At 32.2% G+C, this 72089-nt stretch overlaps 1 protein-coding gene across 2 annotated transcripts; it reads left to right on the top strand.

Moving 5' to 3' along the window:
* Positions 1-30464: 30464 nt before the first annotated feature.
* Positions 30465-58266, top strand: LOC143223033 (cation-dependent mannose-6-phosphate receptor-like). Of its 2 annotated transcripts, XM_076450409.1 has the most exons (7): positions 30465-31300; positions 33972-34147; positions 36191-36300; positions 44423-44562; positions 45334-45388; positions 49500-49626; positions 52812-58266. In XM_076450409.1, coding segments are annotated over exons 1-7 (876 nt in total). In that variant the 5' UTR covers positions 30465-31034; the 3' UTR covers positions 52814-58266. The 2 variants fall into 2 exon arrangements, with proteins under 2 accessions (XP_076306524.1, XP_076306523.1); XM_076450408.1 differs by lacking the exon at positions 45334-45388 and having other exon boundaries at positions 30469-31300.
* The last annotated feature ends 13823 nt before the right edge of the window (positions 58267-72089 follow it).

Genomic DNA, 72089 nt, shown 5'->3' with positions numbered 1-72089 from the left:
GTTTTATTTTGTCTAATTCATCGTTAACTTTATCTGGTGAGCATAGTTCTATGGTTGTGTTTGTTTGGTTTCTTAGTATGTTGAGTTTTTGTTTTGTTTCATGTGCTGAGTCCCAAAGAATGTATTGTCCAGAATGGGTGATTTTTCGGTGGATTTCTGTTTTAAATTGTGTATCAGTTCTTGTAATTTTAAGGTTAAGAAATGATTTTTGATTTCTTTCTTCCTGTTTACGTGTAAAGTTAATGTTGAGATGTATAGAGTTAATGTGATTGAAAAAATTAAATGTGTGTTCTGTAGATGTGAATCCCGCAACCGTGTCATCTACATATCTGTATCAGTATAGTGGTGGATGTAATGCTGTGTTAATTGCTTGTGTTTCAACTTGTGTCATAAAAATATTGGCTAGAACTGGTGATACTGGGTTGCCCATGCTTAGGCCATTTGTTTGTATATAGTTGTGGTTGTTGAACATGAAGTTTGTCTTCATTGTGGTGAATTCTATAAGGGTTGCTAATTGGTTGCTGGAAATGTCTATAGATGGGTTAGGGTCTCGGATATAGAGTTCTAAGGCTATCTTGCAGGCTTCAGTGGTTGGAACTTCTGTAAAGAGGGATATAACATCGAAATTGGCCATTAAGGCTTTATGATTAAGTTGATTTAAATTAGACTTGAAATTAAAAGAGTTTTAGATAAATGAGCTGGCTGATGTTACATATTTGGAGAATGCCCATGCTATGTATTCACCAAGATTGTAATTAAACAATTCATATATAAACATTATTGGTCGTAATGGACAATCTGATTTATGAGGTTTGGGGATGCAAGTCAAATAAACACAACATAAACATAGAAAACACTCAACTACTAAATAAAGAAACAAACACAAACAAACGCAAAATTAACGCCTTACAAACAAACGCCTTACTTATACAACCACTTCAACCCGAAATAAACCAATACAAAGGAACACCTTTATACCTATATTAAAAATAATAAAATAAATAATATAAAATTATATAATCAAACATCTAACACCGTCCTCTACATTCCGACACTCAGTTACACAACCCCTCCCTTTCAAACATGCGGTCAGCTTCCGGTCAGTTACCTCTTTCTTTTTTTGTGAATCTGACGATGACCGAAGATGGTCGAAACGTTGTTCGCGCCTCTAAGTAAAATATTTTCTCAACCCAAACGAGCCGTTTTTACATATATATTTCATGTAGTTTAGGTTGAAGTTGTTTATAATAAAGTCATTCCGTGAAAGAAATAGTGGTTATATTTCCAAATATCACCAGATTTACTGACAATCTTAGCTGCTTCACCTGGAAGAGTAGCATCCGTATTATTCTCTTATTTCAATGGGGTTTCCTTCATGAGGATGTTCAAAACTTTCTACTTCTTCTAGGTTATTGTGAGAAGTTTTAAACTAAACAGTAAATACTGCTGTATTCTCCATTAAAACAACAAGGCAATAAAGAAAAGCAAAACTGCACAGTTATCTATACGCTTTGACTCGTCAAGTTGAATTGCAAACAACTCGGTAAGTTGATCCTCAGTACCCACACAAATATTTGCTATTCTCCTATATGCCCTCAATCGATAGCAAAATACGTTCTAGTTTTTTGGCAGCAGACTCTCCAGTCATTTCAGTTCACATACTTGGCACAGCTAGCAACAACAATTATTCTGCAATTTATAAGGAAAGATGGAAAAAAATAACAAGCAATAACTGCATCATCCAATGCAGTTATTAAACCGTTCGTTGTGTAATATTAAATAAAAATTAAGTGTAATGTCATTATATTATTCACCCAAACCCTAAATTAATTTAAGTAATTATATGGTGAGTTAGAAATGATTCACAAACGCTATAAATTGTTACAAACGATTTCTTAATACGTTAGTCAAAAACTGAAAGGTTTCATGTATGTTAAGTGCACAAATAAAATGTTTACGCACCAAAATGTTCAAATTATTTACTCATTAAATCTTTGTTGCAAATTGTTTTAATGTCGACACTGAATAGCTAAAATTTGTAGAAGACTTATTATAAATGAGTTGATAATGTCAAATATCAATCAGATCTAACCCAAAGTTCAAAGAAAAACAGAAATGAAAAGAATTATGTAATATGTGTAAGAAGAAAATTTTCAAAATACTGAACATATTCCAAGTTAGGTATCTCGCAATATGTTAAACTCTGTATAGGTTGTCTAATTATGTTGATATTAATCTATTGCCAGTTATATACGAACTATACACAAATATTTATCTTATTATTTTAATACTTTAAGTACTTTGAACGCCATTACTGCCTCAAGTCTAAAGATTCTAGTGTGAGAATTTTTTTTGTTTTTGAATTTCGCACAAAGCTACACGAGGGCTATCTGCGCTAGCCGTCCCTAATTTAGCAGCGTAAGACTAGAAGGAAGGCAGCTAGTCATCACCACCCACCGCCACCTCTTGGGCTACTCTTTTTACTAACGAATAGTGGGATTGACCGTCACATTATAACGCCCACACGGCTGGAAGGGCGAACCACGACCCTCGGATTACGAGTCCATCTGGCCATGCCGGGCCATAGTATGAGAATGTTTCACAAAACTCTGGACATTTCAAATAAATAAATACACCATTCTGAGTGTTCAAAGTTATTGCTATGCTAGATTATATGAAGAAAATGTTTACATTTCCTTATTTGTATGTGAAACTTAACTTATTCGTTCACTTCTTTCACAGTCGATGAAAAACAGAAAAGTGCAGCAAGAAATGTCTAGCATTTTAACAGAGAGAGAAACAACAGAATAAAGCGTTAGACACTTAAAGATAGCCCTAAGTGATAAGAAACAGTAGAGAGTGATAAAAGCGAGACGAGAATTAGAAAGGTAATACTTTTAAAGAAAACATTTTTAGTATTTGTTAACATCTTAATCCAATTTCAAATTTAATCGAGATATAACAAACAATTCAAACTATTAAAATGAGTAGAAATATTCTTCCTTATGCTGTTAATATATACAGATATATATTTGTAAATACTGACTACACTAAGTGAAATGTAATGTTTAAACTGATATATGCAATCAAAACTGATATATTCAACAATAGCGAGCTAGAAAATGTAATACACTTAAAACATTGGAACATGTATATATATATATATTTCCTGCTTCGTAGGAAAGTGGCGAAAGGATGCAACTCTGTCTTGCACGTTCAAGTATTATTAAAATATACTCTTCAAAAAAAGAAACGCAAAAGAGATATTTTTGTTATTTTAAAGAGAAATATATGTAATAACGTTACAAGCTCAGAGCTGTTAATGTCCACCCAAGCACCATCACAAGGCTATGGAATCGTCACCAACAACATGGGTCAACTCGTGACCGTCCACGATCTGGCAGACCTCCTGTGACCACGCCCGCACAAGATCGCAACATCCGGTTACGTCACCTTCGGGATAGGACCACCACTGCGACATCTACTGCCTCAACCATACCAGGGCTGCGTAGGATTTCCGATCAGACCGTACGCAACCGTCGACGAGATTCTTAGGCCCCATGTGCAACCCATCATGGTGAACGTCAACGACGTTTTTCAACATGACAACGCCCGTCCTCACTCAGCCCGACTCACCACTGTCTTCTTGAGACACCACAACGTTCTTCCCTGGCCCTCCAGATCACCAGATTTAAACCCCATCGAACATCTTTGGGACGAGTTGGACCGACGTCTGCGACGGCGACAACCTCAACCGCAGACTCTATCTCAGCTTGCAGCAGCTTTGCAGGCTGAGTGGACAGCCATTTCCACAGGATGTGATTCGTCATCTCATCGCTTCCATGGGCAGGAGATGCCAAGCAGTTATTGATGCTCACGGGGGACATACTCGTTATTGACGTTGCGTGACGTTAAACTTCACCTAGTGAGCGTGGACTTCGCCTTTGCAGACTTTGGATGTTCAGCAGTCATACAGAACTACCTGGAATAAACTTGTTAACAATTTGTCTCATATTTTGCCTTTTGCGTTTCTTTTTTTGAAGAGTATATTTATGCTCAATTATTTCATTGTGGCTAATTTCCTTCTTTTAACCTATTTCGATATATATGAATCTTCTTCTTCCAAACAGTTAATATAACAAATTATATTTTTCAACATATAACCAGGCTATATTACCAAAAGCTAAATTTTTATTGCACAGTGTGAGAAACTCAAAAATAAGTCATGTAATTTGTTAGATTTGTTTAAGTTTAATGTGAGTGTTACGATTTAGATAGTTTAAGCGAATATTATTGAGTACTAGGATTCTGTCAGGATATAATTACAGATACAAAGTGAATGTAATTTAAGTTAAGTTAGATAGAGTTAGTTAGATAGTTTAATAGATCAAGACTGCGTGATTGTGATCTTAGCTATAAAGAGTATATAGTGGCGACTTTTAAATACTTTTTTCTCAAATTATCACTGGTTGTATTGCAATAACAGAGTAGAGAAGAATAATGCGACTTTCTTGTTTCATTCTAAACTAACTGAACTACCTTGTGTGGACTTTGACGAAAAGAGATGATTGTTTAAAGCTATGGGTACAACTGTAGTAATTAACCGTGTAATGAACATTCATAAATACATATATATATGTTTGACTTGTTTAAATATATTATTTCAAAACAAGTGGACTGTGTGCTCTTTGATTATTAGTGAAATTTATCGCCAACAAGTCACAGGTATTTGCTGTAAAGAATATGGCCCATACATACATAAAAACTGAACATAATTATCCCAATCCATTTGTTGAGATTGCTTGTAAACAATATCATAGATATACATTGTGTCTTATAATATTCACATAACAGAAGCTAATACCAGGAGGTTACTTCATAAAAAAATTAATGTTTATACTAACCTGTAATAACTATTCAGTCAAACTTTTGACACAGGTGACTAAATACGGTAAACACCTGACGAATGAAAAACCAGCATTGCATCTTCTGACAACGGTACTTATACAAAATGTATTATACTAGTATTATCTCAAATGTTTAAAAATAATATAGATTTACGATAATATTTCCAATTCATGATGTGTATAAATAATCGTAAAAGAAACACTACAAGCCGTTCACGTGCACTATATTTACAAGGAAAACTGCTTTTATTTAAGAGAAAAAAAAACGACTTTTAATTTACTCCATTAAATTTTATCAACCGCTGGTACAGCGGTAGGTCTTCGGATTTACAACGCTAAAATCAGCGGTTCGATTCCCCTCGGTGAACTCAGCAGATAGCCCGATGTGGCTTTGCTGTATGAAAGCACACACACCATTCAATTTTCGTTGTCGCAACACAAATACATATTTACAATTTGTTTTTTATAAGGTACTCGCTTAATTTACATTTTGAGCATATGTGTACATCATATGTGGTACGTAATAATTTTTCGGTGTTAGAGGCGAAACACTGTACAGAAATAAATCTATCATCCCACAAATAACTGTTTCAAAACTTTACATTCTTACGATCGATCAGACCTGCCTTCTTCAGAGAAACGATGATTTGAATTGTTCCATATCTTAAATGTCAAATAGCAAAAAAAAAAAAAAAAAAACTATATTTCCCGGCCAATTCTTAGGGCGTATGACTCTGAATCTGAGGCTCGTCACACCAACATACTCACCCTTTCAGCTGTGGGGGCGTTATAATGTACGATCAACCCCAGTATTCGTTGGTAAAAAGAGTTGTCAGTGAGTGGTGATGACTACCTGCCTTCCCTATAGTCTGACACTGCTCAATTAGGGACAGCTAGCGCAGTTAGCCCTCATGTAGCTTTGCACGAAATTTACGAAGCAAACAAATAAACTATATTTCCAAAGTATAAACATAGAGTCAGCCACTGTGTAGTTTAATGTGTGTTTATATACGCAACGATCAAATTAAAAATAATCAAGACCAGAAGACCATAAATGAAAAACAAGTAGAGTTATAAAAATGTACTCTGAGAAATTATTTTAACAGCCATAAAGCTTAATATAAACAAAAGTAGTGGCTGGTACCCGTGGCTACACCAGCTGCAGTATACGTAAATAACAACTTAGAATATAATTTAAACTAAAGTATTGACGCAAGAAGGAGTGAGTGATCACGACTGCAACATAAACCACACTAAGTGTCCAAAGATTGCCAACATTTCCTGAGTTATTATGACTTAACTGTATACAGCTGTACCTTTAGACGTTGATTCAAGAACTGATGAACAAACAACAGGGAGTGATTATGCACTCGTGAAAACGAGAAATAAAGCAGACAGAACCTGAACAGAGTTATCGCACACACAGTGAATACAGCGACATCTAATGGCAATTATCTCACAACTTTAATAAATGTGATCTTCGAAGCAGTTGAACTGGTTTCAAATTCCACAACTGTACTTTATTTAAGGATTAGTATCTTTGGGCTATTAATCAGATAATTCATGGTTCACATCTTACTGCCGCTTTGAGGCCGCAGGCTCGCTATAAAAGTGACAGTCAAATCTCACTCTTTGGTCAGATAAAAATAGCCCAAGAATTGGCGATGGGTGCTTTTGATTAGCTCCTTCTTCTTTGTTCTATGAGTTATTAAATACAGCTATACGCAGGTAACGTTGTTTGGTTTTGCCTGAAATTTTAAAACAAACTTGTCTCACTGCAATATGCCTTAAAATTCATCTACACAAACGACTTTCCCCATTGAAGAAACCATACGTTAGAAATTCACCTAATGATGAAAAACTAGGATATTTAATATTATTGCTAAACAACTGTACCATTTTCTTGAAATGAACATGATTCTACAAGTGTTTATATTCTATCCAGTAACAGTTATCTGTTGAATTTAATAATCTTTGTTCTTACATGGTTAGTAGTTTTGATACCCTTTATTTCTTACGTTACAATAGAACCACAACAACGTTTGCAGTGAGAAGAACGCAATAGAATCTAAGGTTACAACATTACAGAGTACAGTTATTGAAGAATGCTTTGAATGACTCAAGATTTGTTTGTTTTGAATTTCGCACAAAGATACACGAGGACTATCAGGGTTAGCCATCCCTAATTTAGCAGTGTAAGACTAGAGTGAAGGCAGCTCGTCATCACCACCTGCCGCTAACTCTTGGGCTACTCTTTTATCAACGATAACGAATAATAAAAGGGCGAGAATGTTTGGCGCGAAGGAGATGCGAACCCGCGACCCTCAGATTACAAGTCGTACGCCTTAACACGGTTGGCCAATGACTCAAAGAAACAATATAATCTTGTTTGAGAACTCAATATTGTGACCTATTAAAAAATAAAGAAGTCCTTGAAGAACGACTGGCAAAAAACATGCGTGAAGGATAAGTATGTGTAACACATGAAGTAAAGAAGTTCTCAAAAAACAACTGAAAAAAAAAACGTGCGTGAAAAGCAGTCCACATAGAACATTTCATGCAAAATGTTGAAGTTATAATATTTGTATTCTGTCACCGCGGGAAATCGAACCCTAGATTTTAAAGTTGTATATTCTTTAATTTGCAGGTCTACCAGCAAAAGACCCTTGTCAGAGACACCTTGGGTTTTAGTATAACCATCCTTGACTCTGAACTACTAGGCAAGGCAGTTCATCAACAACACTCATCATCAAATCTTGGGCTACTATATTCGAATAGTAGGATTTGTCTGTTTCACTTATTACACATTCTCAGGTTCATTAAAAATCACCAGTGATCTCAGATTTTTTTAACTTGGGTAAAACTGTAAGTTACGGTTTTTTAGATTTTACACGCGTCCAAAACATTTTTTAATAAGTATGTGCTAAAAATTATGAGTTCAAACATTATGTAGTACGGTGACAAAAAGGAATGAACAAGCAGATCTGACATAGTTACTGCCAGTTTTATCACGCGATATAGATGCATTTTTGAGATAAAAGAAACGCAAATCAAATTCCGACGCGTTGCACTGGAACAACTCCAATACATGTATGGATAAGGAACATCATATTTGGCATATCGAATGCTATTTCCCCAACAGAGATACCAGTTACTTTTAAATTGAGGTTTCAAAGGTTACAGTTTCAAAGTCTTAACAACTTCCGAACGATTAAAGTAATCGATCAAAACCGACGTGTAAACTATCATTCACGTATCTTTAAAATAGAAATAATCACGTTCACGTAACAGTGAAAGGTAACAGTCTATTAAGAAATAATAAAAATATGTTTTGATAAACCAAGCTGAGTGAAGGTAACAGTCTATTAAGATATTGTAAAAATATGTTTTCATAAACCAAGCTGAGTGAAGGTAACAGTCTATTAAGAAATAATAAAAATATGCTTTGATAAACCAAGCTGAGTGAAGGTAACAGTCTATCAAGATATTGTAAAAATATGTTTTGATAAACCAAGCTGAGTGAAGGTAACAGTCTATTAAGATATTGTAAAAATATGTTTTGATAAACCAAGCTGAGTGAAGATAACAGTCTATTAAGATATTGTAAAAATATGTTTTGATAAACCAAGCTGAGTGAAGGTGATAGTCCACTAAGAAATAATAAAAATATGTTTTGATAAACCAAGCTGAGTGAAGATAACAGTCTATTAAGATATTGTAAAAATATGTTTTGATAAACCAAGCTGAGTGAAGATAACAGTCTATTAAGATATTGTAAAAATATGTTTTGATAAACCAAGCTGAGTGAAGGTGATAGTCCACTAAGAAATAATAAAAATATGTTTTGATAAACCAAGCTGAGTGAAGATAACAGTCTATTAAGATATTGTAAAAATATGTTTTGATAAACCAAGCTGAGTGAAGGTAATAGTCCACTAAGAAATAATATAAATATGCTTTGATAAACCAAACCTAGTAAAACTAACATCATTACTTTTATCAGGTTTTTTTTTTACCTTTCTAAAAATTGATAACATTTTTCTCTGTCCTATTTAGCCTATTTTTCTATAAGTTGAAACAACATACACAATTGGAATACTTACGAATTCTCCTTCAATTCGCTGAGGATTTTGTTTGTTTGTTTTAAAGGAAAGCTACGTTGGGCTAACTGCTATATGCACTGCGGGGAATCAAACATAGCGTTTTAAATCCGTAAACTTACCGTTGTCCCGCCTGCGATTAATTCACAATAGAAGGTAGGTATAAAAATAATTGTTTTAAAGTGATATATTACGAACTAAAACACATAAATTCACGACGAACAAAGCGTCTATTCCGATTTTTTATTCTTGTCAACATTTCTTTTTGGTTCTGTTCGTAAACTTACAAACAAATGTAACAAGATTATATAATGTATGTATGTATGCCACTTTCATTTCTATGTGATCCATGGAATTCAAACATTATTTGAATTTATACAAGCAAGACTTAACGTAATAATGTATCGGATGCTACACTGTGAAGAACTAGTCTATGGTCCCCCGCTGGTACACCGCTAAGTCTACGGACTTACAACGATAAAATCAGAGGTTAGAACAGACTATCCTCGGTGGACTCAGCAGATAGCCTAATATGGCTTTGCTATTAGAAAATACAGACACATACAAATACATACACTAATATACGTTTTGTTGTTTTAACTCAAAATATTAAAATAACCAAAGAAGCCTTCCGAAGATTTCTAACGTAATATTATTTCTTTCTGAACTCCGCGCAAAGCTGCACAAGGGCTATCTGCACTAGCTCTCCGAAATTTAGAGGTGTAAGACTAGAAGGAAGGCAGTTAGTCATCACAACACAATGCCAACTCTTGGGCAACTCTTTTACGAACGAATAGTGGGATTGACCGTGACATAATATCGCCCCCTCGACTCAAAGAGGTGAGCACATTTCATGTGATTGGAGCTGGTGTATTATAATTTAATAAATTATGAAGAGAAAAATGATTTTTGAGACTAGAGGTTTATTTTGTTAAATGGGAAATTATATTATTATACTTATGTGCAGGTGCACACTTGTATGATGTGTATCTTTATGAGTGTGTATCTGAATGCTGTATTCCCCGAATCTCGAATTGAAATTATATAAGACCAAATATCGTTTAATGAATGTTTGTTTGCTTTCTAATTTCGCGCAAAACCACACGGTCTTGGATGTTATTAACAGTAAGATATTTATTTTCACTTACTCTATTCACATGGAAGCTAGAGACAGAGAGGGAAAGTAAAAGAAAAACGACTAATCACTTTCGGAAGCAGAGAAAAGAACATACTGGTTTACACCCAAAACACAGCATGCTATTCGTCAGTTAAGCCACTTTGAATGTAACAGTTTTGTGTATATACATATATATATATATATATATAAGGGTTAAAACATATTGTAAATGTTGCACGTCAAGAGCTATTTTACAGATATCTAAGTACTCTCACTAATAATCCGATTAAAATGGCTGTTAATTTTTCCAGGTTCATTTTCGGATACAGTTAACTGATAATCTTGTATAAAAACATTTAACGGCTCTATATTTATTTTAACGTGGTAATTAAAAGTATTACTTTTATTCCCTGTCCAATTGATGATATTTATAATTACTAATCACTGTTTTAGTTTATGTGCACTATGTTTACAGCTTTCAGATTAGACTATCGAGACGTTCTGTTTGTACCACTTAGCTGGAACAGAGCTGAGTTGTCATTACGGCGACATTCATTAACACAGAGAGAGATGTTAAAACAGTGTCAAGAGATAGAGATGAAACGTTGTTTGATAAGACAAAAGGAAGAAAAGCGGAAGTTACAAGTGCCCAACTATACACGTGGCGTCCAAAGTAATTTGACGAAAAAAAACAACAACACGGAACGATAACACGTACTATTATGCAAAAGAAAGTATTATATCTCATTTCTTTCTCAAACTTTCAACAGTATTTTTACTGTGGCATAAAACAATTAAAATTTAAAACTGATATTCCGAGAGGAAACTATTTTTACTAATGGACCTTGGAAATGTTTTCAGAAGTGCTCAGACAGTGTTTAGGTATATTATTCCAACACAATACGTTTCTATATTTAGTTAGGTTATTCCAACACAATGTGTTTTAACTTTCAGGTAGATTATTTCAGCACAATGTGTTTCAATCTTTAGGTAAATTATTTCAGCACAATGTATTTCAACGTTTAGAGCCCCCGCTAGTAAAGCGGTAAGTCTCCGGATTTACAATGCCAAAATCAAGGGTTCGATTCCCCTCGGTAGGCTCAGCAGATAACGTTATGTGGCTTTGCTATAAGAAAACACAAACACATCAACGTTTAGGTAGATTGTGTCTACATAGTATATTTCAACGTTAAGGTAGTTTATTTCAACAAACGTTTGAGTAGATTATTTCAATACAGTATGTTTCAACGTTTAGGTACATTATGACAACACTATATATATGTTGCACGTTTAGGTACATTATAACAACACTATATATATGTTACACGTTTAGGTAGATTATTACATCATTATATATATATATACTACACGTTTAGGTGAATTATTTAAATGTTACCTAAGCTACAAGGTCAATTTTAAAGTATTTTTGTCTCTAAAGTAACATAAATTTATATTTTGTGACTTTACTCGATTAGATAAGAAAAGTTTAAGGGGAACTGACTGGAAAATCAGTGTCTGTTACCAACACACTGAACTTACATTTGTTGTGTAATTACTTGTTTTATTTCTCAGTTTGTTTTTTGTCACAATGTGAACACCACACCAGGTAACATTTTCCGTAAATCAGACCCTGAAGATTTAATCCGGCGGAAAGACGAAATGTAAATCAGACATTTTTTTTATTATAATAGAAATGCCCCCCGCTAGTAGAGCGGTATGTCTCCGGATTACAACGCTAAAATCAGGAGTTTGATTCCCCTCGGTGGGCTGAGCAGATAGCCCGATGTGGCTTTGCTATAAGAAAAAAAACACTTATAATAGAAATAGGGTCTGAACATAATTTGGTTATTAAGCTATGTATGTTACTTCATTGATCAATTAGGTAGATAGATTGTCATTACAATGAAACAATTTTAAAATATGCTAAGTGTGGCGTTGCTTCTGTCACAATAATTCCAATACGTATATGTATTTTAGAAAGGTCACAAAATCATGATGTAACATATTCATAAGGCTAACATATGAATTATGAAGGCTGAATATAATAGAAAAGTAACATTCTAAAAACATTCGAACAAAGCAGATAGTGTGAACTTTTTCCATCACATTTACGATTTTCGTTGCTTTCAATAGTCGTTATTTCTAGGTTGATTTGGCTTTTAATGGTTTAAAACTTAAACAGTAATTCACCTGGATGTGTTTTTATTTTAAAATAGAAGTGAAAACCGAGTGTACCCGTCAGTACTTTTAATTTGATAGCTGATATATAACTTTCAGCTTTACCTGAAACTAACTTCATAATTTAACATCAGTTTCCATTCAGTGAAAGCCGACCTAACCTATCAGTAAATATTACAACTTTTCATTTGATAACTAATACATAACTTTCAGTTTAAACTGAAATTCACTTCATGATTTAACATCAATTTCAGGTATGCCTAATAAATGCTGATGTTTTAAAATGTGAGTAACTGTTACAAGTATAAATTTTCCCTTGAGCAAAATATGAGCGTGATCTGGAGGCTAGTGAAGCCGTCTTCAGATTGAAAGGACCAAGGTTTTAGCCTATGATATGCAACTGAACATGTCGGGTATTTTCAACACAAAGCGCTTCATAAAAGTGACAATCAATCTCGATATTCAATTAAGAATAGCTCTAGTTCAGATGGTTAGGGCGCTTGACTCGCCATCTGAGAGTCACAGGATCGAATTCCCGCTCCACTTAATATGTTCGCCCTTTCAGCCGTGGGTGCATTATAATGTGACGGTCAATCCCACTATTCGTTAGTAAAACAATAGCCCAAGAGTTGGCGGTAGGTGGTGATAACTAGCGGCCTTCCCTCTAGTTTTACACTGCTAATTAAGGACGGTTAGCACAAATAGCCCTCTTGTAACTTTGTGTGAAATTAAACAACAAAATACGTTTCGGGTGGTGGTGGCTTGATTTTCTACATCTGATCAGCAGAAGGAAAGTTGTGCCCTAACCCTGACTTGGCTGTTTATCCAGTACGGTTATGTTCAAGCTGAAACAAAACAACAAATAATCATGAAATCCTTTCTAAATTACTTACGGATAGTACTTTGTTCTAACGATTTATGAAATTATTAAGTCATTTGGTTAAACACTTTTGGTTTGCACACTTTTGTTTTTTTTTAAACTGATTATAAACACTTGACTTTAACGGGTGTTATTTCTGATTATAAAACTTAATGTATCTCTTGCGCCACTCCCAGTGGCACAGTGTTATATCTGCGGACTCACACCACTAGAAACCGGGTTTTGATACCCGTAGTGGCAGAACACAGATAGCCTATTGTGCAGTTTTGTGCTTAATTCTAAACAAACAAGTATATATCTCTTTGGATACAACCTATAATAAAGTATTTTTTTTAAACATTAATTTTACAGATTGACATGACTTCTACAGTTTCTAAAAAATCTTTCATATATTTGTTCATACTTTTCTATTTCCAAAATACATCTCCTTCTAGTGTCTTAAATGAATCGATGCATTTGATACAATCGAAAGTGCAACCGGTGTATGATGAATTGAAAGTGAAATACAATGAATATATTAAAAGTAACGCACTACTCTGTCTAAAATGTTTTTGTGAAGTAACTTATGTCTTACAGTTCAGAACGATATATTTCTTCCAATCTTTCTAAATATTATTGTTTTCTCCATCTAATTCGACATTTATTTTAGAAGTATTTTGCTGGGAATGTTATATTATGTTTCGCTGCTGATATTTTTAATGCTTTGTCTTTCAGACAAAATGCTAAATGTAATATAGTAACATTCATACTTTTATATGTTCCTTCGCTCCCAGTTTCGAATACCATTCTTAATTCAACAATTAAAACCTACCCATTTTAAGAACTAGGCTATCAAATTTCACATTCTCTTATATTTCATGAGCTTTGTTGCAAACTTTGAATTCATTAAGCAGAAAATACCAATTTGTTTAAAAGGAAACATTAGAACAGCTGAAAAAAACAGCATTTGCAAGAACGTTATCGTCTCGAAGCGAAACGAGAATAGCTATGCACGAAAATTTTAACTATGACAGAAACATTAAACAAAGTTAATAAAGATAATCAAAATTTTAGGTCCCAAGTTAGCAACGACAAACAACAGATAACGTTCTGCTATTATAATTATTCGACAAGGAGTAACATTAGACCCCTTCTAAGTCGTGTGTATGCTTAGAAATAATTGCGTGATTCGTTAATTTCTTCGTATCAATTGTACGAAATAAGTGAAAATTCCTCTTTCTTACTGATGCATCATTTTTTAGGGTACGGATGCTATAGTGGGGGGCTAAATATATATATATATATATACATTCCATATTATTCTTTGTTATCTATTTAATTTATGTAGCTAACGTGCCGAACTGTATATCTAAACGCTTATTTTGTGTGTTATTACCGAAAAAGCGCCGCTTGCACTTTCTAGAAAGCGTTATAAGAGTAACAGGAAAATCCGAGTGGAGTAATACAAGAGTTGGCAATGGGCACTACTACTGCTTTCCTTCGGAGTCTATCAGTTCAAAATTCGAGACGGTTAACGCAAGTATCCCCTGTGTAGCTTTGCGCGAATATTTGAAACAAACAAAATGATACTTTTTCTTTCTTTCTTTTTCACTCAGGTGATAAAAATTGGCATCATTTGTCTTAGAACTGTTAACTTTTCGTCAGGGTGAAAATATGGGTCGTTTGGTGCTGTCTGCTTTACGAGACTAAAGTAGATTGTTAATACAAAACGTGCGCGAGTTGAAATTCAGATTATTGAGTTCAACTAATACAATTTGGTTCTAACGTACTTCTGGTTTTTCAAGAAACACATCTTTCCGAACCAGCCGTCCTCATAGTTCACTATAAGTTATTAAATTAGGCTCGTTATTTAAAGTTGTCTTGTCATTTGAGGTTTCAGTTTTCTTCGGTATTAAGCACTTCTGTTAAGTATGTTATATACAGGATTAACCTCATTCCTTTAAAAGAATTGTTTTAGATTTATCTATTTATTTCATTTTTCATTAGAAAATCGCATTAGTCATTGAATGTTAATATATTACTAAGGAAAATTAATGTTTTCAAAACTCGCTTATACAAATCCTGATAGACCTACAATATTAATGAATCTTTTCATTACAGTGTTTATATTCGGCTGTTTGTTGTGTACGTATGGAACTTCATTTAGCCAACATGTTTAATTGAAGTATACCAACCTCCAAAGGCATAGTTTTCTACTGACATTTGTAGGCTAAAATTTAAACTACGTGACTTTAAAATGTATATCTTACCATTTCTGTGTAAACATTACAGAAAGGAGACTAATTGAAACCTGAACATGCGCAATTTTGTTATGATGAATTTGGAATTATATGAATTCATCACAACCTCTGATTGATTTTTGTTTTTCGTCATTACTTGTTTATATTATTAACCTGCAATTCCTCTTGGCACAATGATAAATGAGTAGTCTTAAAAAACACAATGAAATTTACCCTAAATGACCTTTGATCTTAATATTATTCACGATTTAAATAAGCAGAATTCATCTTCTATTGTTGAACTTTTTCTTACTTCAGTATTATGCTTATTGAGAGAATAAGCACAACCTTCTTCATTCACAAGTCCCTCGAAAAGGGGCGTTACTAAACATTGTCGTCACACGTGGCACGTGAGCTGATTGTATTTGGCAGTGCTTTGTATCTCTAGTTGGTGTATGAAAAATCAGAATAGAAAAACATGATCCATATCTTACTGAAACGCCTAGAAACTTGAGGGAGCTCTGGATCTTTTAAGCACCTAGCGACAACTCTGAACAGCGGTAAGTTAACAAAATCACAACTCTAAATTCCAGTATTCCATTTTTGCTGTGGACACAGCAGACAACCCACTGTAGCTTTGCTCTAAAACAAATAAACAAAATCAATCACAAAGTACCATCTCATATCATTTATGCTGAAATGAAAGATTTCTTTTCTCTATATTAACTTCACGTAGTTGTTTTGAACCAGTTTTATTGTCATGGGTTATAACGAAACGTACAGTACATTTTCTTCATTAACAAACTAATTGGAGGTTATTTTCATTTAACTCGAAACTTTTCAAGTTTCAGTATTTAGTCTGCATTTTCCATGTAATATAAGCGAAATATTTGCGAACTCACACCATTAGAAACTGAGTTTCGATACCCGTGGTAAGAGGAGCACAGATAGTCGTGGTGTTGCTTAGTACTTGATTTAAAAAAAATGTTTTCCTTTAGTGTAAAAATCCAAACAAAGAAAAAATTATGCATAACAATCGAATAAAATTAATAGAAAAATTTATATATATATATATATCTTAATTCCAATACTGACAAAAAATCTACACATGTATAAAATCAAAAATCCTTTTGTCTTCAGTTTTTCTTTAGTTTGTAGTAATAGGCTTTGTATCGAATATTATACATGTTACTTCTAGAAGATGTGATCAGACGATAATCTGAAGAAAGGTCGAGCCTGACGAAAGCTCTGGCAAACGTTTATACCAAGGTGTAGCACGTAGACACGAGCTGTTCATCTTCTTTCTCACATTCTTTGGTCACACCACAAACTTCAGAGTTAAATTTTAATACACGTTCTGTTCAAAATACATGTCACTTCAGTAGTGATTTAACTCCGTATCAAAAAAAATTCTTCAAGATAGAACTGTTCACAAAACTAGAAGAGAAACTTGTAGCCGTTTGTTTCGGTGAGGAATACAATAGAGGTAAACTACTAATAAACACAAACTACGTGTCCTGTTTGGATAGTTTGTGTCAAAATAAATTATAAATAACTATCAATCGTAGATATGTATACATACTTACAGAAGTGTTTCAAATTTATTGCTTTTTGATTGTTTTATAAATTGTTGAGATTGTTTTGTATATAAATATACATTCAGAATGAAGTTTCCAACCACTCAAAGATAATACACGTTTTATAGTATTTGGAAACATATAAAACAGTTTACATGAAGCTTTTCTACTAAATATAGCCAAAATATTTGTTCTATCGCCTATGGTAACAACAACATAAAAAAATATCAACTTCATAACTTTTTCACATGTAATAAAATCGGTTCTTATCAGTGACTGACAACAGCAAATTCAAACCATTTTAAGAAGGTTTCTGATATTTCTTGTGATATTATTGAGTCATTAATGATTTACTCGTTTGTTTGTTTTTTGTTGGGGCTAGCCATCCCTAATTTAGCAGCGTAAGACTAGAGGGAAGGCAGCTAGTCATCACCACCCACCACCAACTCTTGGGCTACTCTTTTACCAACGAATAATGGGATTGACCGTCACATTATAACGCCCCCACGACTGAAAGGGCGAGCATGTTTGGTGAGGGCGTGATTCGAACCCGCGACCCTCGGACGCCTTAACACGCTTGGCTATACCGGGCCTAATGATTTACTCAAGATTTGTTTGAACCTCATTTTAATTCGCCAATTAAATACATAAAGAATCAAGGCGCCAACTTTTCATCAAAGAGCCCCAACTGTTTATAATTTTTATTATTCTCAGTACTTTGAAAAGTTTTTAAAGTCATCCTCATTAATGTTTAATATTTTGGTTTATTTATAATATTTTTTGTGTGAATGGAGTCATTTCTTAAAGAGTATGAGAAGTATTCTTTTGGCCTGATGATTAGGGCGCTTGACTTGCAATCTGATGGTCGCGGGTTCGAATCCACGTCACACCAAATATACTCGCACGTTCAACCGTGGGGGCGTTTAAAGTCACGGACACTTCCACTGTTTGTTGATAAAAGTGTAGGTCAAGAGTTGGCGGTAAGTGGTGATGACTAGCTGCCTTCCCTCTTGTCTTACAGAGCTAAATTATGGACAGCCAGCGCAGATAGCCCTCGTATAGCTTTGCGCGAAATTCAAACTAAGCAAATATTCTTGTAAAATAATGTTTTTCTCAGACTAGTTAAAAATTAGATATTGTTTAGTCCTTTCTATACATTTCACGTCACTAATTTTCATGGTTGACTCCATTTCTAACTTTCCCGATACAGTCATGGGAAAAAGTTAGGACACCCTATGAAAGCCTGTGTATTTTTGTAACATTTTTGGATATATAGATATTTAATCTCAATTTCAACAATACTGAGAGATTAAAGTAATATAACTAAACAATTAAAACTGAAGAAAAGACTTTTCAAGATCTTCTGTAAATGTAATTCTATAAAAATGCATATTCTAACTGAGGAAAAAGTTAGGAAACCCCCACATTTATTCCCACTTAAAATGGCTCAACTCACACACAGGTGTATCACACCAGGTGCACATGATTAGAAGATCATTACTCAGCATTTTGAATGAGGCTTGCCCTATTTAAACCTCAGAGATTTAGTTTGGTGTGCTCCTGACTGTTGAAGTGAGAGTGAGCAACATGGTGAGAGCAAAAGAACTGTCTGAGGCCTTCAGAGAGAAAATTGTAGCAGCTCATGGGTCTGGTAGGGGATTTAAAAAGATCCCAAAAGATTTTGAAATCAGCCATTCCACTGTCCGGAAAATAGTCAACAAGTGGAGGGCTTTCAAAACAACTGCCAGCATGCCCAAAAATTCAAAACTACAACTCGTGTTCATGATAACATGTAAGCCTGATATTTAGTTTGCTTTATACTGCTTGCAAAGTCTATGACTTCACCGACTTTCTTGAGTAATTTTCAAGTACTAAAGATATGAAATAATCTGGCGAAAGTTTTTTTAGATGTTATTATTGTTTGATTTAAGGAACAACAAAAAATCTCGTTATTGTAAAAATCTAAATATTAACTTTCTAGCTTATTCTGTGCTTTAGATACTGGAACAGGGAATATCTTCTAATATTGCTCGAAGTCGAGAAACACACAACAACGAAGAATATTTTTTAACAGTTTTAACAGATTCTATATCGTCATAATTTATTCCTTATTGATGTTACAACACGTCATTTCAGTTATTGAATTTAAATTGCACAAAATGTTGGACAACTATTATTGTTAATTTGTATGATAGTTGAGAAACAACAAGACAAATTTGTCCATATTATAACATTCATAGTAGAATAAAATTCTAAAATGCTAAAGTCGTCAGTATAAATGACGACGCTATTAAAAAGTCATTTTACATATACAATTACTATGTTGGTCTTAATGAAAATTGGAAGATAGGAGATTGTGTTATTATGTAATTGTACTGGTGTAGAGTTTATTGTTCTTTATTTTTTATAAACAGTGAAAGCTTTCGAAAATGTTTATATATTTGGTATATTATTATGTATATTAATTTTCAGCGTATTTATTCTAGCTTCGAATGTTACATAACGTATTGGATAAAACACTTCATGGTTTTAATATTTTACCGAAAATTAATGATGCTGTTCAAAGATAACCATATGTATTTTACTATTTGATCCGCGCAGTTTTTGTCAATCTTAAGTACAAATGATATAGGAAGAAACATTACTAGCAATGTAATACATACTGGAACAAAATGTGTTTTTACTGGCGAAAATAATTATTTGAACTGGACACCGTGCTAATATCCTGTCTTGTTGTTTGTCTTCCTCAGAAAAATAGTGCTAATATTTGCTTGGCGCCATCTTATTTTTAGTTGATTTTATCACACTGTATTTTTTACCATATTATTATTACTTATAGTGAAGGTTAATCTCAAAATGAAAACGAGAAAAACACACCTTCAACAATATTAAGATTTTTCACAAGGGAGAGAGAAATATCCTCCATGTTCTAAACTAACACGTTATTACGTTCTTGGAGTTCTGGTTTGCTCTAAGACGTTATTTTGAGTGTATAAATATAATAGCAGTGTTTGTTGACACACTGTCTGGAGCAGCTCGGTTGGGCATAACAAAAATAGTTTGTTACAGTACGTTCATTCAAGATAAAGGTTAAACACGGTATTTTATTTTCTAAAATTATGAAGTAACTTCTGCTATAAAACTTTCTTTGCGTCTGATTATTTAAGGTTATTGTAATTAATTGTTTGCAATTCCGAATATTTAAACATTTCTGGACTAAGTAGAATCAACAGAGCTTAATTATTTTAACAGAAATATAATAAGGGCTCCTGATAGACAATAAACGTTAAGTTGACGTAAAGCCCGGCATGGCCAGATGGTTCAGGCATTCGACTCGTAATCCGAGGTTCACAGGTTCGAATCCCCGGTATATCAAACATTCTTGCCCTTTCAGTAGTGGGGTATTATAATGTGACGATCAATCCCACTATTCGTTGGTAAAAGAGGAACCCAAGAGTTAGCGGTGGGCGAAGATGGCTACCTGCCTTCCCCCTAGTCTTACACTACTAAATTAGGAACAGCTAGCCCAAACAGCCCTCGTGTAGCATTGCGCAAAATTAAAAACAAACCAAAACCAAAGTTGACGTAAAAATAAATTTCACAAAATTAGATCCCTTTTGGTAGCTAAATTTCTTTAAAGTATGCATATCACTGACTTCTTAATATACTAAAACCACCGAGAAGATGCATACCTGTTCTAACTAACTCAATCTCTAAGACCTTCTGATGAAAATCTGTTTAAATTTGATGTAGAAATTACAACAATCATAAAAGATGATAACATTACTACCAACTAACTATGACTTTCCAAAATCAACTGTTTTTGGAAAATCATATCATTACCTTAATCAGTTTTCCAAAGTTTTATCAAGTTTCATTCATCTCAGTTTGTTTTGTTGTTTATATTCTGTACGTGTCTTTTAATTCTACATGTCCAGTTATCTGTGCTCTGTCCACCACTGTGAATCAAACCCCCGGATGTTTGCTTTTTAATTTGCAAACTCATCACTAACCTTATGGTGGACTTATATTCTGAAATGTAGCGATAATACATGTCTTCGTATATTATGCAATATTGTATTTATGTTTTTAAAACATCCTCAATAGTTTACACTTTATTTACTCTTTTCATACCTTCATCACTACAAGGTTTTCTGACTTTTTAAACATACTTTTTCCACACTGTCTGTTTTCATATCTTTCCTGTTTTTAGCTGTTTGAGTACAGTACAAATAAAAAATTATATTTGAATCGTGGTCAAACACAATGGAATACCTGTGCTGTGCCTGTCACGGGTATTGAAATCCGATATTTAGCGTTATGAGTTTATAGACTTAACCGCTGAGCCACTGGAGGGTTAAAAACAAACAAAATGGAGAAATAATTTGTGTAGTATAACCCATCATAACCCATTAATAATAATTTATATTAAATCTCTGTTTACTGGCCCTTGAAATATATATGTATGTGTGAGTTTCAAGTAAGTATGATATAATAATAGAAATTCAAATTCACACTTTTCATGCTGCACACTTCTGCTGACGATGCATATTGCTCTAGACCAGAACTCATCATAGGCTGGATTTAAAACACATAATTTCTTGGTCGAGCTTCATTTGAATCAGCCATTTAAACAATATAAATTCATTTAAGTAAAGAATAACTTTTTATAAAAGGAAGAACATGTACGGATGATTATAATATCAATTCTTCAAAAAGAATGCTAACAACTAGATATAGATATAATTAGATAGTAAGGATAGCATGTGCATCATCCCTACATAACAGCACAAACACACAGTGTATTAGAATGTCAGTAAATAAAAATTGGATAAATTAAACTCGATTATAATTAAATAGTTATATAATTATAGGTTAATACTTCTCTTGTGTCATGAAATATTAAGAGCCAAAAATTGCACTGCGCAGAGTAAAATACACTGCACAACAAAGTTTTTGCTTCTTGAACACTGTTGGGTGTTCCTTATAGATTTTTGGCTGCTGATCACGAAAATCACATCCAAATTTGCCCATCACGTACCGTTACATCGAAATCTTCAGTTTTGTCATTTTTTTCTTATATTTGTGTTCAAACATTTTCGTTGCTGTAAGAAACCTAAGAACAATGTTTTCTGCAGTCTGGGCACGTCCAGGCATGTTCTGTGGAAGTATGCAGCCCGGGCATGCCTGGGCAGGCCGGAACCAGCTTCACACTGTCTCGGCAGGCTATAAAAGTGGCTTGCATACTCAGATGCTGCTCATTGGATTAAAATAGACCTTATAGTGTGTACGTATTGTTTCAGAATAAATCATTGCCTCAGTAGCACTGTAACAAGTTAGTTAGATGTTATAGACGTTTTACAGGACGATTGGTGTCGGTCAATATGTTTCGTCAAAGTCGTAACAGCTACGATACATTCTGCTATATTTGTGGCGAGTATACGCTTGTTCATCAGAGACGCTCAATGTTTGCTCTTGTGAAGAAAGCGCATCATCTGTACTTCGGCTGTAAAATTGGTGATCAAGACCAAGAATGGGCACCTCACATTTGTTGTGCGACTTGTGCTGTCTGTCTAAGAGCTTGGCTCAGAGGCAGTCGAAAGACAATGCCGTTTGCTGTCCCGATGATATGGCGAGAACAGAAAGACCATGTGATGGACTGTTACTTCTGTTTAACTAATGTGTCTGGTTTCTCTGCCAAAAACAAGAAGTCAATTGAATACCCTAATCTGCCTTCTGCAATGAGAACCATGCCATATGACGACAGTCTTTCAATTCCGAAATCACCAGAGAAATGGACCTTAGACAAACCAGATGAAGAAACTGCAATGCAGGGAACTGGCAGTGACATTGATCCGGATTTTAAACCATGCTCCTCAGGTGATCCACATCTCATAACACAGTCAGAATTAAACGATCTGGTCAGAGATTTGGGTCTGTCAAAAGCAAAAGCCGAATTGCTGGGTTCGAGACTGCAGGAATGGTGTTTGCTGTCACCAGGTACGAAAATTTCTGTTTTTTCAAAGCCGCTAAGATGATATAACAAAATTCTTTGCACAAGTTGACAGTCTCTTTTTCTATGTTGGCATCGAAGGATTGTTCTCTGCTTTGGGTTGTGACCATGACCCGCAAGAGTGGCGTCTCTTTATTGATTCATTAATGTTAAGCCTCAAAGCTCTTCTGTTACACAATGACAACGTTCACCCTTCAATACCTGTTGGTTATGCAACACACATGAAAGAAACCTACGCGAACATGGAAATGTTGCTGAGCACATCCAGTACAGCAAGTACAACTGGAATATCTGTGGAGATCTGAAAGTCGTTGCTCTGTTACTGGGACTGCAGCTCGGCTATACAAAGTACAGTTGTTTCATCTGTGAATGGGACAGTTGTGCCAAAGAATCAAAGTATTCTAGACAGAGCTGGCCACACCGTAAAAAGTTAGTTCCAGGACAGAAAAATATGGCGCATGAACCGCTTGTCGACCCGGCAAAGATTTTTTGCTTCATCTTCACATAAAATTGGGACTTATGAAGAATTTCATGAAAGCAATGAACAAAGAAGGCGAAGGTTTTCGTTATTTAATATAGATGTTTCCAAGAATAACTGAGGCCGAGATCAAAGAACGTATTTTTGTTGAGCCTCAGATCAAACATATTATAAGTGAAAAGCGGTTCGAAGATCTGTTAGTAATAAATTGTCTGGAAAACCAGTCAAAGACGTTGTTGACAATTTTCTTGGCAATTACAGAGCCCCACATTACATTTAGCTGGCAGACGAACTTCTCAAAGCATACAAAACAATGAAGTGCAACATGTCACTCAATATTCATTTCCTCCACTTACACTTGGACTTCTTCCCCGCAAATCTCGGTGCTGTCAGTGACGAACACGGTGAAAGGTTTCTCCAGGACATTGCTACAATGGAAAAATGGAATCTGTCAATGCTTGCTGACTACTGTTGGACACTGCAACGTGATGCATCGGACATTGAATACAAACGAAAATCACGAGCAAAACAGTTTAAATTATGTTGAACTTAATTGTTTGTTTGTTTTTGAATTTCGCACAAAGCTACTCGAGGGCAATCTCTGCTAGCCATCCCTAATTTAGCAGTGTAAAAGTAGAGGGAAGGCAGCTAGTCATCACCACCCACCGCCAACTCTTAGGCTACTCTTATTACCAACGAATAATGGGATTGACCGTAACATTATAACGCCCCCACGGCTGAAAGAGAAAACATGTTTGGCGCGATGTGGATGCGAACCCGCGACCCTCAGATTAGGAGTCGCACGCTTTAACACGCTTGGCCATGTCGGGCCGTTGAACTTATTAGCGTATTAGAAACATAAACGCAATTAAATACGTCATTGCCGGTAAACAGTTAACTGTCTGTTTTTCAGAGTTCCTACGTAATGAAGCAAAACCAAAACTATATTTGTGCATACCCACCAGGTACCTGTCACAATCAGCAAAAACTTTTCAGGAAGCAAAACTTTTCAAAAACATTGTTGTGCAGTGATAACAATTGATATCCCACAATACATCGCATAGTACTTCCTAGTGGATCTGTAGATGTGTTAGACGTTTGTAATATTAAAATACGTGAGCCTAAACTGGATGACTATGATTACGAACATGTATCTAATTTATCATCACTTTATTCCTACAAAGAAACAACCGTATTATACATGACTAGTTATGTTGTCTATAAAGCACTAAAAAGAATACATTTTATAGATTCTCCAGAGGCCTTCACAGATGCAAATTCTAAAAATTTGTCAATTTTACAACAAATGAACAAGAGTAATAACAGTCTGTTAGGTTAGAGAAAAGCGTTTTAAGAAACTTCTGAAGTTATGAAATGATGAATTTCCCAAAGCAAGCACAATTAGGCTCAGAACAGAGATGGTTGTTTCAAAAGAAATAGTTTTCAATGGAATTTTCTCTCATTTAGACACATGTTTCATTGCAAAACAAAGATCATCATGTTTACAGTTTGATAAAATATTTAATTATGTGTTACATAAAAATACATCACCTTACTAAGCAGTGATCTTTAAAAGTTGCATCCCTAATATTTTGCACTAATCTGAACGTTTATAACGCTAAAAATCGTGTTTCGACACCTGTGGAAGGCATTGTACAGATAGCCCATTGTACATGTTCATGATTAACAACAAATCAAACAACCTAAAGTTGCAATGGAAAAGTGAGAAAGCAACCTTTTAACTTAAGCATCGGTCTTTTCAAATTATATGGATCATTAAAACGTTTGTAGAATATCCAAAGTGTATGGTATAAAGTGCTGTTTTATAAACTTCCAAACGTATAAAACACATTTATTAACTATTTATCTTATCGTTTGTAATATTAAATGAAATATGCAGATAAATATTACAGTGAAACTTAACCAAATTTAGTGATACATATACTTTAATAGCATACTTGTTAATATATATGTATATATTTATATATATAGTATTCAAAATAGCAATATTGTGTTGATGAACAATCAATTATAGCACTTAACAGTTTTGTGCTACTTCAATATTAGTATTCGTGTTGTGCTTATACTGTGTTTTATGCGTTACCACAGATATGTATAAACTTTTATCAAAATTTGTCATTTAATTATTAATGTTACAACAAACCACAGTAAAAAAAATTTATACCAATACACTTTTATCAGTTATTGCTCTTTTCATTTTTAGAATGCCAAATTTACAAAATATATTTTTGCAATTTATCAACATATAGTTATTTTCTGTTTATAGTTACTATAGAATCTAAGAAAGTAATGTATACAGGCCCGGCATGACTAGGTGGTTAGGGTGCTCGACTCGCAATCTGAAGGTCACGGGTTCGAATTCACGTCACACTAAAAATGCTCGCTCTTTCAATCGCGGATTGTTATAATGTGACTGTTAGCCACACCGGTCGTTGTTAACAATAATTGTCCCAAAGTTGGCTTTCTTTGTTTGTTTATAATTAAGCACAAAGCTCCACAATGGACTATCATTAGGCGGTAATGCCTTCCCCATAGTTTGGCACTTCTAAATTAAGGACGGCTAACTCAGGTAACCGTCGTGTATCTGTGCGCGAAATTTAAAACAAACAATAATGCATATATATAAATTAAAATGTACATATTGAAATGACAAGATATATCGTAACTAACTGAAATTATTACAAAGCTCTCGCCCATCATTTGAACATTCTTCCCATTAATAACAATCGATGAGTTAAGGACCAACAATATGGACAATGTTTGACGTTAAATTGTTTGTTTGTTTGATTTTTAATTTCGCACAAAGCTACTCGAGGGCTATTTGTGCTAGCCATCCCTAACTTAATAGTGTAAGACTGGAGGGAAGGCAGCTAGTCATCTCCACCCACCGCCAACTCTTGGGCTACTCTTTTACCAACGAATAGTGGGATTGACCGTCACTTTATAACGCCTCCATTGTTAATAAGGCAAGCATTTTTGATGCGACCGGGATGCGAACCCGCGACCCTCTGATAACGAGTCGCACGCCTTAACACGCTTGGCCATGCCGGACCCGTTTGACGTTAAATTTAAATGCAACGATAATAGCCAATGAGCAGTCCAGTTCAATATAGATTATTATTATTGACCTTTCTAAACCTAATGTGATTCTAAGTACCATGGGGAGTATCTTTTGAAAACAATATGAAAGTGATAATCTGGGATAAAATTGAAATTAAGAAGAAAATATTAACATCATAATAGCAAGAATTTAAAGGAAATATAAGTAGTCTCATTGATAAATCAAATCCGACCAAAACGAAAAGAAAGTGACTCAACTGTAAAATAAAATAACTGCTTCATATAAACATCTCATGTTTCCAAGTACTTCTTGCTCTAATCTTGTCTGGAAATTATGCATATTTACACGGTGCTCAATGTTAAAATTCTGTATACCGGAACTGTTGGTAGAATTATATCTAAACTTCGTGGTTTCTTCTAAACGGACTCAGTACTTAGTTTATACTCTTTCTGGTTGTACGTCTGTTCACAAACTTATTTTTGAATATCATTAGATCTGTTTTCACCATCACATCTAATACATATAAATTCTTCTTTAAGATATTTTTGAAATATTCATTTTTCATTTCAAATGTGAAGAATAAACTTTTTCCACACACATCATTATATACGTTCTGGTTTCTTAACCTAGATTTACCACTCAAGCTCCTGCGCTTTCTTGTAACATTACTTGATTCTAGCAATAAAAGTGTAGGTTTAATTCGAAAATGGACGTCGAATTTTATTTCTATTAATGACGTAACACAATGGCCATGAACATTTTTTTTTTTTTCAAAATGATTCATTATGTAGTCGTAGACACGAATGAATACTTCACTGACAACTTGTTCAATGCGGCATGATGCCAACGATGTCAAAATATAGCATTAATTTTGTTTACGAATAAGATATTTGACGTTTTCCTTCAAAAATGTTTTTTGAGTAAACGTACTAATGCAAACAAATTGTAAATATCAAAATGAAACACTAGGGTCATTACGTATAAATTAATTCTCCTTGGCCTGTCACTAAAATTACGAGTTGTAGGGTCGTATAAAGCGATAAGGTTTATTTCAAAGCATGTGTGCCTAAACCTTGAGTATTAAAACTTGTTTCTTTCAACTCAATACATTTCATTGTATGTATGCGGTATTTGTAGTTAAATGGTTCAAGCTTCAATCTTATTCCATTAAATTTTCAAAATCCCCTAAAAGGGCATACTTTACAAACTGATATTGTGCCTTACGCACATCGCGTACCACTAGTTCAATTGTAGCAATGGCCTAAAAATCCGAAATTTGCTTTACGTGGCAGGTTTGTATACATCAGGTTTTGATAATCAAACTTAGCTTTACACTTTGTTTAAATTTATGATATATTAATATTACTTATTCATTCTAAGTCATAGATGTAGCTGTAATTATCCGGGTAAGTAATAAATAACTCCTTAAGTAGTAGAATCCAAAGCCTCAATTATACAATCTTTGCACTCAAACCTTGACACGTAACATTCTTCCCTTTGGTGGACTCAGTGGATTGACCGATGTATCTTTGCTACAAGAAAACACACACACACATAACGTTCCAAGAGTAATTGTTAAAAGTATACCCAATTTATCTATTTCATGAAGTTGTCTTACTCAAGTGGTTCTGTGGTAAGTAAAAGATTTAAAAAGTCTATCGATATTTCACATGTACCAGAATATATTCTCCTAATTACGTCAACACAGCCTAAAAATTTCGGTTTAAAAAGATGAAGTACCTAAAACAAAGAAGTTTAAGATGTATGATGAGGATTTTATTGTGAAGTTTAAATCTAAAAAATTAATTTTAAGTACACCACAGATTAATACTAATGGTCATAAGTTTGAGAGAAAAAAAGACGTTACATCAAAGAAAGAATGATGATAGAACTGAAAACGTCACGAAAACCTAATAAAAACACGTTGTTGTTTTGAATAAAGCACGAAGCTGTATAACAGGCTATCTGTGCTCTTCCCACCACGGGTATCGAAACCCGGTTTTTAGCGTTGTAAGTCCGCTGACACGCAAATTATACAAGAGCTCTCTGCGCTGGCCGTACCTAATTTAGCAGTCTAAGACTGGAGGAAAGGCAACTAGTCATCACCACCCACCGCCAACTCTTGGGCTACTCTTTTACCAATGACTAGTGGGACTGACCGTTACATTATAATGCTCCCATGGCTAAAAGAGCGAGCACTTTTGGTGCGACCAGGATTGGAACCCGCGATCCTCAGATTATGAGTCGAACGCTTTAACCAACTTGGCCATGCCGGGCCTGATAAAAAACATATCATTTACCAGCCTATAACACAGTTGTTTTAAGAACTTCGAAATGCCTATGGCAAGCTTTTATTTGTTCGTAATTAATTAAAAACATAAACAATGTGCCATCTGTGCTCTGTCTATCACAAGTATCGAAACTCGGTTTCTAGCGTAGTAAATTCTCAGACATACCGCTGTGCTACTGTGACACTTGTCAAGCTAGGCCATGCATGGCCAGATGGTTAAGGCACTGGACTCGTAAGCCGATAGTCGCAGGTTCGATTCCACATCACACCAAACATGCTCGCCATTTCAGCCGTTATAATGTTATGGTTAATCCCACTATTTGTTGGTAAAAGAGTAGCCCAAGAGTTGGCGGTGGGTGGTGATGACTAGCTGTCTTCCCTCTAGTCTTACACTGCTAAATTAGGGACGGCTAGCGCAGATAACCCTCTTGTAGCTTTGGGCGAAATTCAAAACAAACAAATAAACTTGTCAAGCTAACTTTACATATGAACAATAATGTAAAAAAAACCATCTTAAAAAAGTGAAATTCAAATCAGCACTCGTAAACGTTTGAAGTATTGTGTACATACTTGAGACAATAATATCAAGTCATAGTTTTGTCGCTAAGCGACAGGGTCATACGAAGTATTACTAAAATACAACTGTTTTTCATGTATATTAGATAAATTTCTAGTTATGATTCAGACCTTGCGTTCCATAATTATAACTTTAATAAATTAATGTATAGAAATTGTAGAAAACACCGTATTTTTCAGATTTTTTCTGATAATGTTTTTTGACAAGCATGCTTTTCGTGAGTTGTAGTTGTAGATCACACACACACAGTTACACCTGTAATAACAACATAGCTCGTACATTTATTTTTCGTAGATAGTTCATGTAACTTGGACAAATCTCTTTTTTTTTCTTTTTCACAGTTACTTCCACCAATATTTGCTTTATCACCACAAGTTTAAACAAGGAAAACCACTTTTCCAGTATACTGTTCATGTCCGTTTGTATTCGAAGTCCGTATAATGAATCCGACATTGGAATAGACTTGTTTGTTTTAAAAAAACAGCACTATGTGTTGTTTGTGCTATGTCCACCATGAGTAACAAATTCCGGTTCTTAGCAGCGTGAGCCCTCAAACTTACCGCTGAGTCACTGGAGTTATGTACACAGTGATTGTTGTTGTTTTGAATTAAGCGCAAATCTACATAAAATGTTTTTAGCGTTTAAGTTCGCAAACATACCACTGAGCTATTTACATAGCGGACTGCCATCTTGAATTTTGATTAAACAATGCAAAGTCATAGCAAAGCTAACAGTTCAATAAGTATCAGTATTCTCATGAAGAAATAGTTATTTAAATTTGAAAAACACTTTCCAACGTTTAAAAAATCACTTTAATATTATGTTGAGGATGAGTAGTGTAACTTTCAAAACTTAATTCAACTAGATACTAATAAAATATGCCCGCTGTCTTTTACGAAATTAATTGCTTATAAAAATTTAGAATTTTATCGTCATTAATATACAATTATTTGACTTGGAAATGCAATTACAGATGGGGTTTAGTTGTTTTTATTTGTGTCTGTATGAAATACGAAAATACTTGATTAGTTTGAATTATGAGTTAGAATTAAAGAAAGTAAAGAGGGCGCATAAATATTATCAACTTTGAAAACGAGATAGCGTTTCAACTTGTAACGTAGTTTTGTAAAACTTAAATTTCATTAACTATACAAGTTGTAGTTCTAGTCATAGTAATAATTTATACTGCTAATCTAACTCTTAATTCGGTTTCCTAACTGAATTCCGTGCTGTGTTAAAATAAAATAATTGATAACATTTGCGTAAGATCTTTGGTATTTGATATCATAGGACATTCTAAATCGAATAGTTTATGTGAACAATATTTTATTGTTAATATATTTATTATATAAATTCATTTGTATATATATATATATATATACATAATTTGTTTAAAACTGGCAATCCAGTAATATAGTCTTTAGTATTGTTCGTTGTAGCCATGTACAAATAAGTACTAATTCACTAAACCAAAACGGTAAAGTAACGCCGTCTTGAACTTTTAAAGTTGCAACATTAGGTTTGGCTTTAGTTAATTTATTGACGTTGCAGGAACTGTTGCGTTTTTTTTTGTTTTTTTTTAGACTTAACTTTAAAACTGAGTAAAGTGAAACCGAATGCTTAATTTAAGAATGAAGCCCATGTATGCCTTTTTGCCGCTTGATTTAACATTCAGAAAGAAAATACATTGGACAGGGTCAGAGATCAGCTTAAATCTTCGTGGACTTGCTACTTGTTTGTATGTAGCCCTTATATTAAATCTAATAGTTGTGACAGTTGCTGATGAGACTGATGATTGCAAAATTATCAAAGAAAAAAATCCAGAAATAAGTAAGAGAGAAAAGGAATTACTGGATCGCCTTCGTCCACTGAAGGGAACCATGTATGTCAGATTTTCATTTTATTTAAATTACAGCACTGACTTAAGTGCGATAAATCGCAAAAATTCCTTTATTTGCATCTTGGATTTTAACATTAATTTGGTGTTTAGTAAACCTAAAAATTCATACCCAGCATTTTTTGCACTTTATATATGTATACATGTAACAGATTTCCATGTTGAAATGAAGTTTCCTTTTGGCTAGTGTTAGCCACAATCTAATAATTACACTGACTAAAGCGTAAGTTTTACTTTTTTTTTATCATGGAGACATTACCTAAGAGACTTAAAAACTGCTTGTTTGTTATTAGCAGCAGGGGTAAACTTTGACTACAGTAATAATTTTGTGCTTTTTCTTATTCAACCATCTGAAAATTAAATTTACTAATCTAGTTTTGGTAGCTAATGTTTTTTGTGATACCTTATTAAAATCTTGTGAAATCTTAAGTCCATCATTTCTTATACATTTTCCGTCATTCAGATAGTACACAAGGTCCAAAAAATATTAACTTATTGTTGAGGGACAATTTCCCTTTTCAAATCTATTTTTTCCTTAAATAATATTTCTGTAAATGACAAAACTTTTTTTTATCAAACTAAATTTTTCCAACTACAGAAATAAAACTAATTGGCATATAATTTCAAGGTCATCTTGTATCACTGCCTTTAAAAATAACAGTAAAATCAGTGGTTATCCATTCATTTAGTGACCTGCCTGCTATTATTGACCAAAAAGAAATGAAAGAGGAAGCTTGTGTATTTGATTTTTGGACCTAAATGTTATTGTATGTTATATATTTGTTTTTTAGTCTTTTCTTTGCTATCAAAGAATTAATATCTGCATGATTTAGTTCAATTCTGGTATTTTCAGTAGAATTCTCTGGATTAGAAATATTGCTAACATTCCTTATTGTATAAACAGATAACATTTCAAAGCAAAGCCATCTCATATTTTTAAAATCCTTGTCATCAGCATCCCAAATTAAAGGGCCAAATCTTTGTGGTAAAATTTTGTTACTATCAACTGGGTGTTTTTCACTGTCCCTTCTGTGTTTCTGAAATTCTTTTCTATTCTAACAGAATTTCTGAGTTTTCATAAATTTTCAATCCTATCTGTCAATTTAAACATCTCAAATTTATTTCATATATCTTTGATTTCTCCTGTATGTCTTTGATCCTTTCTACTTTTTTTGACTCCAGAGTCTAGGTGATATTTTTAATAAACTGCACACAAGGAAACTGAAGGATATAAAGTTTAAGACAAGTTGTACTTAGACATTCTAAGAATGCCTTATTTTAGGCATTGCTGCAGAGTTGTTAGTCTGTGAAATAGTTTGCCTTTGGGAACTTAAAAGAAGATTGGATGAGTATCTTAAAGGCTAGCATTAGATACTGTAAAAGGATTTCTGTGTGTGATTTGTAACAGGGTGATAGAAAATGAGATAAAAGCCAAATTGCCTTTTATCTTCTGGAAATTAAGTTTGAAGGAGTGTAAATAAGAAGTCTCTCTAAAGTAGAATTATTATGTAACATTCTATATCAGGTAGTGTCATTTAACTACATCATTTTTTTTATTATTCCAGGACTATTCTATTAACACTGTGAGAATGCATTTATTTTTTACTACAGTTAAAATTTAAATTCATGCACATTCAAAATCCATTCTACAAATCCAGATGAACTTTCAGCATTGTGAAAATTTAAGTTTAACTTTGAAGTCTTTTAGCATAAGCTCTTTCATCTTAAAGCTTTTCAGTATAATTATGAGTTACTGGAATGTAAAACGCAGTTTGGGTCATAGAAATGTTATTAAACAATATACACGTAGTAAATAACCAATTTGATGTATCTAATCATCTTGCTAAGGATATCCAATTTAAAAAATTGTTTATTTGATATTTTCTTCAAGTTCTAAGACTTTGAAATATACTGCAGTGTTTGTGAGGAACAAGGTAGTCGATACACAGCTGAACACTTTATATGTGCATATATAATTGTTTTAGAAAAATTGAGTTGAAGCATTCTTCAATTAAAAGTACAAATATATATGAAATACCATTAACTGTGGAAGAATATAACTCAAAATTCTGACAGTGGTTTCAGAGAAGTAGTTAACAATCAAATGTTTACTAACATTCACATTTCTACTACCTTTCATTGTAGGCCTGGCCATGGCCAGGTGGTTAAGGCACTCGACTCATAATCCAAGGGCCGTGAGTTCAAATCCTTTTCCCACCAAACATGTTCACTCTTTCAGCTGTGGTGGTATTATAATGTAACAGTCAATCCCACTATTTGTTGGTAAAAGAGTAGCCCAAAAGTTGGTGATGACTAACTGCTTCCTCTCTATTCTTACACTACTAAATTATGGAAAGCTAGTGCATATAGGCATGGTGTAGCTTTGTGTAAAATTCAAAACAAAACAAACCTTACCATGTAGTTTTTAGCAGAAATACAACTAAGCTATTGAGGTTGGTTTATTAGTCACTGCTTGTAAAAGGATATTAAAAAATATTTACTGTATATATTTTATAATAATTTTTACATATGAAAAAAGTTTATTTGTATGTGTGTACATGTGCATATATGTAGTGTTCAAGATAATTCAGTGTATTTAATTTTACATTTTAAGATGCATATTGAGCAGGTTCTGTTTCTTTTTTTTTTTTAATAGTTTTGATACTTCAGATTATAAAAGCACTGAAAAAAGTGATTATTTTTACAAACTGGGAATATGTACAAGAGCAGTCAAAAGTATTCCTCACTCGGGAGTGGTGCAATTCAATAGCAGCAATCCAAATGGCAATTGGACAATTGGAAGATTCAATGCAACAAAAATCATGGGTGGAAGTGAGTAAAGTTGTGTGTATTTTGTTGAATAGTTTTAAGATGATATTAGAAATAAATTGCAACTCAATATTTGAAATTAAAATATTTATACTTCTAATCAAGGAATGTTTTAATATTTAATAACCACTACTATGAACAAAGTAAAGCTGAATTTGTCTAACTTTATATGTGCATATACAGTTGTTTTAGAAAAATTATGAGTTGAAGCCATTCTTCAGCTATGTACAGGGTGGCCCGTAAGTCCTTACCAATCCATATATCTTATGTATCCAGCGTATCTGTGTGCGTTGTCCCTCATTCTCACCGCATAATATTATGTGATGCCATATTCTGTGAGACATTTTCCTCAACATAGCAGGGGTTATTGTTCCAAATGCCACAGTAACAGCTGTCTTCAACTCATTAGTATTATTGAATATAACATAATAACGTATGGATGGGTAGGGACTTACAGGCCACCCTGTAGTTTGTAATCATTTGTGAGTGTTACTTGTAGATGTAGAACTAAAATATTATAATTATTTTTAAATCAGCAAAATTTGAATTTTTACATTTGCAGAAAATCAATTGAATGGATTTTAAAAACTCCTTCAGAATACATGAAAAATCATAATATACCAATACAGTTCAAGATTTTTATTTTGAAACAAAAAGATGGGAACAGCTGTACAACATTTACTAAAGAAGTTTTAAAACCTGGGGTTGACTACTTTTTTTTTTCTAATTTTCACCAATTAATTATACGAGTTTCATGGTTTCTTAGTTAACTTGTAGAGAGGTTTTGTTTGTGTTAATTGTAAAAGATAGTCAAAGATTATGTTGGTTGCAATTTGTCACTTGATTAATCATTGGGTTCATTAACCAATTACATTCAATTAATCAGTTCTTACATGAGACTGACTTTATGTTCAGAATTTTTTTTTTTACCAAAGTATTTTTCAAATTACCTTTCTTTAGTGTAAAAGGCATTTTCTGGTGGTTGCCATTTGTACATTTGAAAAAAAAACATTTGGTAAAACCTTTTACACAATTTAAAAAATATACTTAAATTTCTTAGTTAATGTAGAGACAATCATGTTTTATTTGTTTTTAAAATATGTAGTAATCGCCCATTGATCTTGTATAAATCAAATTTCTAATCATATAATGGAAACATGTTCTGTTATGATTAATAAGAGTTATAATACCTTCATTTAAGTCATATCACAATTATTATTTGTTTTTTGTTTGTTTTTTAAATTTAATTTCCTATATTGAAATTGTCAAAACTTACTTGAATGATTTCAAAGTATTAAAAACAAAATGAAATATATACTTTTGTTTATAAGTTGGTTTTAACACTTATGCAACTAGTAGCTATCTTATGAGAACACTAGTTTTGGTAACTCCACATGTACATAACGTACATGGAATATAGCACGACTTACTCCTGTGATAGTCATCTATTATAGCCAGCACAATAATGATTTTATGCAGTTCTCAAAAAACAAATTTGACATGCAAAAGTAATACAAATCATTTACCTTGCTGTGTTATATAAAATTTCATCTCAATTTCCATAAACTTTACAATACCTTTGTATAACCCGTTTGTAATAATTTGTCTTGTTTTCTTTGAATATAACAAGTGATTCATTCATACTGACAAAATTCCTCTATTTTTCACATCTTACTGCATTTGTGATAATTAATAACTTTAATTTTGACATATAGATATGCAAATTAAAGTTCAATATATTCTTGTTTAAGTATTATTTACTATATTTAGTATTCAGAAAACTAAGACCATTAATTAATTTTGGTTTAAAACCTAAATATGACATCTGTTATATGGTTTGTTTTTGTAGCTAGGTTTTGTAGGAACTTTGCAATTGGATTTATCCTATTTCAACCATAATGCAAATAGTTTTATTCAAAAATTTTAATATCTATGCTACATAATTATTTTACTACTACTTTAAAACTTTCTATTCAGGTGGAAAATTCTTAAGAACTTAGTGTTTTTTCAATACTACTTAATATAAAATGAATATTTTTCTTTTAGCTGACTGGATTCTTCTTTCATACTCTAATGGCGATCCCTACTCACATAATTGTGACGCAACTAATCGCACAACCAATATTATGATTGTTTGTGATCCTGTTAATTTGAAGGTTAGTCATGAAGAAAATAATTTTAATATTATATAAGATTTAAGTTCTAACTTTTATAAGAAAATATTTAAAAAATCACCAATCTTCCATGTTATGAGAATTTTAAAATCAGTTTTTCTGGGGTTTTTCTCTTTTTAAGTTTATTTACCATTCATCTGAAAAGTACAAAATTTAGTGTCAATTACTTAATGTAGATATTACTCAGATAAAGCACAATTTTTATAGCATTCAATCTTATTTTTTACTGAGCCATAAATGAGAATTATACCCTTTTGTCATACCAACTTATCACATCCTTTCTTTCACACACTGCCAACAATTCTTTCTGACATTTCAGACTATATTATTCATAGTCAGTAGAAACTCGGAGTTCAATCTGTCAATTGATGTATCATGTTACAGTGTTTTCTGTACTATGTGTTGTTGTTTTTTTACTTCTTCCAGTTTGAAAATATTTGTTGTGGTATTCATGTTGACAAGCTCAGCTAAATATTGAAAGTGTTTTATTGCATATAAAATATATATATATAGTTTTCTTAGAAAACTAAGAAAATTATTATAGTTACAGGACATAATTTGCTTTGCAACATGCTGTTATTCTGCAACTTTAGGCACATTATTTAATTAACACTCCTACGAAAAGTGGGGCCTAATAGGCCCCAGAGCAACTTGAAAGGTTATTAATATTAGGCTAATAATTTTGTATTTAAATGAAATTGCCATTTAAATCCATTAATGAATGGATTAACGAGATTCCCACTGTCCCTATCTACCATATAGCGAAACCACAGCCAGGGGAACGGGCTTGGAGAAATCAGGACTAGAAACGTCTTTTCGTAGGAGTGTTAAATAAAAATTTAGTGTACTGAGTACCAATAGTATATATATATAAAAAGCAGGCTTAACTTTCATCAAAAGTCAACATGAAATAACATGTAAATACTGTGTATTCTTATTATTATAAAACTGACTAAAGTGCATAAATTAAAAACTTAATCAGTTTAGATTAGGTAAGATAAGGAGCTCCTGCATTACATAATTTAATTCAGTAACTTGGGTTATGCATTTGTAGAGTTATTTACAACTTGTGGTGGGAATACTAGTTAGGTATGGGTGCAAAAGGCAATAAAACTTTAAATAGATGTATATGTATTATTATCAGCTTTAAACTATTTAGGATAAGCAATTGTAGTTTTATGTTGCAATTTTCATTTATTCTATAAATTTAAACAAAGGGTATTTTCGAATATTTTGTATTTATGGTGGTTATGCAGTCAATCGAAGTGACTGAATGTGTATAGAATTAGGGAAAGAAAAAAATTTGTGATATTTATATAGAAAGCTTTAGTGGTTACACAAATGAAATTTAACAATTTTCAGATGAATAAAATTATTTTAAACCTTAACACGAAAATTACTGCTCTTGAAGCAGTAAACACTAACTCCATATGTTCATGGAAAAAATTTTTCATTAAGTACTTTATTAAAAAATTCTAATTTTTTGGTGAAAAGACTTAATGGTTATTAGAAACCTAACAGATCTTTTGAAGATACATAAAACATTAAATTTTATAGTATGGAAACTGATGATCATTTCAGAGTTATAAACTTGATTAAATCAACCAAGTCCATAGTGAGAAGACTAAGAGTTAGCCATTTAATTGTCAAACTTATATAGGTTTGAAATAACCATTGGTGGGATAGTAGATTTACTTGGGTACAACATTTTGTTTCTAACAGAGAGACATTATCACATGCTGCAATAATCAAAGTAAAAATACATTCAGATTTTATATACATCCAGTCTTATTTAACATGATACTGACTTCATCTGTGCTCTTAATGTTATAGTTATGCTTGTTTTAAAATTTTTTTTTTTTTAATGCTTAAGAACTTTTGTTTCAGTTTTTGTCTACATTCAACACTTTCCATATTTTTAAATTCTACTTTGCAAAGATTTTAATCATATGTTCATGTACATTTGATTATTTTCATTGTCAGTTTTTTTGTATGCAACTTATTTCTCCTACATATCAGTTTTTGCAGTCTATACATTCCATTTGTAAACTGTCATTACCTTATTCTTCATTATCATATAAATATATTTAATTTTTCATTCTTCTTGGGTGTTGTAATTACAACTTGTTTCTATTTCTTTATTGTGAGTTTGATTTTTGTCATCAGTTATTTTGGAATGTGCTAATTTTGTTTCAAATTTATTTTTCCACATTTTTATTGGTGCATAATCTCAGTTGTGTATTATATCGTACAGAAAACTAATTTTCTTAAGTTCCATAATATTCCTTGTGGATTCTTTTTTTTATAAATCTTAAAACAGGTCTTTTTTTGCATGTTTACATTTAGGAAGTTTATGCCTTTCTGCTGTATATTGATGTGTTGAAAAAATTACATCACTTCTCCATTAAAGCCACATAGAATACCATCAACATAAGTGGTAGAAACATTGCTAGCTGCTCCCCGGTGGTTTGGCGATATGCCTGCTGACGTACAGTGCTAAAATCCAGATTTTGATACCCGTGGTTGGCAGAGCATAGATAGCCCATTGTGTATCTTTGTGCTTAATTCAAAACAACAACATAGCTAGCTGTAATAACAGCCTTTGTCTCCATGTTGATGAGGAACAGTATTGCTAATGCTGATTGGAGCTGTACCGTTAGTGGAATTTGTTAATTTATTATTTGATGGACTCATTTACCTAATTTATTCTTATGAGATAGCTTTAAAAAAATCATTATTTTCACATGATAGTTTTAAAAAATGGCAAGAACCTTCGGCACAAGTTTGTTTGTAAAATACTCAGAACACTTACTATTGTTTCAGTAATGTTGAGAAAAACCATACAGTTGTCATTGTTTGTTTTTAAAACATACAGTAAATCCCCATTAGTCCATGCAAACAAAATGAGTTGATAATGAGATGATGAAAACAAGTTTTACCGTAACTGATACAATAATGTTTTTAGAAATCTTTAAGTAGCCACTTTGCCAAGTCAGTTATCTACATTATTTAAATACTGTGAAAATAAAAATAATACTCAGTAAATAGGCATTTGAGCCATCAGTATGTTTTGTTGTCACCTACTACAGTTAGTAAACCTAACTTGAAGTGTTATCATCTAAGAAAATTTCTGTAACTTTTAAACAGTTATAATTTAACTAACAAAAATGTTTACTCTGATTAGAAACTTTCCCATAACTAGTCCTCAAACTACTGTATTTACTTTACTTTGATATAAAACTCTAATTTGTATTCTATCAGTCATATTTAAATTTTCTTTATAGCTGTTTTCCAGGCTGTGTTTCATTTGTAAATGATTAAACCATTTCTAAACATTATAAAAGTATAACAACCAAAATGTGGACAAGAGAAATATTTGGAAATCAAATAATGTTAAATATACTCAGAAATATTTCAGTGGAACTTTAAGGCAGAGTAGATATAGTAAGTTTAAGAACTTTAATGAACTGTAACTGCTTGTTAAATAAAAATGGGTTGGCAGTTTGGCTTTTATTCTGGAGTCTTTTTTTTTTTTTTAGGTACATATTTAGCATCTTGTAAAAGTAAACATAACTATTGAAGCTCCAAGCTGTGTAGATTGGATGAGTACATTAGTTGGTAGGTATTTTCAGTAGGTGATCATCTACAGGCCACAACTTACAAAGTTTGTTTTGGAATTGAAATTTTCTCTGTTGAATTGAAACTAGTGTTGTTTTTTATACTTTTCTCCTTTCCATTGGCAAGCTTTGACTAAAATTCTGTTTTGATTCCAGTTTCTGATGTATCCTGTAATGTAGTTATGTTTAACCAAAGCCATTTTATCCAGATGTGTTACTCTAGTTGTAGCTTTTTTTTTTTTAGCTTTAGTTCAATGATCCATTCAGTTTGCAAGTTCCTTTTGATTAGTCTTGTTGATAGATTGTTTCACTGTCATAAGGATGTCTCACACACATTTTCGTGATTTAAAATAAACTTTAATGTTAAATTTCCAGGAAATGTTTGTAAGATTTTCACTTAACATGGAAATGTGAGACAGTGAAATTATGGTTGTGGTGTGAATGTTGAGGAATCTTGTTTTTGGTAATAGATATAAAACTGGAAAAGTATATATTGTTTTTAAAATCCTTCTCTTGGAAGGTTTGTTATCTTCCAGCAAGACCTTTGTCACAGACCTAACTAGATCTTGTTTTTGAAAAACTTTCTCTTGGAAGTATTAGTTATGTTTCAACATAGTCTTTGTCACAGACCTATCTGGATATGTAAAACATGTTTAATATAATTCAGTTTTCAACAGCTTTTGAGTGTTTGGACATGTTAGTCCTACAAAGTTGGTGAGATGGCAATTATTTTGGAGAAAGAGTATGCCAAAAATTGGAATTGTTGTATATTTTTTTAACTACATGGTGAATCATATATTGGAGTTTATATGACTTAGGTAACTGAGGAAACTTTCAGGTGATGATCATCTCAGAAACCCAATAATAAAGGTGTCATGAATATAGGTGAAAAATACTTCTTATGAGAAAATGTACATAAAATCATGAAAAGTTTAGGTGTTTACAAAAACCAGTATTAAGATCAGGATTTGAGATCATATGTTAATAGATTTTGGTGAGTGCATTCTAGAAACATAGTTTTGCATATGTTTCTGTTATCTAATAAAAGATATAACAAATTGATGTTGTCCACTCCTTGTATGTATGTGTGTGTGTGTGTGTGTGTGTGTGTATGTATATATATAACTAGAATGTTGTGCATGATAAATGTCTCTATTGGTGACTGGATGTTGTCCTTCTTTGCATCTATTTTACTTTTGTAGATTAATCTTTCAAGACTTTCCATAAGTGTCATGCTGAACTAGGCAGTAGTTGTCAAATCCACTTTTGTTTGTTGTAAAACTGCTATCAAACTAAGAGCAATTTCAAAAACTTTAAATTTATTTTATAGTTCTGTGATACTTCTACCTGAAGGTATACCAAATAACAGCCAGTACTATATTTGACTGTGATCTTATTTGTAATTGAATTAGAGAGCAGTTTAATTTAACAATTTGCAATTAAATTATATTTAGTGGGACAAGAATTCTCTTGTAAAATGCATGCTCGTTTTGAATATATTTTTTAGCTTATTAAGTGGAACAAATTAATGAAGGACAGTGCTACTGTTATGGATTCTATTTATGTATTACAAGAGTATTTGTGGCAGTTAGTGCAGGTTAAATATTTTGGTTACTTGAACAACTAAAGCTACTTACGTTTTGGAATTTACTTAGAAACAGGTAATGTTATCTTTATAGAATTATATGTTTGTATACAAATAATGCACTTTTATAATAATAAGTAAATAATAAATATGAAAAACAAGAAATGTATTTACCTAGTTGTTTTTTTTTCTTGTTTATTGTTAAGGATACTTAAGGGAAGTTTTTTTATACTAATGTTTGTAATAAACATTATTCAGTTAAATAATTAACCAAAATATATAGACTAATAGCATGCAAAAGGTAGACAATTATCCAGAGCTCTCAAACCTTTGCTGGCTTTCTAACTATCTGACAACAGCTGTTACAAATTCATCCGAGTTGTTAATGTTTTCATGGTAACAGAGTTTATACTCTGGGTGAAATTGACACTTATCTGTTCAGAACACAATGTTATACAACACATCATTTGATAGGTGAAAACCTTTACTTTCCATTGGTTATAGGTAATCTATAATTAAATATGTAAAAGAGAACTATCAACAAATTGTGAAAGAGAGGATGTGATGGATGGTGTGTCTGATTTTCTACTCAATACATCTTTAATCAAACAAAATTGTAGGCTATAAAAATTATGGTTTGTCTGAGCAATGATGATTTTATTGAGTAATTTACATTTAATTTTGTAATTTTTGAAAATGTGATGGATAAAATAGAGAAGATGCCAAGAGAAAATGTTGTGTAATGCTAAGAGAAGTTAAGGATTTTTTAAAAATATTACCTTATATTGTGCTTGACATTTGTGATAATTAGTGCAGGTTAAATATTTTTTTTATTTCTACAACTCAAGCTATTTACATTTTAAAATTCACCTTATCAAATTATCAAATATGAGTTGATATTTGTAATTTCAATTAAAGGTTTATTTAACTGCTACACAATCAAATATTCTATTCTTGTTGAGTCTTCTTGATACTGTAGATCTTGACACTTTTATGTCATTTAATACATGGTCATTTATCTCATGCTCAAGGTCAGTAACAGTCTTTCCTCCGTACCAAAGGCTGCATAAATGAAGATACCTAACATCAGTATCATTGAGTTTAGGTGTTCTGCTTTTTTCTTTCCTATTTTAAAATTTACCTGTCTTAGTGTCATGATCTAAGTGTACTTGACAGTGTTTGGTGAACATATGAAGTCTGCAGCAATTTGTTGGCGAGTCCAGCTAGCATCATGTAAAGCTTTTATGTTAACTCTCTGCTCTAGTTATAATTTTCCATACTTTTTGGGCTGTCATATCAACTAAACTTAATATATATTATAAAATAATGTTTTTATCAAGGTTTATTTGTGTAGTACTATTATATTGACTTTTAGCATGTGTCAGTGCCACATGCTAGCTCCTTTCTTCATATGTATTTATGGCACGACATGGAGTACCATAATAGTTATTCCAGACTCTAAATTAACCCTATAAAATGGAAAGAATGAGAAAATGTCTTCTTGTCCAAACACTTTTACTCAATACTGTATTGTAATTTTAAAAATATGAAGCCAAGCTATGGTATTGGTTTTGTAATCTAAAATGAACTTGATATGTGTATTTCATATTATGACCAGAAAATCATAAGATTAGCAGAACATAAATTCTTCACCTAGCTGAATAACCAGACAGTCAAAAAAACATTTATAGTAAAGCATTGTTATCTGTCATCTTTACATCCAGAAACCCCTTGTAATTAGAGATTTAAATATTTTCAAATACAGATGACTGTTATTGGAATTAACAATGTTTAAAATTCCATTTTCAAAAGGTTGTGACTTTAGTTAATTGATTCTGTGGTTTAGTTGTGCTGCTTTGGCTATTTTTGTGTTTCTTTCCTGCAGGCAAGCTTTAGTTGTTAGTTGTCTGTACCATGACTTGCATTATTCTTACTTTATCTATAAATGCTTTCTACATCCTGAAGCTATAGATTCTAATTCTGTCAAGAAATCAATGTTTTTCTACAGTTTAAGGTTTTTTACAATATTTATTCTTGTTATAGAAACTGTACTTCAGAACAATAACAAGGTGTTGACATTTTTTTCCTGTTGAATATCATAAGGGAAAAAGTTTTGTAACTAGGTTTTTTCTATCTGGCACTGTCTGCATGTGCCACATAATAAATAATAAAGGTTTTACTGTTTGTAATTCAGAAAACAATATATATACATTTATATCTAATGGAATGCAGCATTTCCTACCTAAAGGTTTTGAAACAGTTCAGTCCCTTAGCTAGTATATGATCTCGGTGTTGTGGTGAAAGCTGATAAACTTCATGAAGCTCAAAGTTAAGTTGCTCACTTAATATTCTGTGAGTCAAATTTGTTGTTTACTAAAAACAATAAAAGCTTCTTATATAATACATTGTTTTAGAAAATATGGCAGAAATTGTTCCATGCAAACTTTCTGATGTGTTTGTCATTCAGTTAAATTTGAAAGTAAATTACTGTTTGAGAACAGATGATAGTATTGATGAAATAAATTATTTTTTACTGATTTAGTTATATGTGTGTGTGTGTATATATAGGGAAGTTTAAAAAATAAAAAATCATAAATAGGTGCAAAAGAAAAAAAATTAATTCTGGTAGCAAACATTTGAAAGACACCAGGTAAGCATATTTAATTTTTTCCTAAAATAATTCACACTGACTAGTCATTAAATAAAAATAAACATTTCTTGTGTAGTTTAACTCGTATCAAAATCTTGACCTGCATTCATTCCAACAGTAATATTTTCATTGCATTTGAAAGAACAGAAAAATACTTTCCACCTGTAATTTACAAAAATGAACTTTATATGACCTAACGAAACTTCTTTGTTGAAGTGACTTACCACTAATTACAGTTCTTCTTTCGTATAGGGTAAATTTCAGATACTTGAAGAACGGAAGAAGAAAGAAACAGATTACTGTTATTATCTATTTGAGCTAAGCAGCAGTATTGCATGTACCATAACTCCAGTGAAAAAAGGACTGAGTAGTGGCTCTTTATTTTGTATCATGTAAGTTTATCAAAAAGTTATGTTTTAAAATTGGTAGGTTATGTTAATATGCCATTAATCTATGGATCTAAATTAAAGTATAGCATATTATTTTTTTTATCTTGTTCAGTTGAAGTGCATCATATTTCAGGATCCCACCTGGTGCTGGCTGTTGTCTGGTTAGATTTGCTTGACATTATATTAGCAATAGTTGTGTATTATAACTTATTTGTGATAGGTCTCTGATTTATTATGTCACATGTTATGTATGACAATTTTAAAAGGCCAGAAATTTTAATTTTATTTTAAAAGTTAATTGAATTTCAATATATATATATATATCAGATTTATGATATTTTCCAACAAGATTGATAATGCAATTTTCTTTCTTAGCACAAGTTGATTTTAATATACAAGCAACAATACAATTTATAATAATGATTATTACAAATTATGATTTATGTACACGAGTTCTACAAACTTACAAACTAAACTAAGTCTTCAGTCTGGTCTAGAACTAAATATTTTGTTGCTGATCCAGGTCCATGACAAGCAAATTAATTCCAAGTTGATGTTGTTACACCTTGTTAAGTTAGCTAGCTCTCTTTTTTTTGGTTGGCCTCATGCCACTTACTGGCTGACTTTTTATTGATGAAGATATGTCATGTCAGAAATGAATTTACTGAAGTTGAATGGTTTGTAATGTTTGAAATCTTTAAAAGTTCCTAGTCAAATTCTGTAGTTTTCAAATAAATAAGCTTTAATCACAATTATAACTTTCGTGGCTTATAGGATACTGACTGTAGCTGACCAAAAATATTCTATTACTGTCTCGTCTCATCTTGTGGTAGGTAGCTTTTTCACTTATTAGGTGAGATTCTCGAAAATTCACTTGGCAACAATATTTGAATATACGCTAATGCTTTTGTAAAACGTTGTTCATTCTTACACTCAAGAATCTTCTAAAAATTTAGAGAACAGGCAAGACTTGAGATTACACATTTAACAATATATATTACATGCATTAAACTGAAACAATGATAGATATTAAAATAATATTAAATGCATTACACAATAAATATATATTTCTACAATGCTCACTGCTGAGATATGGTGTTTTTGTAAAACTACCAGCTGCTTTTTTGTTGCTCTGTGTGTGTGTGTGTGTGTGTGTATATATATATATATATATATTTATTTATTTTTAATAACTTTCTTATATATACAGGGACTTCATGAGTAAAGCAAATGGGGATCCCTACTGACCCATGATTCTTCCAGTTGGGATCTTTCTGATTTTTAAAATTAGGACTAGTAAATACCTATTGCATTAGTTTCCCTTGTCTCCCACAGGCTTCAGAACAGTCCTCTCTCTCATTTCTGGGCAGGCTGTTCTTAACAGGCTCACATATTATTCAGTTCATTTTGCCTGTTTCAGGGTAGGTGCTAAATTTCCTGTTTGACTCACTGATACACAGCTTTCTTATCTTTCACTTCTCGTGTTGATTATTACAGTTCCATTCCTGTGTCTTTCTCCTGTTTGAGGCTCTTCTAGGGATCTATTAGGGTTTCCCAGGAGTGTCTTCTCCATTATTTTTACATTTGCTCACCTGTCATCTTCAGCTGTGATCCTGCAACAATGTTTTTTTTTGTTGTGATGCCTTATTTCACAGACTCTTTCTTGGGGCTCCTTTTCTGTGTGTTCTGTATATGGCCCCATTTTTGCAACATATTTATTCCTGATTACAGAGTCCTTGGAGTTTTGGATCATTTCAGTCTGCTGATTTTTCAACCAATTTTTTCTGGTGACATGTTTGTCCCTGCCATCACTGTATGTACCATCACTTTCTGTCTCCCAAACTTCTCCTCATTTGTCCTTGCTTTTGCTTTCTTCCTGATTTGTGATAGTTTGCCATTTTTCCCAATGACACACTGCATGCCAGTAGCAGTTCTAGCAACTACCTGATGGGTTCTGGTCTGGAAGGAGCTTTTCTATCTCCCTTTGTTCATTGGTGGAACCCTTTCATATCCAATGATTGGGGCCACGGTTTCTTGTCAAAAGGTTCTCTCTCTCTCAGGATCCCTTGTCATCATTATGAGTAAGTTGATCTCTTTTTCACACAACAGGCTATCAGACCTCTCCACACAATCTCGGGGATTTACTCCTGCCTGTTTCTTGTGGATTACAGGAGTTTTTGCCATTTTCCAGTTCCAAGCTGCTGGGGTGGTAGACTATGGAGGCTCCCCTCCTGGATGGATTCCACTTAGATAGCTATAACCATTCAGTTAAGAGTAGGATGGTGATGTTCTACTGGTGTAAGAAACAATTTCAAAACAGAAAATGACTGGTGTCCTCTGATCTTGCATGTACAGATTGTATATGCTCATCCAACCCTCACAGGATGCTGGTTCTCTGTAGAAGAGGTTTTGGATTAGAGTGAATCAAAACACCACATTGTCACACTTTTAACACATTTGAAGCTGAATCATCATGCACAGTTCACCCCTTTGATTGGATCTCCCAGTCTTACCCATAAAGGTTGTCAGATCCCTGCAGGGGAGGTTTTGGATTACAGTGAAATGATCTACCTAAGTTCTCACATGAGTAACAGTATCTCAGAATTGGTGTGGAGCTTAATTTCCAGTTCCTAGGGTTGAGGTGAAGCCTGCATGATCCTTATTTTACCCTGTAAAGGAGGTATTAAATGCTCTGTACAGTCTGACACACTCTAAGCATACTACATCTCTCTTTTCCTGACCTTATGTTTCCAGCATTATACTCAAGGGTAAAGAGTTTACCTGTTTCAGAAGTGTTATTCTCTCTCCCCCCCCCTCCTGCCTGCCATTTCACTCTCAGTCAGAAGTATCCTTTGGATGCTTTCAGAGGTCTCTCTGTTTCTCCCTTATACCTGTTCCTTCTCCATTTCAACATAGGATTCTAGCTGATCTTGTGAGAGAAGGTAAGTACTGTATTGGAAGTTATAATTTTCCTACACTGAGAATGTATTTTTTGATAGATACTTGCCTCCACACTACTACTGGTGCTTGGTCTTTCTGCCAAAATTCAAAGTGAGAGATCACTAGAAGAGTGCAGAAGGAACCACGTGCCACAGGAACATGTCATGACCCTAGTGGTTAGTAAGTGAGCCATAATGATTTGCATGAGACACAGTATAATCTTCCAATCCCAAGGAGGGAGAGGGATCATAAGGCTTGTGTCCTGTATCAAAAATAAGTTTACATGTAGAAAGTAGCACTGAATGAGAATAGATAATCTTGTGAAATACATTTTCAGTATGGAAAACTTGTAGTTTCGAGATCCAAAGCACTTTCTCCAAGATGTTTTCTGTCTGGATGGATTGTACTTTGCATAGTCTCAGGAACCCAAAGTTGCTTTCCCTGGATGTTTTTTGCCCAGATACACCACACTTGGCCTAATCCACTGTATTGCAAAGTACTTCCCCTGGGTGTTTTTACTCAAGTGAACAGTACTTGTCCAAATTAATTAATATTATGTATCCAAGGTGCTTCCCCTGAATGTTTCTAGCCGGGTGGATTACATTTGTTCATCTCATAAGCTTATGCAAAGCTCATCCACTGGATGTTTTTGCCTGGATAGACCTTACCTGGCATAATCTGAGATGCCCCAAGATGTTTCCCCTTTATATTTTTTACCTGGGCAGTCTGCACTTGGCCTATTCATATACAAATGGTAGTCCTTTAGTCCTATCCATGTATAGTTGTTTTGTTTTTCTCTGGCACCAGTTCACTATCATTATGTTAGGTACATATATGGATAAATAATGACTTGTATATTGACAAAGGACCGTTTATGAACATGATCACACTCATACATTTTGTTTTTCTTAATCTTACATATCCAACATGCTAGATGTTTTTGCTGACAAGGACCATGCTTGTTGATTTAATATCCTATACAAGACCTTTCCACTGGATGTTTTACCTGGATGGACTGCACTTGATATACTCTGGTGTAACCCAAAGCATTACTCTGGCACATACTTATACAGGCCCATTGTTATTTCCACTAGTCTTTCCATGTTTATCAACATGATGCTGTATGTTCCTTTCTTAAATGCATTGATGCTTGCCCATTCAGTTCTGCATTCTCTTTGTTCCTGTTTTAATTACTGAATGAAAAGCATACATGATACAGAAATAATTCTATACCCCCCTGATGTCCTTTCATTTCATATTTTTTGCACACCTTTTCTTTCAGTGTGGTCACTTTCTGCTTGACTGAATATTGATGCACCTTCACTTGCCCTCTACTTTTGCAGTGTGGGATTCTAGCTTTGGGTCAGTGGAAATAAGACCATTCTCTTATATTAACAGTCTTTTTGTAAAAGATTTTTGTGGTTTGAATCTGCAACTTCCTGAAATGGAGAATTATTGTGTGTAGATTAATAGAGGGAGCTAGTTGCATTAGTGTAGATGATGCAGTATGATTGGTGGAGGGTAGTCACATGATCAGCACATATTCTGAAATGCCATTAAACTGATGGTAGGTACAAAAGACTGGTGTCCTGTTAGTGAAAAGTTTTAGTAATGCTTAGAGAGCATTCCAGGATTAAGATAACTTTTGGTGAGTAGAGGTAAGTTGTTATTGGAAATACATATTCTGGTACATCTGTTTTTTGTATATCAAGATTGTTTCTAGGAGGGGTGAAAGAATGTATGTCCTTTGTATAGCATAAAAATTTTCATCAGTATTGTAATTAATTCACAAATTATAGCTGAGGTTCTCTGTATAATTTACATATAAGTTACTCCACTCAGTTTTTATTGTTCTTTATTCAGTGTTGTAACAAGCAAGATCACAATTATTAACTAAAATGCAATATATATATGTATTCAAAATATTAAAGAACAGAATTAAAATAAGTTCATACTTTGAGGGTTAGGTTAACTGAAAACATTTCTTGGTTTTATTCTAGCTTCTTTACTCTCACTGTAACATACTTTTGTGTGGGCTTCTTGTACAAGCGACTGATTATTGGAGCAAAAGGAATAGAGCAAATACCAAATTACTCTTTCTGGAGAGATTTTGGAAATCTCCAAGCTGTAAGTTTTTTTGTGTGTATTTTTATTATTTTGCATAATTAGTTTTACATGCGATAACCAAAGATGAAACTAAATAAAAATGGTTGTTAAAACCATATTTGATAGACAAATAACATGAAATACTTTATTTGTAGAACTTATATGCTCTGATGCAGACTTTCACTTCATATTTGATATGAAAATTGTTTAATATTGAATGTGTTGACTGGAAGTGTGTGTTTAGAATGATTAGTTTAAATTTTTTTTTTCTTACATTATCAATGTTCTTGATTTAATTATAATTGTAATGAAACAGCTTTCTCATATATTAACTTTTATAATTTATTGGTAGTTTAGTCCATACTTGAATATTTGAAATATAATTGCTTGAAAGCAAAGGCCAATAAATACCCAATACTGTGGTACTTGGTTTCTATGAGTCAGAAGAATCAGGAAAAGTCAGTGAATTCATGTGTTTCAGTGTTGCTGCAATAATTAGCACCAAACAACCATGTACAGGTTAATAATGGTGCATTTAGCACATTAGTATGTTTATTGTATGTATAAATATTGTTCCATCTTCATCAATTTTTTTTGCTGTCAGTAATCATGGAGTACAAAGTGTAGCTTACCTAAACAGAACTCTGAAAAAGACTTAATCTCATCTTCCTAAAACCAGGTCATGGAGGTTCATTTTACAACATAGTAAAAACCCTAAAAAGTATTGTCTTTTTATTTTACTGTATTTTGGGTGTTTCTGCTAAATAGGTTACTTTGGTTTTACCCATTTTGCTACCCAGTAGGTTAATGGTAAGTGTGAAGGCCTATTTTTCTCAAATTCTCAATTCTCAAAACTGGGTTTCAGTACTTTTGATGGGTACAGTATAAATATTATGCTTAACAACAAAACAAACAAATCTTGCACATTTTAGTGCATTAATAAAACAGTCTCCATCTCAGTAATAATAGCAGAACCCTATAATACTCTGTGGATGTTACATCATTTATATGTGTGTGTGTGTGTGTGTAGTTAGAATTAGAAAAATTCTAACACGAACAGTTTCATTATTTTGGTAAAGCAGGGTAGTTCAAGGTTGTTAAAAGTATACAAAGATTTAGTGCATTTTATATTATAATGGTAGTTGTGTTTATCCAATTAATTATCAATAATTATATAGACATATTAGAAAAATCTGTATGAAGCAATATATAGCTGGCACAGTAATCTGGATAAGTTTTGGAAAGAATAAAAAAAATATTAAAATATAGAAGGTTTCATTGACTATAACTAATGATGTGGCACACACAAAGATTTCTGACAATATAAGAGTATTTGTTATATATAAATCTTTGTATAAATACTGAACATGTACAAGTGAATAATGAAATATGTCTTGTTAACCTAATAATATATATTTTAATGCATTTCAATATTTGAGTTATATAATAAGCAAATTTACTACTTTCAGTGCTATGAACACTCACTCATTGAGCATGATACTCACACATTTGGGTCTGTTCTCATGCTCACATGTGTTCAATGAATAAAAGAACATGAGCATGCACCCAGATGACCCACCACTGGAAAATAATTGCCTTTTGTGCATGTAGCACTTTACTGTGCATTTAATTTTAACTTTCAAAAGTCTCACTCGCTTAAACAGATCCCAAAGAGTTAACAGCCCTGTGTTTGGTAGCAAGACTTTAGGGACAGGAAAGAATAAAGACTGAAGGTAAAGATGAGCATCTACAACTTGACAGTTTTGGTATTGTTTTAAAATGTTGAGCTTTCAGGCCATTGTATGCTCTAGAGATCAAGATATTAATTGTTAAGGAGATTGTGTAGTGCTAGTATGTTCAAACGATGGTGATGTATTGGTGTTTGTTTTTTGTCTAAATCAAAGAGCAATACCAGAATATATTGTGAGTAAAAGCTTTACTAAACAGTAGTTTCATATTTAAAATAATAAGCAACATTATATAAGAACTGAATAAAAATTCTTGACACTTGAATGATTTAATACTATTATAAAATGTCACTGACAATATATTTTTGGATATTATTCTCCTTGCACTTGTGTATAATGTTAAAATAATAAATAATACATAACATATAGTTGATACACAATTGAAAGTACTTTTAAATTCAGTACACTCTGTAGCCTTTATATTGTGGATGCTACATGTTTTGATGTTAATCACACCATCATAAGGAGTGAACTTGGAAGACAAAAATGTTATATTTCTTTCTTCTTAACAGCCTCTTAGTGGCACAGCAGTGTGTCTACAGACTTACAATGCTAGAAACCAGGTTTCAATACTCATGGGGTCCCGGCATGCCCAAGGTGTGTTAAGGCATGCAACTCATAATCTGAGGGTCGCCGGTTCGCATCCCTGTTGTGCTAAATATGCTCGCCCTTTCAGCCATGGGGGCGTTATAATGTGACGGTCAATCCCACTTTTCGTTGGTAAAAAAGTAGCCCAAGAGTTGGCGGTGGGTGGTGATGACTAGCTGCCTTCCCTCTAGTCTTACACTGCTAAATTAGGGACAGCTAGCACAGATAGCCCTCGAGTAGCTTTGTGCGAAATTCAAAAATACAAATATAAATACAATACTCATGGTGGGCAGAACACTGTTGTATAACTTCGTGCTTAACTACAAACAAACTATCCTATTTAGTTAAGTCATGTGAGCTGTATGTAAATTTATATTTTTGCATAAATCTCAGAGAAGGACCCACCAAACATTTTGCTGGACTTCATTTCTATATATTATTTATGATCTTTTTTTAAACATATTTTTAAAGATATGCAGATGTTATTTGGCTTTAATAACCTTTGGTTCAACTAATATTACTGTTTCTTTCCATAATATCTTTTGTTTTTGTACATGTCTGTTAGAAATTAAATTGTTTCAGTAAGGATATGTACGTTTATTTGGTTTTATTTTACCCTCTTGTATTTTAACTTGAGTCTAGTGATCTGAAGAAGAAAAAAAAAATTTAAATTACTTAACAAGACAATTCTAGATGAAATTCAGGATTTTGACCTATGTGAAACATAAAGAACAGAGTAACTAGAGCAGGTTGGTTTTGAAAATAGTTTGAAAAAAAGTTAGGTTTTCTGAGCTAATAATAAGATAAGAATTATTGTGCTTCTTGGTTGTTGGTAGTTTCCTCTTAAAATTTTTTGCTAAATATTTACAGGATGGATGTGATTTTATTTGTCGATGTGGACCAAGACATGAAGAACATGCTTACAGAGGAATTGATGATCAATTACCTAAAGAAGAAGATGATCGTGATGATCAACTTCTAGCTATGTGAAGATTGGAATTGATATTGGCATGTCATCCCTAATGCTACTTTAAAAAGTATCAGTAGCATCTATGTTACAAAATATTAAATATTTGTATTAAGACAATATTATTAATAGAATTTCTGAAGCAGAATTTTTTACTTCATTCAAAACATTGTAATCTGTTTTAAAACAAGTTATTTCTACACAGGTTTTTAAAACTATATGGGATTGCACTGATGTTATTTCATTTCTTTACATCCTGTTCTTACCAAATTAAAGGATATAGTGTCCATTATGTAGGAGAAGTTTTGTTTCATTATGTGAAGAATAAAAACTTAAATATATGTAATGATTATATAACTTCAATTGTATTCAAAGAAATTTCAACTATTTTACACAACTGGGTTTAAGTTATGGATAAAATAAATCCTTGGTGTTATGATGTGCATTTTTATAAATGATGGATTCAATTATTTTCAAGTATCCTAAATTAAATAAAAACCACTTTGCTGGTTTGTAGCATTTAAGGCATTTTAAACTTCTAGTCTTTTTGTGATAATGTGTTTGCATAAGTGTTTGTGATAATTATATAGTGTTGGTTGGAAAGATATATCTATAAATATAATTTTTTTTTGGTATCCTGTAAATATGCATGGGATTTTTCATTTTATTTTGCATTTTTTGTCTTAAAACACTTTTCTTAAACATTACTAATATGATGAGTTGTGTGTGCTGCTGGAGTTGAATGATATCAGATTAAATGAACATTGACTAATCCACTTACCACACTCTCATCAGTTTTTTAACATACTGGCTCAGTAAGTAATTTTTGTTATACTCTGATAATTAACTTAGGAGATATGTGTGTAAGTGTTTCTTTCAATAAATGATTAAAAGACTAGCTTTGTCTCAACAAAAACTCAAATATTATCTCACAACATTGGAAATTAGAAATGAACTCAGTGAGAAAGTTCACTTAAGTCATACCTTATAATAATAACTTCTAATCAGAATAAGTAAAACTCAAAATCAACCCAGCCATCAAAATAGCTAATTAAATATACTTTCCTTAAATTTGTAATATAAAGCTAAGAATACATTGTTTCATCAGTTGGAACCATTACTATTAAGTTATTTTTAGATATTTTACTGTATTTATAAAAATACATTTCTTGGAAGGAATTAGCATAAAAGCAGATAGACTAAAACATGATGACAATAAACGTTTAGCTATAGATGGTAAAAACTTTAACGTAAAACAGTTAATAGTTTACAATTTAGCCAAATAACGTTGCCCCAGACTTGATGATCATTTAACCATAATAATGTTGGTTACTTGATGTCTTTAGAAATTTTACATTTTTGTAACTCTAACTTCAGTTATAGTGTTAACTATAATGGAATAGGCAGTCTGTTGTTAGACCCTTTAACACTGTTCTACCAGATGGATCATTTTTTTATGAAGACATTTATTTTTATTGAAGATATTGATATTTCCACTGATAAGTTGAAGAAAATGTCAAAAAGAAAAATGCAAATGGCTTATTTATGATAAGTTTCGGAGTAACTCTTACTGTAATTATAGCTTCTGTATTGGTACTTTACCTTTACTCAAATAAGTAGCTATTCTCATTTAGTGCTACCCTATATGTGTAAATTTTGTTTTCAAGTGTTACAAGTCTTGAAGCTTCTATTTGTTTGGAATTAAATAATTCAAATACATCTCGCAAGCAAATCATCAGATGACAACCCTCCATCAATAAGAATGTGACATACTCTCTTGACATGTAACTTCCTCTATTCAATTCTAGCAAACTATACTTCACCTCTGGCATTACTCCTGTTGTAACATTCAGCTTATGCTCTCTTCAGATGTTTAATTTTAATTATTTTTTGTATCTTTGTTTCAATTTCTCTCAACATATTTACCCTTTATTATACAATAGTGATATTTTTAACTTGAGTTATTCCGAAAAGGAATTCATTTATATTTCTATCCAGTTACAAAACTGATTACTTCATAACAAATACTTTTTGTTTCTTCTGCAAACACAGTTGTGTTTGGTTATTCCTTTGTATTATGAATTCTATGTTACCATTTTAGAGGTCGTGTTGTAACAGCACGTTTATACAGTCTTCAAGTAGTGTGTATTCCATAAGAAGATTTTCGGCTCTACTTCGTTAGGAGATTGATTGTCCAAAGAACTGACCTTCATCAGGCTTTGCCTCAAGTTTATGGGCCCACATATTTTAGCATACAGTCCATTCACTTTGGAAAGATGTTATAATGTTATGGTTTTTGAATAATTTTATTTTTTGTATTGTTACCTGTAGTTATTTAGCATAAGTTTGGTTAGGTTGATTGATACTCATAGTTCAGTTCAGGCTAGAAATTAGGCTTAGGTATATCTTTTCTCCTATACCACTGATATGGGGTCTTTGTTATTTTAGGATTACCTGTAATTCATCTTACTGGCATATCAAACATTCATTTAACTATATTGTTTTTCTTCTGTACATCAAGTCTCATACATAGGTTATTATTAATACACACTTATTTCATTTTATAAATTATTGTTTATTTCATTTTCATTATTATTTATCTTTTATACTTCATTTTAACTTGGTTTCTGTGGAACCCTTGAGCAGAGTTAATTCTGTTAATTTTGAAATACCTATAATTATACTTCCAGGTTAATCAGTACTTAGGTTAACTGTTTTGTTTTCTTCAACACATAACTTGTATTACATATATTTATTTTATTTTCGTTAATTTCATTTAACTTATATTTTGTTTGTGATGGCTTCTGGGGGCCAGGGTCTTATCCTACCTTCTCTCATTATTGCCTGTCTTCCTTCTGTAATGGTTGAACCAATTTCAGGTGGCCTAGATTTTGTAAGTTTTTCCTCCACCTTATCAGGGATTGCTTTCCAGACTCTACTGCAGAATCTGCTGGGCCTGTTTCAGGTTTTTTTTCTTTCAGACACACTTCACAGTATATTCCCCTTCTCCTGACATTGTTTCATAATGGTCTTTGTCTCACTCTTTTGAGAGTGACTACTTGCAAGCCTTATGCTATACAGGCTTTAATTTTTTCTTTGTCTTAACCTACTGTCAGGCAGATGTTTTTTCCTTGATTTTATGTCCTTTAGATCTATTAATCCATTCCATTTTCTCCCTTACTTAGTGTTTCAGTTTCATATTGCCTTTTGTACTCTCCTACAGATAATGTTTACCTTCCACTTCCTTTCTCAGGTGTTCCACCTATTTTAAGGATTTCCATGGGATACCTCCTCCTACACTCCTCCATGCTTGGATATTTGCCATGTACAATTTTTTCCTCTGCACATGGCTTCTTAACTTTTGGTATCTCTTAGGGTAGGACACTGCTATTAGTTTACCATCCACTGATGATAGGGATTTAACATCATATTTGTCTCTCCACTGGTGTGTTATTGTTTTTGACTGTTCCTGTACATTTAGTGTCATGTGTGGTATCTGCCATGCTAATTTTCTTTTTAGTTGCTCTTTTGTTTCATTCCGAAATATTATGATCTTCATTCTTTTACATATCCTGCAACTCTTATCTTTCCTATGGGCTTTCTCCATTTGTGCCTTGCCCTTTGGACTTGTTTTAGTTTCATATGACTTCTTACCTACAACATTCATTGCATATCTAGCTTTGATTAGCTCCTTACTAAAGGGGATAATCTTAACATAATCATATACCTCTTCCACTGTTAGCTTCGATAGTTGGATATGTTTTTACTATTCCATCCCTCACATTCTAGTCTCTTTGTGGTGGGTGTTTTAAATCAGGACTATCCATCCTCTTCCTTGAATGGGTATGAAGTTTTCTGTTATCCTAGCCATTCATTTGATTTCCTTTTAATTTTCATTCTTACCTTTTCAGCTGTAAGCACTGTAGTTGATTATATCCCCTAGGACATTGGGTTTACTGCTTCCTCCCCTCTTCTCAATTACTTTTCTTCACTGATGCTCATCTCCAGAGGTGGGAAATGTTGTTCAAGCAGTAGGGAGGCTTCAGGACATTGGTCTACAGGTAAAATGTCTTATCACCTTGCACACCCTGTGTCTTCTGCCAGTCCAGTATGTTTTGTTCATTCTCTTCCTTTTGTCCAAATTTGATTAATTTTGTTTCATTTTGACTCTTTCCACTCCCATCACACTTTCTTTTAAGGAGTGACCTCTCAGTCTTTCAAAATAATTGATGGCTATGCCTCCATATGACATTTTTTAAATCTTTTATCAATTCCTATGTTATTTTTTTTACTTTTTGTCTCTACTTCATTATCCACATGCCCTGGTTGCTTGTAATATTATAGCATTAATTTGTTGTTTTTTTGTTTTTTTTCTCATTCCATTAGTCTTCTTCCCAAAATGTCTATGGGATATAAAATGAACCCTAAGTGTTATATCCTACATTATATCTTGTATGCTGGGATCCTTTAAATTGGTGCTGCATTTTCATTTCTTTTTGTTTTGCCTTGTTTTTGGTTATAACAAACTAATATAATTAGTCAGAGGTTTGGATTTGCTATTTTTAATGCAGCCCTCCCTTTTGTTTTAATTTAATTTACTTAACTTTATCAATAATAATTTTCACTAAAAAAATATATATATATATCAACTGAGAATAGGGCATTGGTGTTTTGTTGGTGTAGATGACTTCCACTATGTAACATTGTAGTGAGCTATCAAAACTATAGTTTGAATCTGTCATCCTATTCTCATGTGGAAGTCAGTTCCCAATGGCTGGATTTTGAATTTAGGGCTGAACCAATCAGTGTAAGTCCTCACACATGTACTACAGAAGTACTTATTAACTTACTCATTTATACTCTTGTTACTCCATCCATGTTGCCAATCTCAAATAAGTGAAAGCTTCAAGGTTTATGGCATGCAAAAGACATTTTGCATTAGAGAGGGCAGCACTGAAAGAGAACATCTATTTAGGATAGAGGTAAGTACATGTTAAAAATACCTTTTTCCTACAGACAAATTATTACACTTGCACTGTAGCTGATAAGATAAATTAGAAGTACAATATTAAAAGTAGCCATATTCAAACTTACACAACTATATTTTGGCACTAGTGACCTACACTTGCTCTATTCAAGTTGACCTTACTTTGAAACCAAATAAGGCTTCAAAATGTACTAAAAATAATGAAACCATGAAGAGTTAAAAAAATACATTAAAACAATCTTTTTTATTAAAGGTTCACATTCAAAAAATGAAGTTTTTTTCATTCTTTTTTTTCCCCTCACCTTCTTTATAATTTGTATTAAATGTTGTATTCTGTGTCTGTTAAGTTATAATAAAATGTTTTATTAATGGAATCATTGCATTATTTCTTACTGGTTGATTTTGATTCACGTGTATAAAAGATTTCAGTAATAGTAGAATAAACTGCAGATGAAATCCATATCTAAAGTTTAAAATTAATGTAAGTGATGTAAATAAAATTGATATTAATTAAAATTCACTTGTATTAACCTGATTTACACTATAATCATTCTGATTGATAAAATAAAGTGCTAGACTACTTGATGATCCTCATTATTGGACAAAGGATTCTGTTGGATTTGGAGCAGATGAGAGATTATATATTTCTCTACTTTCATAAGTTTTTAGAATTATTAAAGCTGTTTTCCCCCATTAATGCTGTAGTTTCTTGACCAGCTCTGAGAGAAATAAACTATTTTGCTACTGGTTTGTCAGTTGTTCTGGATGACGATAAAGTTTAAAATAAATCTGTTAGAAATTTAAAAAGTAATTATTATTATGTATTAAACTTTACCATAAATCTGATTTGTAAATGAAATAAATAAACTTGATAATAATTACAGTTTACTTACTGGTGTTGATAGCAATTATTTATATTGTGATGAGAAAGACTGATCAATTCCAAGTGCTCAGCTATATTTATTTCATGTGTCAGCAAAAGTGATTTAAGCTTTGATCTAAAGATAGCTTTGTTTCAAATTCTGATCCAGGTGTCTTCTTTTCTTCAATGATGAACTGAGTCCATAATAAAGTATGCTTTTCCCAGTAAACATAGTGTTCAGAAAATAAGAAATTCACAAATATAGTTACTTTTGTAAATCTTAGATTAAATAGTTCAATCTGTTCTGCAAATTTCTAACTTGTAAAACTGTATCATTTTATTCACTGCTGATGGTTTAACTCTATAGTTATGTGAATGACTACTTTGAGTGAATTATGTTTACATAAAAAAACTTCTCACAGACTCTCTATAGACTATTGTATGAAAGAATAGATTCAAGATGGAAAAAATTAGTTTTTGTTACAAGTCAAGATGCTTGTGCACCCTTGCAGCTTCATGTATCCTGCTGTCTGTTACACAAGTGTCAATCAGATACTAGAAACAAGGGAGAAAACACTGAAAAAGTTTCTTAGTTATTTAAGCACATTAGTAGGCTTGCAACTATGGTTAGAAGACAGACAGTGGCAGTTGAAAACTGTCAGACTTGATTCTTCTACAACAAAGATATTACAGATGGCTATTCAACTTCTTTAGTTGTCTGGGTGGAACAATAGCAATATGACATTACAAAGACACAGGTGGTGCATGTCTGGTAAATAAACCACAATATATGAAAGCAAACCATTCCACAGGACAACCATGCTGTTAGAAAATTAAAACTCTTAACTGAAGAGGGCTCAGATCCTGCCAAAATGTGTATTGTGTCCCCTAGTCCTACTATTTCCACTGTTAAGTATGAATAAAATGTGATGCATCAACACTGTCAATTCCCTTTACAGTCTTAAACACCTCAATCAGATAATCCCCACAACTTTTTTTTTTTAAGAAAACAATTTGAGAGATTTTAACCTCTTCTCATGTGACAACCCCTCAATACTTCTCTGAACTCTTTCCAACAACTCAGTCTTTCCTAAGCTAAGGAGCCAAAAACTGAGCACAGTATTCCAAATGTGACCTAAACAAGGAAATTGTATATGTTTTTAATATTTCTCTAAATACGACTTTAAATCATATTTGCCCTACCACAAACAAGAACACACTGCTTGGATGGTTTTAGAGACTGATCAACTATTACATCAAGATCCCTTTCTTTCATGATGATGTTAAGGTTGTTTCCATCCAAATTATGCTTATAATTCAAATTATGATAACCCAAATGCATTCTCTTGCATTTGTTACAACTAAAACCTGGTTGCCATTTAGTTGTCTAACTCACTAAATGATCCAAATTCTTCAGTAAATCAACAGCATCCTCTTCACAGCTAGCAACACCCAAAGCCTTAATATCATCTGTAAATTTGAGTAATTTATTAAACATTCTTTCCTCTATGTACATCAAAAAGAGCAAAGGTCATAAGGTGAGCCCCAAGTTACCCCACTTGTGACATTAACCCAATCTGATTGGACTCCATTTGTAAAAACTGTCTGATTTCTTCCATTCAGCCACTCTTTTATCCAAGTTGCTAACTTATCCCCCACACTTGTTTTTTTTTTGTATTTTTTACAAGCCTTTTACTTAACACCTTGTCAAATGCATTCTGAAAATCCATATACCTCAAACCTACACTCATACCCTCACCTGCATAAGCAGTAACCTTTTCAAAGAATATTTTATTATAGTTTACAGTAAAGTAAGATTAGTTTTGAGAACAGGTAAAACATTTCAACCATCAGTGCAATCAAAATGTTGTGCCTGTGCTCTAAAAACTAATCTAAGAGCTCTAAATTGTAATAGAATATACTTTATCATTAAACAAATTGAAAACCAAAATTTTCAAATGTTAAGAGATTTGTAAGGTGAGATTTTCCCTTAGTGAAACCACATTGACCATCCAGTAAAATTCTAAACTTTGCTAAATGAGTTTACAAAGCATCTTTTATTAGACTTTCTAAACCTTTTCCCACAACTGATGTAAAACTAATGGGTCTACACTTGCTGGGATAATTTTTATCACTATAATTTGATATTTATTGTTATGTTTCCATACTTCCTTTACAATTGTGCCTGTTTAAAACTTTCACTGTTCAAATGCAGTTTAAAATTATTTGTACATTTATCATAAGTAAGTCTGCATACAACTGATAGTTTGTATTCATATTATAAAAATTAATGGTACACTTTTATAAAACAATTTCCAATTAACCTAAATTTTTATTATTTTCTTAAAATATAAACTTAATAAATACCCACAAGAGGTATGCAGTGTACATACAAAAATGATGCTTATTTTGTATTTTTTTTTAAATACAGAAAAAATGGAAACATACTTTTAATACTGTAAGATAAGTTTAAGAAAAATGTTACAACTCCTAAAAGTTTATTAAGAATAAAATAATGAAATATAAGAAAATGATAACTGCATTTTTCTACAGAATAAAAAATTGTTTGCTTGCATTTTAAGTAATCATAAATCCATCCATGTAACAATGAGGAATTACACACAATTCTGTATTAAAATTACACATCACAACCTTTGTAGTTTAGGAAATTTCTTTTCTGTAAATATGTTTAATATAAAAACAAAAATCCATTGTACTGAACAAATGAAGGAACTTAAAATGTTAATAAGATAAATCAAAACTGTCATCTCTCTAAAAATAGTTTTTAAATATCTTAACCTCTTAAAAAATATGAAAAACGTATAGTTAATAGTATTTATTTAACAGTGACACATATTCCTGATATCAAATTTTTACCTGTGTGTGGCCAGGTGGTTAAGGCACTCAACTCATAATCCAAGGGTTGCAGGTTTGAATCACTGTTGCACCAAACATGCTCACCCTTTCAGCTATGGGGCATTATAACTTATAGAGGACTTGCAGTCATGTAACATATGTACCTACCACCCTACCACATTCAGTGTGGAAGACAGTCCTGACTAAAACATAACGAACAAGAAGATATGACTTCTATTAATCTCTAAGACATCTGAGTTCCCTACTTTGGTAAAAGAAGAAACAGATAAATTGTTGAACCAGTTATAGAAATGACGTATGAAGACAGATCATTATATGCCTCAAAAATATATATGTAATTATGGAATGCTGATCTAAGTTAAGCCAAGTACTTAGAAAATTGTCATATCCAGACTTTGTACAGAAATGTATGTAATAAGATGAATAATTATTTATGTACTATAATAATAACATCTAGTACATCTTTATCTTCTGTATGAATAAAAGAACTTCATTTTTTTGCAGAGTTAACAAAAACAGAATTATAGAATACAATGTGCAAGAATCATTATAGCTTTTAATTTTAATATAAATTATATGTTTATCCTTTCTGCATTTTATAGCTGTTATGTAGCTTAACTTTGTATACTGCTATAAATAAACTATAAGTATTCTATACATCTTTTATATTCTCTGCTTCAAAGGACCTATAATAGAAAAGAGAAGCAGAACTAAAGTGAAACATTCCATTAGAAAGTAAAGTAGGTTTATCTTCAGAGTTAAGAGTACTACTACAACAGACCCAGAAATTCATCATGATTAACAGGACAGACATGCTACCCAGAAGCACCTGCATTTATTATTCAAACTACTAACTAAATATAGCATAAATTAGTTTAATAATTAACAATATCAAACACAATATCTTATAATTATTTTATTGTTTAAAATATTCTTAAAGGTACATTCAGTTGATTTGGCTCACCATAAGTGTTACTACCAGATGTTATTTGGTGATAACTTTTCTTATAATTTGTTCTATATCCTGGCCGTGTACCATATATAAATTCTTTACCTTTCTCAATTTTTTTTCTATACTATCATTTTATTTTGCAGTATTACAACACTGTATAGTATAAAGCCACTTTATCACTTTGTTAATTAAAATAATGCATTCTAGTGGCTGTTATTTAGTTCATATTTCTTGATAATATTACTATCTTTTACCTTTATTTATGTTTCCAGGTGATAGAGAAAAGTAGCAGAATTGAATAGTGGTCAAACACACACCCAATTATTTAATTATTGTCAAGACTGCCAGAATTTTAGTGTACAGCTTCAAAGATTTCATTACTGAGTATAAAAGCAATAAACTATGAAATGATCTGTTCTTACATATAGGGTTGAAGGTACAGCAGAAGAAGCATTACAAACCCAGTAAAAAACTATGCTGTTACTTGCAAATCACAAAAGTTGGTGTATATATATTATGTATATTTGAAAAGTTCCTTTCAATGTGTGGAGAATTCAGCCCAAGTTAAAAACCTTTGTCTTGAAAAAATGCTGATGGTTAATTATACCTTAAAAACCAATGTCAGTATTATTAGTAAATGTAGGCACAGAACACAAAACTTGTATATTCAGGTTATTAAATTGTAGATTAAATGCGTTGAATCAGTTATTTTTTTAATTCCATGTTGTTTGTTGTAACAACACGTCACATGAATGCATTCTATCAGCACTTCTTGATGTACTACTGAAAACTCAAATGAGCATTATCCCACTGTGTTAGAATATGAAATTTAAGTTGTGATTGGATAATATTTTATCAAAGACACATTTATTTAAAAACTTTTCTAAATAAGAAATGGCTTTGTCCATTATGCTGCATGCTTTGGAAAGAAAAAAAATGTAAAACCAATATTTCAACTTTTATCTTGTTTTATGTATTAGTATTTAAACAAGGACAGCTTCATTTGAGTTAAACACTGATGAATACTTTTAAACTTTTGACATGTTAAAAATCTAAATTTAAGTACATATGTTAAAGTGTTGATGAAATGCACATATCAAATCATATATTTATACTTGTGCTAAAATACACATGCTACGTAAGACTTTTAAGTAACATATATAAATTTATTACTTCATATACAATGTACAATATAATTAAATTGCAGCACCTAACAACACACATATTTATAATATCTAACAGTTTATTATTTGTATCACATTTTAAAACCCTAAGAGTAAGCTTTACCAAACATATCATTTTATATTATTAGTATACTTATTTCAAAACATATTCAGTACAAAATAGACCAATGGATGACTTTATTTATGTGATGTCACAGATTCACATGTTATCCAATGCAAAAGCAACACATACAATTTTGTATAATGTTCTTGGACTATATCTACATCATGTTACAGCAGTGTTATGGGAATAATTCCTTACAAAACAGTGTTTCTTGTAAAGTTACCCCAATAATGTGTTCAACATATACTCAACATGATATTAAATATCACATTGTTTCTACAATAAATGTCATAAGCTTTTTCCTGCAGTGGATAAATTAATGTTTGAATTTTTTACTTGCATAGAAAATTATACAGAATCACACATCAAAATCCCAGTCAGCTAAAATTACATTTCCCAGTATAATTGTATTGAGAAATCCACGTGTATGTTACATATATATATATCTTTTTCTGGTCTTATCATCCCAACTGAAAGTATAAAATATATTATACCCTATGATATGATGTTAAATGGGTGTTTTTTGTCAGTGTTATGGTGCTTATGACTTGAATGTTTGCTCTCTTTCACATAGATCACTAGATTATTGTAAGAAAATTCCAAAGCAGTCTATCATAACAGTAAATTCTGAAAAACAATACCATAAAAAAACTGGTAAAGTTTTATGTCCCTCCACATCAGACCAAAAAACAAACATAAACACTAACCTATTACACATTACTGAAACTCCCTAATAGAATGTGTAAGACAAAACAAATATTTGTGTGCCAAATATACACATAAGGAACTTCACACATACTTATAATCAAACTTAAACACACTTGAGTTAACAAATATTGTTGAAAAGGATTAAAATTGATAGTTGTTACAAGCAACAGCTATACAACTGATCACCATACTCATATTAACTAGTCTTGGGTGTGTCTGTATTTGTAATGCGACACTTCAATGATTATAGACCTAAGTCATACTTATTTACCATCCAGTAAAGTGATATAAATATTAGTTAATAGATACAGGACACCAGCAGTATCAACTTTACTGAGATGCAGACCATTTACCTAATTTTCATTACATACACAACTTTTATAATATATAAAATTTCAAGTAAAGTTTATGTTCTTATACTTATAACATACATTAGCTTGAAATAAAAAATATTGAATACTGTTTATTCCCTATTGCATACCTCACAAACCTGTTTTGTTGCTGTTGTTATTGTTGAAATTTTCTCATTTATTTTACTGTAAGTTATCAGTGCATGTTCAATTACCCCAAAAAAACTAATTTCACTAATATCTTAGATATTCAGATTAGTTGTTTTTTTTAGCAGTGGTAGCTACATAAATATGAGAAACATGTTTTAAATTAACTTTGTATAAAAATTTTTTCACTCACTGAAGCTTCATACTCACAACAATTTGCCAATCATAGACACTTATTTATCTTCCCAGAATTACATATTTCAGGCTTAAAATCACTAACATTTGATATTAGGAACAAAAATTGTCTACGTAAACCAATTAAAATTTTCAGTAAAAAAATATATCTGAACAGAAAATCGTTACTCATAATTAGTGGGATGTTCTGGGATAAAAATGGTAATGTTAATACAAGCAAACTAAAAAATATATATGAAAAGATGAAAGAAAAATTGATCTTAGAAATAAATACAAAACTCCTGCCTGAATTTATGCCATTTTATAACACACTATGAAACTGGGTAAATTATACTGTTTTCACTATAGTTTGCTATATTTGGTAACTTAGAAAACTTATTAAGTTTGAGATTGAATTTAACCTCACTTCATACACAAATTTTATTTCCCCTTTGTACAAATCTTGTTAAAAAGGCTATTATAAAGCCTTAAACATTTCCTTCTATATAAAAAAGTTTGAATTTGTGCTGCTCAATGAAATCTACATCAAGATATCTCCTATGCTTAAGGCAACTAAAGACTGATAATATGTAACTGGGCTTGGGAGAACTGATACATGTGGAAACTGCAGGTATTGGTTGGTTAGTAGTAAGCAATTCATAATTTTGGATTCAGCAAATTCTTTTCATATTTAAAAGAAAAAACTAGTTAAAAGCAACATTATAACAACTTTAACATTTATTCTTAACCTAAAATACCTAACTTGTATTTAAGTGCTCAATAAAAAATTTCTGGTACTTGATATACCAGTGTTCTCTAATTAATAGCCTACAATATTTTGTTTTAACTACAACCTACAGTACCATATACTTCTGATTTTGAAACCTTTTCTCATGTGGAACTAAGCAATACTGGCAACAAAACTTAAGATCTTTAAAACTGGGATTACTAGGCTACTATAGGAAATAACACCAAACATTTTTTAACAAAACCACCATTTCCTTAAGTACATAATATTTAATGAATTTGGAGAAATTAAATTAATTTTTGAACAACCTTAATTACATTTTTAATAAAACAGAAAATTCCAGTTTCTCAGGTCTGAAATTTAAAACAAATATTGCTAAATGGGCTTATGTGCTAAATAACTATTTTTATAGTCTTTAGTACTAGTTTGGCACATCTATCAATTACGTGAATTTTATTAAGTTCAAATTCTGCAACATATTACACCATTTTATATGCTAATTATTTTTCAGCTCATTTTTAACATTAATATTACAGATCTCATTTACAGGGTTTACAGAAAAAAAAAAATGCTTTTATAAAATGTAATAAAGTTAAAACAAAGAGGCAGCATATGAATATAAATCATACAGTAAATTCAAAAGACAATGAAAAAAATGTGAGGTTTTCTCCTGTGGTTAACTTAGTTTGTCTAATTTCAGGCAATCACACTAGACACATTGTGCTGTGTTTATATAACTAAACTAGAGATATTCAACTTACTGAAATGGTAACTAACACAAAAACTATTGACAAAAAAGGCTTCTTTACAAGAGTCATGTGTCAATACTTCATGGTTCAAGTTAATAAAATAAAGAAGTGATAATGCTTAATTCGTGAGCAACATTCTGAGGAACAATCCATGAGGATGTTAAAGAGTGTTACAAAAGTTTCTACAGATGAGTATCTAAATATCATTAATTTACAGCTAAAAATTTGAAAATTAAAAAGATTATAACTAGGCAAGAAAAATAACTGATAGCACCTAAGAATTAAAACAGTAACACTCTTAAGCATTTTAATTAATGTGAGCAAATGTAAGGGCTTTACGACATACAAGAACAACAGCCTTGCCACAGGTATAAAATATTGCAATGTCTATTTTTAAAATACTTTAATTGAATTTTTTCAATGTAATACATGTTACTGCTAATCAATGGTTCATATTTTGTTTCCATAGAAAGTAGAATATAATTTCAGCCAAAACAAATGATTTTACACTGACCCACTTTTAAAATTGATTGACAGTTTATTCGTCACCATAAACATACATATATTTACGTTATGTGGTGTTAATATTAAAGCTGATTTATCAACAAACTTTCTACTACAGTGAAAATGAAGTGAAATTACAAAAACATTTAATATACCTATTTTTAAATAAATTTGATATGTATAATGCATAATTTGACTTCAAACTTTGTTAATTATAATTAACAACAATTTTTTTGAAAAGTTTTGCTTCCTGAAAAGTTTTTGCTGATTGTGACAGGTTCCTGATAGGTATGCACACATATTGTTTTAGTTTTGCTTTATCACGTAGGAACTCTGAGAAATAGACAGTTACCTATATACCAACAATAATGTATTTAATTACGTTTATGTTTCTGATACGCTATTAAGTTTTGTACCTGGTGACAGCAAACACCATTCCTGCAATCTCAAACCCAGCAATTTGGCTTTTGCTTTTGGCAGACCCAAATCTCTGACCAGATCGTTTAATTCTGACTTTGTTATGAGATGTGGATCACCTGAGGAGCATGGTTCAAAATCCAGATCAATGTCACTGCCAGTTCCCTGCATTGCAGCTTCTTCATCTGGTTTGTCTAAGGTCCATTCCTCTGGTGGTTTCGGAATTGGAACACTGCCGTCATGTGGCATGAGCCTCATTGCTGAAGGCAAATTAGGGTATTCAATTGACTTCTTGTTTTTGGCAGAGAAAACAGACACATTAGTCAAACAGAAGTAACAGTCCGTCACATGGTCTTTCTGTTATCACCATATCATCGGGACAGCAAACGGCATTGTTTTTTGAGTGCCTCTGAGCCAAGCTCTCAGACAGATACCACATGTCACACAACACATGTGAGGCACCCATTCCTGGTCTTGATCACTAAATTTTACAGCCAAAGTACAGGTGATATGCTTTCTTCACAAGAGCAGTCATTTTTTTAATCAACAGTTCTTGGTCATTACACCCACAAGTTATATGTAAAATGTGAGTACATAGTAACCTATTAAACTGTAAGAAAGTGATGAGCTTAACTTGATTAATAAACTTACATCCAAGCATTTGCAATGGCATATATCAAGGTGAACATGTCTGTTGCTACTAAAAACATTTTGTTCATAAGTAGCTAATGTAATAGGATTTCTAAAAATGTTATAAAACATCCAAATTTTCTGGATAGTGAGGCAACAGATGAGTTTATTCATTCCACTGGCCACGTCTTTAACTACTTAAATGCCAGATTCCCTTTGATAAATTTAGGACATACAAGAAAAAGAAAGACATTTGCTGTTGGTTTTCTATTGTTCACACAGTCTCTTCATGCAGACATGAATTACCCTTCAATGTGTACAGTCTTATAAGATATCCCAAGATTTTTATTTTATCTACTTAGAGCAGATAAGGTCACTGAAATAATCTTAACATCTTTCACTTCTTAAGCTTTCTGCCAAATAACTGTACATAAGAAGATACAGAGCACCACATAAAGCTAACTAGATGGTATCAGATAAATATAGGCACAGATTTCTGTTCGATATTAATAGTAGTATATGAAAGTCTCTTTTATTAGAAGTGATGAGTACAAAATGTTTTCATCAGTGCTAATAAAAGATGAGGTAATGAGATTAAGAAGCCATCATCTAAATAACACTATGCATGATGAATTAAAGCAGAGTAACTCCAACTAAGCCAAACATTAAATGTTTTTTATGTGTTGTTGAGAAAGAATCTCTACTTCAATGTGGAATATCTGTTCATGCTTACTCATTTCTAATACAATATGGCCTGTGGTGAAAAGTGTTTCTCACTTACAGTTCTTTACAGCTCTAGAAATAATATTCAAAAAACAAAAAATGGTGATTCTTCACAGCTACCAAACAACTGTCATTGGCAATGGTATTTCCTTCACTTTGCAACTACTGAAGTTGTCCATGTCACCCACTTACTGAAGGATACAGTTAATGAATACAGAAGCATTCATATCCTGATATATACACACACATAAATGTCGTAGTTTTGGCAAAAGGAAGTTACTAATAATCAGAATAATTTAAAGCTTACATTCTTCAATCATGTATAATGTTGTTATCTTTCCAGTTTCTCAAAATTATTTGCTACAAATTATGATTTTTATTATCTCATAATTTTGGAAATATAAGTACAAGAATCAATTATGATTTTTATTATCTCATAATTTTGGAAATATAAGTACAAGAATCTTCACTTCCTTGTTTGGGCTAAAAAATAATAGCAATAAGAACTAAAAGTAAAATAAATACAACTTCTTTTTTAAACAGGGCCCAAGTAGAGGGTAGAAAAAGGGTAAATTTTAATAGGGCCTGGACAGACAAGAGGCCATTCTGTTTTAAACATTCTGGTTTCAGTCATCTTTTGAATTTGTTTCATCTCAAAATTGTTATGGAAAATGCCTACACAAACATGTACAGATCATATTTTGACAAGTTGTCAACAGGGTTCTAAAAAAACAACTTTATTTACAGATTATCACTATTTGCAACAATATCCAAATGGTAAGAAGTTTGTAATCTAGATCGAGCAACATTTTACTCATCTGTTTACCACTTCTGGTAATTACTGATGATTGAGAATGATTGTATAAAATAAATATGAAAGTTTATCAGCAATGGAAACAAACTATACAATAAACTTGCTTTTCTTTTGATGTACAAATTATAACCGTGTGCATTACCTGTTTACTTCCTGATAATTAAAATGTTTAGCAATACAATACAAGCCAAGAAATGTAAGTAACACAAGGAAAGAAAAGAGAATGAAGCTAGAAATCATTAGTCACCAAGTTTTTGAGGCAAGTTAGTACCATTGAAGAGACTATCTCCTCCAACTCAGCCACATCAATATCAAGTCATGTAAATAAGGTTTTGAGTAAGTAGATAAAGAATAAACACTCAAAAATATTTTAACAATATTAATAGAAATCATTGAACATTATACTAGCATTATTTGCTCAGAATAATTGAAAAACCTATTCAATGGACATCAAAACTGCCTTTCTGGAAGGACAAAGTACAGAGATATCTGTATCTGTATACATTCATTAAAAAAAAACCCAGTGCACCATGAAAATTGTGGCACCTTAAAAAATATGGGTGTGGTCCAGGTGATACCTCATTACAATAAGTGAAAAATTAAAATACTTACGACAGATCTAGGAGCAACAGTTTCTAAAGTTAATCCAGCAGTATTCTATTGGATGATAAAACAAGGAACACTAATATATATTTTAGCTATTCACATTGATGCTTTTACATATAGGGTAAAACATCTGAATTTGAACCAGCAGTGATTGATAATGTAAGATCTGCATTCTCTATTTTGAAAGAAATACAACTTTATATTTCAGTATATTGGTATTGGACTAATTAGTGATGGTAAAGAAATATTTTATGGATGGCTCACTAGAGTGGACCAGATATTTTGTTTGTTGTAACCTAGCATCACACATCAAAATTTCCACAGTAGGAGATATAAAAAAAGTGAATAAAATAATAAGAAAAGACCAACCTGAGACTGTTCTCCTTAGATTTCAGCAATTGGCAAAAGGAAAATTGTCAATTGCTGTTTTTAACAATGCGTCTTTTGGAAACTTTCCAGATGGTGGAAGTCAAAGAGGACATCTGATTTTGTTAGTTGGTAAATATGGGAAGTTTTCACTCATATGTTGGAACTCTAGAAACATTTGACATGTTTGACCATTGTTGGTGAGACATTAGCAGTGTATTAAGCTATAGGTACAGCAATATTTATTGCCACTCTATTTGCTGGATTGAGCACTGGTAAATCCAGTCCAAGGATATTACTACTTATTTGCATTATAGACTTCACTTGTGTATGCCATAAGATCAAACAAGTTCATGAATGAGAACTGAAGTTAGTGGAATTCAAGAATCTGTTGAAAGTCATTAGGTCAAAAAAGTTACTTGGTGTGACACTGGAAAACAACAAGCTGATTATCTGAAAAAAAATGAAGCTTCATCTTTTATGTTAATGAAGACACTTGAAGATGATATATTGGATTTTCAAAAATTATAAAACTATGTGTTTAGTGTTGATGGTATTTGTTCCTTTTTAATGTTGGACATTCTTCTATTATGTTGAAATTTCTAGTGACTGACCTGATCTTCAATAATGACTTATGATGAATATTTCTTTAAAAAAATAGAGGAACTTTTTAACAAAGTTGTGGTTATGAATAATCGAACAACTTTTTTGCAATACCTTTCTTCACTATCCTTTGAGCACGCATAGTAGATTGAGTCCATCAATACGACCTGTGAAAACTGTCATTACTGAGTTCCATTGACAATATGTAAATTTAAATTTATTGTTCTTCAACCAAAGTTGGCAGCACTAATGCAACTTACAAGAACAGTGAAGAGTAATTACAACCAGAAACAGCATGTCTGGCCCAAAGACAAGACTAAAAAAAATCATAGAAGTATGCTACATAGGCACACTTAAATTAAATTGTGTAATTTAAAAGATTCTGACTGTGGTCTACACATATTGCAGATTAATGCATCAAAAAATTGTTTTATTTGCTGTACCGTTAAACGAAAAAATGATACACACCATGAATTCAGTTTCAAAATATGTAGATGGTCATAGTTTTCCTCAAATAACATAAAAAACACCTTTTCATTTGACTGGTCTGGCATGCCACCAACAATGCAATGCCTTCCATGTTCATTGTTTTCTACTGTAGATGAAAATTTTACACAACTTAGCATACTGGCAAAAAAATGAATACTATTTCACCATCTTTAAAAACAACAAAATCT

This window comes from Tachypleus tridentatus, chromosome 8, assembly GCF_004210375.1.
Source record: "Tachypleus tridentatus isolate NWPU-2018 chromosome 8, ASM421037v1, whole genome shotgun sequence".
Taxonomy (NCBI): domain Eukaryota; kingdom Metazoa; phylum Arthropoda; class Merostomata; order Xiphosura; family Limulidae; genus Tachypleus; species Tachypleus tridentatus.
Note: the sequence above shows the minus strand (reverse complement) of the source record. Positions and strands in the feature narration are given on the sequence as shown.

Coding starts and splice junctions, on each gene's coding strand:
- LOC143223033 (XM_076450408.1), top strand. CDS start 31,035: ATGCTTAATTTAAGAATGAAGCCCATGTATGCCTTTTTGCCGCTTGAT. Junction 34,148..36,190: donor AACAAAAATCATGGGTGGAA/GTGAGTAAAGTT, acceptor TTTTTCTTTTAG/CTGACTGGATTCTTCTTTCA. Junction 49,627..52,811: donor ATTTTGGAAATCTCCAAGCT/GTAAGTTTTTTT, acceptor AAATATTTACAG/GATGGATGTGATTTTATTTG.